The sequence below is a fragment of the Puma concolor genome, chromosome D2, assembly GCF_028749965.1.
Source record: "Puma concolor isolate L17-30 chromosome D2, mPumCon1.1.hap2, whole genome shotgun sequence".
Classification (NCBI taxonomy): Eukaryota; Metazoa; Chordata; class Mammalia; order Carnivora; family Felidae; genus Puma; species Puma concolor.
The window spans coordinates 6,976,553-7,048,641 of NC_141677.1; the positions used below are offsets into that span (position 1 = coordinate 6,976,553).

At 42.3% G+C, this 72,089-nt stretch overlaps 1 protein-coding gene across 1 annotated transcript; it reads left to right on the forward strand.

Moving 5' to 3' along the window:
• The first annotated feature begins 7,840 nt into the window (after positions 1-7,840).
• MINPP1 (multiple inositol-polyphosphate phosphatase 1) lies at positions 7,841-53,082 on the forward strand. Its single transcript, XM_025915071.2, has 5 exons — positions 7,841-8,627; positions 12,088-12,285; positions 17,514-17,611; positions 24,543-24,676; positions 51,703-53,082. The coding sequence occupies exons 1-5, from the start codon at positions 7,991-7,993 to the stop codon at positions 52,097-52,099; spliced, it is 1,464 nt and encodes a 487-aa protein (XP_025770856.1). The 5' UTR covers positions 7,841-7,990; the 3' UTR covers positions 52,100-53,082.
• Positions 53,083-72,089: the final 19,007 nt, after the last annotated feature.

The following is a 72,089-nucleotide window of genomic DNA, read 5'->3' on the forward strand; positions in this document are numbered from 1 at the left end:
TCTTAAAGATCTAATCACTCAAAGAGATCTTCCCATTTTGGAAAGCTAACATTTCGGGGAAAAATAAGATGTTTAAATTATTGCCGTTGTCTATGCTTGTTCTTGAAAAACACAAGGAAGAGGAGAAATTTTTACCAGGATTTAGAACACATTATTCATCTTTGTGATGGGATAACAAGACATTTTGGAGGGGACTTCTCAAGGAAATGATGTCTCTGAACAACAGTACTGGCATGTACAGGAAAATCCTTGTAGACCAGGACCAGAAAGTGAATAGCAAAGCACAAAAAGAATACTGGCAATTTAAACACTTAAAATAGTTCAATGGATATGGAACCAACATTCGATGGGAAGGAAGAATTTCCAATATCAAAATCTTAAGATGTGTCAAGACACTAGACGGGAACTTTTGTCACTGCAAAATAACTCCCATAGCAAGGTATAATAGAGAATGTAAAATAGAAGGTCACCTCTATTATTGTGCATGGTTCAGTGAAGTTTTCTACTCATCAGTTGAAACACAACGTTGTTAAACAATTCAGCGTAGCTTTCATATGCTGGCGAACAACATAGTGGTCAGCTATCAGTGATGATAGCATTCCCTTCAAGCCAAGGTAGTTTATCTCTGGAGTCTGGTGGTCTATCGAACCTCCACATTCAAGCAAGGTTGAAGGGACTGCTGTTGAAGTATGGATCGTACCAGCCCCATCCATACATATGGTCCCTTCTTCTCTTGGCTGTTTCTACTGCAATAAAAAACAAATAAGCACTAAATCAATGACCAAGAAAGGAAAAGTGAAACAGCAGGGCAGTAAGATACTAGAGTTAAAGCTTTCTTGGCACAGGCACGAAGTTAGTTGCTTAATGTAGTTGTGAGATCACAAAGATCTATGACAAGCTGGCCATTGTCAGTTTACTTGGCTAAAGGAAAAGCGACAATAAGAAACATCTTAATTGTGCTCAGTAAACATTACATACTGATTTGGGGCCAGGAACTATAGCACATCTTTATGTAAACTGCTTCATTTAATCCTATCAACAACCCTATGATATAGATATTATCCTCAGTTGAGGCAACAGTTTAACTTGCTCCAGATCTCACAGATATTAAGTGATGCAGCTGGAATTTGAAAACCAGAAAGCCTAACTTCAGAAACCACGGTTTAAATTTTTTTTAAGTTTATTTATTTATTTTGAGAGTGGAAGAGATAGCACAAATGGAGGAGGGGCAGAGAGAGGGAGAGAATACCAAGCAGGCTCCACACTGTCAGCACGGAGCCTGATGCAGGTTTTAACTCATGAACCCTGAGATCAGGACCTGAGCCATAACCAAGAGTCAGTCGCTTAACTGACTGAGCCACCCAGGCGCCCCCAGAAACCATTTTTTTAATCGATACTTTCTGTGCTTACACAGACAGTCTACCCTTGCCCCCATAGTATTTACCCTTTTCCTTTCTTTATTGTTTCTGCATCAGAAAGCCATCTTCTTTAGGAACCTTTTTTAAAAGCATTATAGATGTAACTTAAAATACTATATTTGACATCATGCAATCTTAAAAGTGGAATGACTATTTTAGAAATCCTATGAATAATCTGGGAAAAATACCGTATTCTTTAATATAATGGATGGATTAGAAAAGCTCTACATTTTTTTAAGTTTATGTATTTATTTTGAGAGAGAAAGAGATTGAGAGAGTGGGGAAGAGAACCCCAAGCAGGCTCCATGCTGTCAGCGCAGAGCCTGATGTGGGGCTCAAACTCCTGAACGAACTCATGAACTGTGAGATCGTGACCTGAGCTGCAACCAAGAGTCAGATACTTAACCCACTGAGTCATCCAGATGTCCCAGAAAAGTTCTGCTTAAGACAAATTAGAATAATGTAGAACAACAGAATTGAACTTTCTTTTCCACTCTGGGAGACACAACAGGCAACATCCACTTCTGGATAAAATTGCACTACCGCAAGCAATTCAAGTCTTCTACGCTCTGTTGGATTCCCAGAGCTGACCACCTAACTTTCTGTTTTCCCATTCCTCTCAGTTGTAAATCCAAGCCATTTCCATATTCTGAAGACCTAAATCCTACTGTCCCATCTCTTTAGTCTTGCGTCCTAAGTCACTGAGGAAACTGAGGCCATCAGCTTGAAATCCATCAATTCCCTCCTGCCAAACCAAGAAAATTTATCAACCTGTGTGTCCATCCCTCCAATCTTCTCTTGGAAAATAAGGTCTCCTCTTGTTTCAGTCCAAATCAAGTTCTCTGTGCTCTTGGTTCCATGCTCTGTCACCTCTTCAAGGAACCCAAACCATTAATTTTCCATTCAACTTCTTGTGTTATGGTAGATTTGTCAAATACATTGCTATCACGCTCAAAATGCCATAGAAGAGAAGGCAACCCATTCACGGTCTTTGCCAAGGGGCAGCCACGTTTTATACCATGCAAACTCCTGGGTACTAGCTGAGTACGGGTGGCAACTATCTCAAAGAGCAGCCAACATACAAACATGAAACGATGAGCAGGGACTGTTGCCTAAACAATAATAGAATATTATGAGAAATTATATGCCAATAAAATGGACAATCTGGAAGAAATGGACAAACTCCATACATATACACTACCAAAACTGAAACAGAAGAAATAGAAAATCTGAACAGACCCATAACCAGTAAAGAAATAGAATTAGTAATCAAAGTCTCCCCAAGATCCCAGGGCCAGATGGATTTCCAGGGGAATTCTACCAAACATTTAAGGAAGAGTTAACACCTATTCTCTTGAAGCTGTTCCAAAAAATAGAAATGGAAGGAAAACTTCCAAACTCTTTCTATGAAGCCAGCATTACCTTGATTCCAAAACCAGACAAAGACCCCACTAAAAAGGAGAACTGTAGACCAACTTCCCTGATGAACACAGATGCAAGAATCCTCAATAAGATATTAGCCAACCAGATCCAGTAATACATTAGAAAATTATTCACCACGACCAAGTGGGATTTATACCTGGGATGCAGGGCTGGTTCAATATTCACAAAACAATCAATGTGATTCATCATATCAATAAAAGAAAGGACAAGAATCACATGAGTCTCTCAGTAGATGTAGACAAAATACAACATCCCTTCTTGATAAAAACCCTCAAGAAAGTAGGGATAGAAGGATCATACCTCGAGATCATAAAAGCCATATAAGAAAGACCCAATGCTAATATCATCCTCAATGGGGAAAAACTGAGAGCTTTCCCCCTAAGGTCAGGAACAAGACACGGATGTCCACTCTCGCCACTGTTATTCAACATAGTATTGGAAGTCTTTGCCTCTGCAATCAGACAACACAAAGAAATAAAAGGCATCCAAATCGGCCAGGAGGAGGTCAAACTTTCACTCTTCACAGATGACATGATACTCTATATGGAAAACCCTAAAGATTCCACCAAAAGACTGCTAGAACTGATTCATGAATTCAGCAAAGTTGCAGGATATAAAATCAACGCACAGAAATCAGTTGCATTCCTACACACCAACAATGAAGCAACAGAAAGAGAAATCAAGGAATCGATCCCATTTACAATGCACCAAAAACCATAAAATACCTGGGAATAAATATAACCAAAGAGGTGAAAAATCTAAACACTGAAAACTACAGAAAGCTTATGAAAGAAATTGAAGAAGACACAAAAAAATGGAAAAAGATTCCATGCTCCTGGATAGGAAGAACAAATATTGTTAAAATGTAGATACCACCCAAAGCAATCTACATATTCAATGCAATCCCTATCTAAGTAACACCAGCATTCTTCAGAGAGCTAGAACAAATAATCCTAAAATTTGTATGGAACCAGAAAAGACCTCGAATAGCCAAAGCAATCTTGAAAAAGAAAACTAAAGCAGGAGGCATCACAATCCCAGACTTCAAGCTAAACTACAAAGCTGTAATCATCAAGACAGTATGGTACTGGCACAAAAACAGACGCTCAGATCAATGGAACAAAATAGAGAACCCAGAAATGGACCCACAAGCGTATGGCCAACTAATCTTTGACAAAGCAGGAAAAATATTCAGTGGAATAAAGACAGTCTCTTCAGCAAGTGGTGCTGGGAAAACTGAACAGTCACAGGCAAAAAATGAACCTGGACCACTTTCTTACACCATACACAAAAATAAACTCGAAGTGGATGAAAGACCTAAATGTAAGACAGGAAACCATCAAAATCCTCGAGGAGAAAGCAGGCAAAAACCTCTTTGATCTTGGCCGCAGCAACTTCTTACTCAACACGTCTCCAGAGGCAAGGGAAACAAAGGCAAAAAATGAACTATTGGGACCTCATCAAGATAAAAAGCTTCTGCACAGAGAAAACAATCAGCAAAACTAAAAGGCAACCGACAGAATGGGAGAAGATATTTGCAAATGACATATCAGATAAAGGGTTAGTATCCAAAATCTATAAAGAACTTATCAAATTCAACACCCAAAAAACAAATAATCCAGTGAAGAAATGGGCAAAAGACATGAAGAGACACTTCTCCAAAGAAGACATCCAGATGGCTAACAGATGCATGAAAAGATGCTCAACATCGTTCATCATCTGGGAAATACAAATTCAAACCACAATGAGATACCACACCTGTCAGAATGGCTCACATTAACAACTCAGGCAACAACAGATGTTGGCGAGGATGCAGAGAAAGAGGATCTCTTTTGCATTGTTGATGGGAACGCAGGCTGGTGCAGCCACTCTGGAAAACAGTATGGAGGTTCCTCAAAAAACTAAAAGTCTAACTACCCTACAACCCAGCAATTGCACTACTAGGCATTTATCTACGGGATACAGGTGTGCTGTTTCAAAGGGACACATGCACCCCCATGTTTATAGCAGCACTATCAACAATAGCCAAAGTATGGAAAGAGCCCAAATGTCCACCGATGGATGACTGGATAAAGAAAATGTGATATATATATATATATATATATATATATATATATATATGCGCACACACACACACACACACACACACACACAATGGAGTATTACTCGGCAATCAAAAAGAATGAAATCTTGCCATTCACAACTACATAGATGGAACTAGAGGGTATTATGCTAAGCGAAATTAGTCAGAGAAAGACAAAAATCATATGACTTCACTCATATGAGGAGTTTAAGAAACAAAACAAATGAACATAAGGGAAGGGAAACAAAACTAATATAAAAACAGGGAAGGGGACAAAACAGAAGAGATTCTTAAATATGGAGAACAAACAGGGTTACTGGAGGGGGTGTGTGGGGGGGATGGGCTAAATGGGTAAGGGGCACTAAGGAATCTCCTCCTGAAATCATTGTTGCACTAGATGCTAACTAACTTGTATGTAAAAAAAAAAAAAGAATGCCAAAAAAAAAAATTCTCAAAAGCTACTCACTGCTTTAAGAATAAGAAACCCATTTTAAGTAAGATGAGAAGATTATTATTAGAAAATTATGAAATGATCTTTGATGCATGTCTTTTGAAAGTCATTCACTTTAATGTTCAAAAGTAAGGTGATACATTGTAATTGTTAGAGAGTTCTGCATCTTAGTGCAGGAATAATAATACATAATATCAGTGAACATTATTAATGATAAAAATACTATTTATAGCACCCTCTTATATGAATTTTAAATGTCATCTCTGATTCGCACAATAATCCCACAATATAGGTTCTAATATTCCTAATTTTCAAATAAGGAAACTAAGGCTCAGAGGACTTGAGTTACTTCCCAAGATCACTCAGTTAATGCTGGGCCGAGCTTGAAGTCTGGATCTAAAGCTTCTATATATATTCATTGTCCTCTTTATACTATCTCTGGCTTTTTCCTAGCAAAAATCATGAAGGCATTGCTTAATTTCATCATTTGTTACCTTGTCATAACATCAAAATGATGGGAACAGGTTTAACAAATATATAAATCAGCATAACACTAGCAGATGAAGAATGAGAATGAGAAGGAAAATAAAATTGGGGGCACCTGGGTGGCTCAGTCGGGTAAGCCTCTGACTTCAGCTCAGATCATGATCTCACGATTCATGAGTTCAAGCCCCACGTTGGGATCTGTGCTGACAGCTCAGAGCCTGGAGCCTGCCCCATATTCTGCGTCTCCCTCTCTCTCCTTGCCCCCCGCCCCCCCCCCCACTCTGTCTCAAAAATAAATAAACATTTAAAAAATTTTTTTAATTTAAGGAAAAAATCAAGCTGGGGACAAATTTAGTGTAAAAGAATGTGTGCCAGTGGTTCTGTATGTGGTTACATACACATACAGATCTAAAGATCAGTCATGGGAGGCAATCGTTATTAGGCACATATATTAAGCAAAATATAACAAAATGCATCTGGTATAAATGCTTGCTGAATGCACTTAAAAGTATTATCAAGCATTTCAGCCTATAAAATGTCAAGGTTGGGGTGCCTGAATGGCCCAGTCCATTAAGCATCTGACTCCTGATTTTGGCTTAGGTCATGATCTCACCGTTAGTGACATGGAGCCCTGAACCCAGCTCTGCGCTGACAGTGTGGAGCCTGCCTGTGATTCTTTCTTTCTCTCTCTCTCTGTCCCTTCCCTGCGCGCATGCTCCCCACCCCTTGCTCTCAAAATAAGTAAATAAACTTTTTTGCTTTTAATGTAAGGGTTAGGAAGTCTGCAAAGAAAACGTTCACCAAATGTTAATTTGAGTCAAGTTCTTGATCAGTGGCCACAAATATTCAGACGTTCTACAAAATGGCCTAACAAAAAAAGAACACTTGTCCATGTGAAGATGACTTCCTGCTACGAATGTCTTAAAATTTGCAGCGTCCCAAGTTAGAATCTATTGGTGATTTTCCACCATTTTCTTCAGTGGCGAACATTCAGAGGCACACCTCTCTGAACCAGAGAGCCACTTACTCAAGGAGAAAAGAGGTAAAGACGGACGCGGGCTTACCAGGGGCAGCGTAGTAGCGTCTTTGAAAGACAAGCGACCTTACAAAAACAGGATCCAAATTTCCTTCAATTCGCATCACCGTAGGACTTCTTCAATCTTTATTCTTTTCCCAACTAGCGCACGAAATGGTGTTCAAGTGGAGAAACCAAAGTGTGGTTCCGATTTATCATTTCTCCCTTTTCCTTGGAGCAAAGATTCTGAGCAAGAACGTATGAACAAACCCAGCCGCTGACTGGAGTATGTAATTACATGGGCGCAGAGTTTGCTCCATATAGCAGGTTAGCTCACACTTAGTAACGCAGTCAACCTGCTGGGCTGTGACTCAGTGCGCCCAGGAGATGACGATCGCTGTGTCTCTGCTCTGTAAGCCTCTGGTATCAACGAGCACAATCCCGGGGTGCTGTCTGGCTGAGGTCAGCTCCTCTGGCCCAGGTCCCAATACCACCAAAGGCTCGGGAATTAGACTTCCTGTAGGACAGAGCCCCTTTCGGGTCCCCCTTGCGCCTCGCCGTGTGCTATTTTCAGACTGCAACCGGAGAAGAGCCTGGGACTTCGGGAGGCACGCCGGGGCGGGGCCCGGGGAGCTACATTTTTGAACAACCGCCTCAGGTGCCCTGGCCGTGGGTGGTTCAAACACGACGTTTTCAGACACGCAGATGAACGGGGCGGGGCGGGGGCAAGAGTCAGCCTAGGGAGACTCGGGCTCAGTCCCGACGCATTCCCGCCGTAGAAATTCAAAGAGCGGGGGCGCCCTCGAGTCAGCCTGGGAGGCGCCTGCTACGCGGAAGCTCGCCCACGCCGGAGGCCAAGCCGACGCCGGCTGCCCCTCAGCCACAGGTCTCCGAAGCTCCGCGAGCGGCCGTCCCGGCGCCACCGGAGCCACAGGCGTCCCGAGCCCCTCGGCGCTCCCCGCCCGCGCGCCCGCGCCGCGCGGCGAATCCTGGGGGCGCAGGCCGGAAGCGCCGTCCGGACCCGCCCCTTGCCCGCCGGAGCCGGAAGTTGCGACCCCGGCCCGCACGTCGCCCCTCGCGGGCCGCGCCGCACCATGCTCCGTGGCCCCCCGCGCCTCCTCAAGGTCTCCGTGGCACCCGTCGCGGCCCTGGCTGTGGCGCTGCTCTCGTCGCTCTCGCGCTGCTCCCTCCTGGAGCCGGACGACCCCGCGGCCTCCGCGCTCAGCCCCTACTTCGGCACCAAGACCCGCTACGAGGATGCCAACCCCGGGCTGCTGCCGGACCCCGAGGCGCCGCGGAGGGACCCCGAGCTGCTGGAGGACGCCTGCACGCCGGTGCAGCTGGTCGCCCTCATCCGCCACGGCACCCGCTACCCCACGGCCAAGCAGATCCGCAAACTGCGGCAGCTGCACGGCCTGCTGCAGGCCCGCCCGTCCGGCGACGGCCGCGCTGGCCCCGCCGGCGGCCGCGACCTGGGCGCCGCGCTGGCCGACTGGCCGCTGTGGTACGCGGACTGGATGGACGGGCAGCTGGTGGAGAAGGGACGGCAGGACATGCGACAGCTGGCGCTGCGCCTGGCCTCTCTCTTCCCGGCCCTGTTCAGCCTCGAGAACTACGGCCGCCTGCAGCTGGTCACCAGCTCCAAACACCGCTGCGTGGACAGCGGCGCCGCCTTCCTGCAGGGGCTGTGGGAGCACTACCACCCCGGCTTGCCGCCGCCCGACGTCGCAGGTGACAGCCCGGGCCCGGGGCGGGGCCCCCTGCCTGGGTTCCTCCGCGCTCCGTGTCTTCCCCAGCCGCCGGCTCACCTCACCTCCCCCAGTCTCCGGAGCCCCGGCTCCTCTCCGGGCTCCCCTCACCTCCCTCTGTGCCCCGGAGCCTCCGCCCCTCCTCGGACTCCGCTCACCTCGCCCGCCCGCCCCCACCCAGCACCCCTTCAAGACTTAGCGACCTCCGGCTTCCAGCACACATTCATTTGTCCTTTGATCATGTGTGGGCGGGACACAGCCGTAGGTGTTGGGGCGTTCGACCAGAAAGGAGACGGAGGGGGGCACTCTTTGATCCACCATTCCCTAATAGAAGTGCGCACCCTCTGAGCACCCACCTTCGCCTTTCCTCCCTCCCTGGCGTAGTCGCGCGCACTTGGTAAATACAACCTAGGACTTTTCTTCCTCGGGCTTTGCTTCTGATACTATTGGGTTGTTTTGTTTTGTTTTCCTTTTTACGTGCTGGTTCTTGACCCACATCCTGCTATAAGGAAGCTACTCTCAAACTTTCTTTACTGCTGTGCTTTTGATGAGGTTTTGGGCGATGGTGGGGTCGTCCAGAGCCTACGGCCAAGAAAATTCTTGAAGACGTCTTTGGTGCAAAAAGATGATTTTATTAAAGCAGGGGACAGGACCCGTGGTCAGGAAGAGCTGCACTGGGGTTGTGAAGAATGGCTGGTTTTATACTCCGGAGATGGGGAGATAAAGTCAAAAGGGAGGCCTCCAGAGGGACTTGGATGCTACAGAGGACTCCAGTCTAGCTAAGGTTGTTTCCTTTTAGCAAGGCATTAGCAGTAGGGGGTTCTGGAGTAATGTTCTACTCTGTATTTGTCTCCAGTATTTGCCCATGGGCTGCAGGTTTATAAAGAAATTTGATGTTACCTACCATTTCCTTCTGCCTTTGTTCCCCACATCACTACGGAGGAGGGTGTTGGGGCTCCAGGAAACTGAGTCTACAGGTTTCTGGAGATTATGCTGTCGATAAGATTTTTTCTTGTATTTACTAAAATATTTGTAAACTGATGGAGACTCCTGTCCCGTATGACTGTGATCTCTATCAGTTAGCCATTTGTTTCCTTTCCTGTCCTTTGTCCTTGGTCACCAGGAGAGCCTGAGGACTATCACACAGATCCCACCTGCAGGGGGCAGAATGGGGGGGGGGTGTGCTAGCTTGCATTTTGTCCTCAGCCCGCCCCAGGCTCCCTCATCACTTTTTTCTCTGTTTTGTTCTTGTATGTACTGTAGAGTACCATCCCTTAGCTGTGATTCACGGTCGCGCTCAGTTCTCTCCTAATTTATTCCATCACTTACTCTTTTGCAAAATAAGAGAACCGTCTATTCCGCAGGTGAAGAAGCCGGGCCCCAGAATATGCCTTGTTGATTGTCCTTGGTGAGTTTGAGGACTAGAGTCGGGCCAGGAATCAGTGTTTTCTTTTTCTCCCTCCAACCGGTGCCTTTTTTTCCCCCCTCAGAAAATTTTTAATAGTCACAGATACTAATCACATACTCTTAAGGCCAGCTACGGTGTAGGCTATGTGCCAGGCATGCCTAACATTTATTTCACTAAATCCTTACAAAAGCTCTCTGAGGTTGGCAGTATTTTCTCCCCACGTAACAGAAGAGGAAATTGAGACACAGAAACACTAAATAATTAGCCTACTTTCATATGGCTAGGTATGGGCCCGGGAGATGTGATTCAGCACGTGGGCTCCTAACCATTATGCCCTGCATTCTGCCTTCCATTTGTCCCGTGACTTAAGAATGAAGATGAAAAATACAACGTGCTTGTGCCAAAGAGATGGGCACGTGTTCATGTTTTCTTGGCCAATTTTAAGGTCAGAGATGAGGTGAGACATTGTTTAGCTTTAAACCCCAGTGAAAAGTAAATTAGGAGTAGACTGGTTTGCCGTTTCTCCAGTAGCATTCTCTCAACGAAGCTCAACCATTTCCAGGAGGTCATTCCTGCGTCCTGTTACTGCTGTGCGGGTAACCGTTGGCTGTGTTTAGTCACTTGTTGAATTGTGCTTTTTAATGATTAACATGAGTGAAGATGCCCCACAAATCTGTGAGCTGAACGTTAAAAGCAGAACATACTTCAGTATAGCACAATATATACAGTATATACCAAAAAGGGGGCTCCTGGACCTCCTGAGATGAGTTCTTAGAGATTGAACTCTTTGTCTAGCTACATCATTATAATCCATAGGCCGTTGTTTTGCCTGTTGTGTACATCCAGGCTTTTGAGAGAAGCCACTGAGTTAGGTTTTGTATTCTTACAGAAACGGGACAATAGCTTTTTTTGTTTGTTTTCTGTTTAAAGAGCAGCCGTAATGAGATAATAGCAAGGATGAAATATCCAGGTCCACTTGGGAAACCATATTTTGAGTCCACAGAGAAAGATGACAAAGGTCCCTTACTTCCAAGTCAAGATGTTTTTGGAACTGTAATCCAATTGGCAGTTAAAGTGGGCAAAATTATCCATTTCAGGATCTTCTGAAAATGGATAGACACACATCCATCCATATATTTTTTTCACACCCACATCCAAAGCAAAATAATAACTTCATTCATTTTCTCATTTTGTAGACAGAAGTAGTATTTTTGGTGTTCATTTCATGGTAAATTGTTGGAGAAATGAGGACTGAAATGGATGTGTTTTGAATATGACCGAAAAAACTTAAAGGGTACCCGGTAGTTAACGCATGATTGCAGATGCTTTTACAATACATATTCACTGCCAAATCAGCGAAATATGTAATTCCCAAGACCTAAATAGAAGGTCTTTGGGAACTTTCATTATAAAATAAGCCAAAATTAGAAGCACCGTGAAATGGAAGACCTGAAACTCAGTTCCTGTATTTTGTGCTGTTGTCAGTAGTTTTTGTCCAAAGCGGAATGTTTTGGAAAGTGACAGCATTGGGCACGTTAATCGAGAAAATAAAACACCCTATTTAGATTTTGGCTTAGGGTAGAAAAACAGATTCGATTGGTTGAATTCGTCTCTCACTTTGTAATTAAGAATTTTGCTAATTTTCAATTTGCTTTCCCAAGTTTTCTGTGCCTGGCAGAAGTAATACTTAATAGAACACATTTTTGCACTTTTGATGATTTTCATCTCTATTTTTGTTTTCTTTAAGAAAATACTTATTTCAGCTACCTTTTTTCACTGTGTAGTACTGCATGCGGTAACATTTTATTTTGTATTTGATCCTCTGTTTCTTTAGTCTTCTCTACCACAGACTCATGAATTATGGTCATTCCACAGTTTGGCCCTTCCTTGGTCAGTGTGCTCTTATTTCAGACACGCCAATAAATAAGCAGGTTTTTAGTGTTCTTTTTCACACTTGAAATGAAATTTTCAATAATTTGAGATCGTCATTTAGGTAAGGGTATATATAATAAATAAATAATTTTTTTTCTCTCAGATATGGAGTGTGGACCTCCAAGAATTAATGATAAACTAATGAGATTCTTCGATCACTGTGAGAAGTTTTTAACTGAAGTGGAAAAAAATGCCACGGCACTTTATCATGTAGAAGCCTTCAAAACGGGACCAGAAATGCAGAACATTTTAAAAAAGGTCGCAGCTACTTTGCAAGTGCCAGTCAACAATTTAAATGCAGGTAATGTGCCCCTTATCTTTCATTTGAACTCTGAAATAATTTAAATGTTTCTTGAAGTCTGAAAATGAAAAAATATGGAAGCATAAAGTTATTCCTTTTAAAGGCCCACAATTGATTTTACACTAAGAGGATAATGTGTTCTAGGTCAAGAAAATTGTGTGTCCCGTGCTTACTGTTTTTAGAGTCATATTCTTCCTTGAACTGTATGTAAATTAATATACAAGAGTCTTGCAATATCCTGGAACTTTTTTATTGAGGGCAGAGGTATATAAAGCTTTAACTGTAAGCATACTTTATAAAACAAGAAGTGTATTTTTGAATTATCTCCCCAAGTGAAATATTATATTAATTTTTCAGCTTTTGAAGCCGTTGAGAAGTATGTCCAGGTTAATGTTTCAAGAGGGTATTAGAAAGTGAAAAGCAAAGTGCTGTGGGTATTTTGTTTGAGGCTTTTAAGCCTAGAGATGCTGAAAAAAATGAACGGTTGTGTTTCTCAGTAGGTATCGCAGTGGATGGGCTGACTGGCAATTTTGTTATGCAACCTGGGACTCTTGAAAGACACTATTAATACTTATGCTGGGAACACAGGTGGAAAGCCAGGGCATGTGGTCACCTACCTATAGGAACTTAAGAAAAAGTAATAAGATTTTCCCCTGATTTCTAAGAATTTATAAATCACACTACAGAAGTTGACAAATGTGCATACAAAGATTGTGAATTTCGTATGTTGTAAATAAGTTTCCAAAAGACTAGAAGTAGCAGATGAGGGAGAAAAAGATTAGAATCATGGAGCCTGAATGCTTTGTAAGCATCAAAATAGCAAAGATGCGAGACTAGCGTTTAAAATTGAATTTTTTCTCTTTCCTTAAAGGTGCTAAACATTGAGATCACCTATAGAGCTTTAAAAATTATTTATTTTAGGGGCACCTGGCTGGCTCAGTCAGTAGGGCATGTGACTGTGGATCACAGGATGGTAAGGTCAGACCCCACGTTGAATGTGGAGATTGCTTGAAAATAAAATTTTGTTTATATATATATAAACAAATACATATATATATATTTATATATACATAAAATCTTTAACAAAATCAATTATTTAATGGGAAGCCATTTAGATTTTTTTTTTTTTTCAACGTTTATTTTATTTTTGGGACAGAGAGAGACAGAGCATGAACGGGGGAGGGGCAGAGAGAGAGGGAGACACAGAATCGGAAACAGGCTCCAGGCTCCGAGCCATCAGCCCAGAGCCCGACGCGGGGCTCGAACTCACGGACTGCGAGATCGTGACCTGGCTGAAGTCAGACGCTTAACCGACTGCGCCACCCAGGCGCCCCGGGAAGCCATTTAAACGTATAGTCATAAAGGCTAATCTAATGAACGTCAGTATACCCACAACTCAGTTTTATCAAATTTTAACATGCCGCAGTGAGTAGCTTTAAATCCTTTGAGGTCCTTTGGTCCCTCTCAGGATTTCATTCCTCTTCTTTTTTTCCCAGTGGTAACCATTGTCACGAACTGAGTGTTTAAATCATCCCATGCCAGTTATTATATTTAGGTTCCTGTACATAAATGGGATATCATTTTGCAGGTTTTAAAACTTTCGTGAATGGTATCAAACTATGATAGCAGTCTGAAATTCAATTTTAATTCACCTTTTTATTTTTCATTTAATGTGTGTGATTTTAGTCTTACATTTTAAACTTCTGTACGGAATTCCATTATATAACTATAGTAATGTCTAGCCATTATTCTGTTAGTGGGTGGTAAGACTGAAGATTTTTTAAAAAACGATATTTAGGGGCGCCTGGGTGGCTCAGTCGGTTAAGCAGCCGACCTCGGCTCAGGTCACGAGCTCACAGTTTGTGAGTTCGAGCCCCACGTCAGGCTCTGTGCTGACAGCTCAGAGCCTGGAGCCTGCTTCGGATTCTGGGTCTCCCTCTCTCTCTCTGCTCTTCCCCCGCTCATGCTCTGTCTCTCTCTCCTTCAAAAATAAATAAACATTAAAAAAAAATGTGTAAAAACAATGGTCTCTGACTGGAAACAGATGTTGTGTTTTACTGATGGAGTAGCTGAGAGCAACTTCTCTCTGGAGGCTCTAAGCGTGGTTGTTGAAATCATGGGTTCTGGAGTTGGACTGTTTCCATTTGAATCTTGACCCTGTTATACTATCGACTAACTCTCTGGTCTTTGGCAGGTTCCTTAATATCTCTAGGCCATAGTTTTTCCTCTGTAAAATGGGTATAGGAATTGTACCTTTCTTTTAGGATTATCACAAGGATTCTTTAATTCACGTAAAGCATTAGCACACTGCCTGGCAGAGTAACTTCTCAAAAATATTGTAGCTATTTAAATACTTTTTCTTTCTTTTTTTTTTTTTTAAACGTAGAGGGATGATGATGTATATAATCATTTTTACCTAGTAGAATATCTGTCTTATGCAGATCTGTCTTGTTCTGAATTTTGTGTTATTTCACAGGCTATATAATTGAATTTCTAGGTCAGTGATAATTAAAAACTTATTTAACCCTTCAGATTTTACTGGTGGAGGGAGCTGGAGCTAATGCAGTGCAAATTCTTTTTATAGGAAATCACTTTCCTACTGAGGTTTTTCGTAGTTTGTCACTCTTTTGAATGATGCTACAGTGAACATTCTTACAGTCTGGGTTTCACCCTGGAGAATTTATCTGTAAGATAAATACTGTAGGTTGGAGTTGTTGGGTTAAGGACAGTGCATATTTTACCTCTTGACGTGTATTTCCAAATTGTTCTGTGAAAGTGTAGAAAAATTTATATCAATATATGAGATGCTCACTTTTCCTATTTTATCCAACAGTGGTTACTATTAGTCATTTTTTAAATTTTTTATTTGAGAGAGGGAGTAGGGGAGTGGAGGCAGAGAGAGAGGGAGAGAATATATCCCAGGTAGGCTCCACGCTGTCAGCGCAAAGCCAGATGTGGGGCTCGAAATCAGGAACCACGAGATTATGACCTGGGCCAAGACCGAAGAGTCAGACACAACCAACTGAGCCACCTAGGCCCCCTTTAGTCATTTTGATTTTTGCCAATTTGATTAATGAAAAATGGTATGTAGCTTTAATTTGCATGTCTTTGGTTACTTGTGAGGATGAGCCTCTCTTCATATGTGTGTTGGCTGTTTGCATTCCTTCTGGGAATTGCCTCTTCATTACCTTGTCCATTTTCTATTGGATTTTTGTTTTTCTTATTGGTCATAGGTACCCTTTATGTGTTATGGATATGTCAATTATATGTCCTTTAATTTTGCTTTACAAAGGATAAGTCTTTTCCGTATCGTATGTTGCTAACATTTTCTCTTAATTTGTTGCACACTTTTTAACTGTGTTTATGGTGCCTTTGATTATACACTTTGCATCTTTTACGTAGCCATGTATGTCTTTTTGTTATGGCTGTTCAGTGTTGTATTTTGCCTAGGAATCCTCCCTTAACCCAAGATTATTATATTTTCCTATGTTTTCCTTTATTTTATTTTAGTTTTTTAATGTTTTATTTTTTTAATTTTTATTTATTTTTGAGAGAGAAAGAGAGAGAGTGAGCATGTGTGAGCACAAGCCAGAGAGGGGCAGAGAGAGAAAGAGACACAGAGAGAGACAGAACCCCAAGCAGGTTCCACGCTGTCAGCGTAGAGCCCGATGTGGGGCTCAATCCCACGAACAATGAGATTGTGGCCTGACCCGAAATCAAGAGTCGGACACTTACCTGATTGAGCCAGCCAGGCGGCCCTAGCTTTTTAACATTTAAATCTCTGATCCATCTGAAATATTTTTGTGGTTCCACAAGACTGACCAAGAGATCAGCGTGGTCATAGTAGATGGGTCAAAGCTGTAACTCCTGAGAGACTTCCTCACATTTCTGTTTTGCAGGTGGGGAGATTGAGACCTGAGAGGTTACAGTCACTTGCTCAGGATGATTAGTGGCAGAGTTAGGTTCCGTAGCCTGTCATCATCGTAAGTGTTTTTTGGTGAGATTTTTCTGTCGACTCCCTTCTAGTGGAAGACTAGATCATTAGGATTGACTTTCACAGTTTCAGAACTGGAACTTTGGGTGTGAATGAGTCCGGCTCTTTCATCAAAGGTCCTTGGCACTTAGGAGTCACTATGGTATGTTAGGTATTAGGACTATAAACCCTTTTGTTTACATAAGAAAGGTTTTAAGTGAGTTCTACATGTATTCTCAATTAAATATTCTTTTTGTACTATGTGCTGCTTTAGCGAAGTTCTTTAAAATCAAAACTGGTTTCTTGGGAATGTGGAAAGACTCTGAAATTAAAGAATAAAAGTAAAGCGTAGGAGGCAGCCTCGCAGCGGACTTTCTTTCTCTCTCTCTGACACCGAGTGTCGCCCATTTTGCCGTGACCGGAGAGCACTGCTCTCATCTGGTACTGGCATAGCCACCTTTCATGGCCCGGGGACTTGTTGCCTTCTTCCTTCTTGTCAAATTCCAGGTGCATCTAAATGTAATCGGCTAGTTAGCAGCGTAAAAATCCAGTTACCTTGCTCGGAAATCTGCCTGACTGAGCAGCCAAGTTTGAAAAACGGATGCTGTTAGTCTCCCCTCTCTCCAGTGTGTGAGTTCCCTGCTTGTTTCTCTCCTTCTTGACCTTTGTCTCACCTTCCTCCTGACCTGATCCACTTGGCCCATTCTTTCCTCACCTCCTTTTGCATTCTTTTCTCCCTTTTTATATCCTCTCTCTACTCCTTCGTAACAGTTACAGTGTGGATTGTGTATTGAAGAGAACTGTTCAGAACTTATTGCTGATTTTCAAGATGAGGACTGAAAGCTTATAACGTTATGTCCCCTCCTCCAGCCCTCTAAAACGAACAAAAGCAAGTTCCGTTTAACAAGTTCTTGGATTAAACTTCTTGTTGGGTTCGCTAAGCAAATATGCTCCTAACAAACACCTGACTTTTAAAACCTGAAAAAGTTACTATTTTGTAGAGAGAAAGCATCTTATTTTCATTGGACTGAAATTTGTACCTCCTCGTGGTTTCTTCCTGACGGTTCCTTATGTTAGGGATAGTACACAGTGAGTCGTCTGTGATGGCCAGGAAGAAGCTGAGTCGTGTTTTCTCCATGCTAGACATGCCCAGGTCCTCTGACTGGCTGCACGTGACATTCTGTAAACATTCAGCCTTTGGAAGATTACAGAAAACAGTAACTCACAAATTTTACCTTTCTTTTTCCCCCCCCAGATTTAATTCAGGTAGCTTTTTTTACCTGTTCATTTGACCTGGCAATTAAAGGTGTTAAATCTCCTTGGTGTGATGTTTTTGACATAGATGATGCAAAGGTAAGTATTACTTTTGTAGTTTATTTGCTTTTTTTGCATGATTTTTATCGTTGTTGTTGTTACTTGAAGCAGCTTTTCAAAAAATAAGCAGAGTAGGGAACATGAACTGCCTTTGATTACTTGTAATGTTCCTTGCATAAAGAGATGAATTGTTCAGATACGGCCCACACACTTATAAATAGTTCAGGTTCAGAAAACTTTGGAAAACATTCTTCCATGGTGATGTGATTTCTGGGTCCACCTGGTTAAAAATCTATTTTGCCTGTCATCAGATTTTACTGCTGGAAAGGACTACAGAGCTGTTAAAATCCAAGTTTTCTTTTATAACAGTTTTTGTGACAAATTGAGTTCCATGGCAGTAATTCCTCTATGGTTTCTGTCTGTCTGCTTCCTATTTCCTTCTTTTTCTCCTCATTCATGTTGCCTTTCTGTGGACTTTCAGACTCTAGAAAGAGAAGGGCAGACAGGCCTCTGGTGAATTCTGGTCAGTTCTGGGATGTTGGGAGCCAGAGAGGTGGGTAGGAGAGTTCATTGTTTTCACAGCACTGAGAATAGCACCAGCCGGTAGAGTGCTGGTGTCTGTGTGGATCATTCAGGAATGTGGACGTCTGAACTTCCATCGTCTCCTGCATACACACAAAGCGTTCAGTACTCCACGCAGAAATCCATTATTAACCTCAAATTTTGAAAAGAAGGGTACTACTTGCCAGATAGAAGCAGGCTCTTAAGCTGAGAGCTAATGTACATTTGAGGGTAAACAAATGCTTTGTTCTGTTACTCAAAGACCAAAGCGACCAGCAGCCAGATGAAGGGTGATGTGATGTGTTAGTGTGCTCACGCGGGAAAGAGCAGGTGAGTGGGAAACAGAGGAGAGGGCCCTGGGTGGGTGGCTGTTCTAGGACACAGCACCAGGGGTAATGGGTGTGTTCCATTTCCTCCCTGTCTGCTCCTCTCCTGTAACTGTTCAAAAAGTCATCACTTAGAAACTTCTTGACCACTGGGGTGCTTGGGTGGCTCAGTCGGTTAAGCATCTGGCTCTTGGTTTTGGCTCAGGTCATGGTCTTGCGTTTCGTGAGTTTGAGCCCGTGTCAGATTCTGTGCTGACGGTGCAGAGCCTGCTTGGGATTCATTCATTCATTCTCTCTCTCCCCGTCCCCCCACCTCTGTCTCCCTCCCCCTCCTCCTCCCCCTTCCCCACTTGCTCTCTCTGTCTCTCTGGAAATGGATAAACTTAAAAACAAGAAATTTTAAAAGAAATTTCTTGACCATAAAATTAATTAATTATGCCCAGTATAGGTATAAACTGAAACTTCTGGTCCCCATTCACCTGTGTCAAGATACCTCCTTTTTCTCCCTACCCAGACTGCTCTAGGGCAAAAAGTCGATAAAACAGTAATTTTCAGTGCCGTACAAATGATTGATGATTGTTGTCAAAGGGAAATTTACCTTTTAGCAGAACAACTACAGCTACTAGTTACTACAGCTAGTGGACTATTACTATTAGGCAGGTGCCCACATGCCTCTGCTGGCCATCCTTCTCCCGTTAGGAGGTGCTGTGTCCCCCTGCTCCCTTCCCAGGCCTGGCGGCTTCCGGTTGAAGTGCAGGCTCCCACAGCTCCAAACCCCGCCCCCCCCACCCCCCTCCCCCCAGCGGTGCCGATGTGTCTCAGAGCCTAACCGGCCTGGCCTCCACTGACTCATCTTCTCTCCACCTGCTTACCTCCTTCCCTGTCCCTTCCCGAGTCCCTCTCCTCTTAAATATTTGCTCTTGCTTTTTGTGCCTCCGTCTCTTCTGGGAGATGTAGTGTCACATGCTCCAGAAACCCTGGAGATCATGATCTGGGTAAAGTTACACTTCCTCTTCCTATGCCTTGATTTCCCTATCTGTTAAAGGATGCAACTGTTGGATTACTCAGGAACAGCCCTGTAATTCTAAGATTCTGTACTACTTGGCTTTTCCTGTTTTGTTTTGTTTTTTTAGGGTTATCCTTATATCTGTTTATTGCTTGTGAAGAGTTTTTTTTTTTTTTTTCTGCAACTTGGATAAATTTGAAGCTGACAGAAGTTGTGAGGATAATACAATAAACATTCACATTCTTCATCTATATTCACTGGTTGTTAACCTTTTCTTTTTTTTGCCACATTTCCTTTTCTCCATATATGGGAGTTTCCTGTTGCTGCCATAATGAATTACTGCAGACTTAGTGGTTTTAAAACAATACACATTTATTATCCTACAGTTCTAGAAGTCAGAAGTTCAAAATGAATCTTAACAGGCCTAAAATCAGGATATCAGCACCGTGTTCTTTCTGGAGGCTCAAGAGGACGATCTGTCCCTTGCCTTTTCCAGTCTCTAGAGGCTACCTACATTTTCCCCCATCACTCTGACCTCTGCTTCTGTGGCTAATCTTCTGCTCTGACTGTCCTCGCTAAATATTTATCCTAAGGATGTTTGCGATGACATTGGCCAACCTAAATAGCCCAGGGTAGCTTTCTCATTTTAACATCCTTACCCGAATCACACTTGCAAATTCCTTCTCATCATGCAAGATAACATATTGATAGAGTCTAGGGACTAGGATGGAAACATCTTTGGGCAGCCATTTATTCTGTCTACCACATATAATCTTGGCAGACATCAAAGCACTTCACCCTTAAATACTTGGGTATGCATCTAAGAAACAAGAACATGGCTGTAATAGTTATATATGTGTGTGTGTGTGTGTGTGTGTGTGTGTGTGTGTGTGTGTGTGTATATGTGATAGTGATACATAAAAGAGAAAGTTGATTTAATGGCAGTTTTCAAAAAAATAGATGACATATGAAATAGGTATTTTTCTGTGGGATAGCTTTTTGCAACTTTGTATATATTTTATACTGTAATGAGCATATCTTGATTTTCTGTCTCTTCTGGAGTCAGTTTTGGTATTTAATATTTTCTTATAAAAATCATTCAGGTTTTCAGATTTATTTGCAGAGGTTGGCAAACCTTTCTTGCAATTAAAAAAAAATTTTTTTAATGTTTATTTTTGAGAGAGGACAGTGCAAGCGGGAGAGGGGCAGAGAGAGGGAGAGACACAGAATCTGAAGCAGCCTCTAGGCTCTGAGCAGTCAGCACAGCCCAACGTGGGTCTTGAACCCACAAACCACGAGATCATGACCTGAGCTGAAGTTGGACGCTTAACCGACTGAGCTACCCAGGTGCCCCTCTCGCAGTTTTTTAAACAAAATGTTTCCCCTCTGTATCTGAGATTATTTCCCCACTATTATTACTTGTGTGCTTGGATTTTCATCATTACACTAATTTAGTATTTACTGATGTCATTTTTTTCACAAGTAACAGTTTATATAATGAAATCACCCACCTTTTTTTGTCTATCTAGTTTTTATTTAACATGTTTTTAAGTTTCACCTATGATGCTGCATGTAGCTATAGTTCACTTATTTTCATTGTTGTATTGTATTCCACTATATGAATTACCACAGGTTTTTTTTATCCATTATTTTGTTGGTAGACATTTGGGTTGTTCTCAGTTTGGGGCTATTACGAACATTCTTCTGTATGTGAATTGGGGCATACACAACACACGTTGTGAAGTTCTGTCTGTGTGTGTGGTAGAATTGCTGGATTACAGGGTGTAGAGAACTTGAAATTTACTAGATAGTGATGCCAAACTATTTTTGATGTTGTTCTAGCTTGTTTCTGTGATTATGCTTCTTTTCATATCTTTTTTTTTTTTTTTTTTTTTTTTTTTTGCTTTTGACTTTTTTATTTTCTTAAGCCTTTGGAATTCATGATACTTTATTTACTCACAGTTTTCATCTGGCTGTTTCATCTGTAGCAGGTTTTTTTTAAACATTTATTTATTTTGGGGACACAGAGCATGAACAGGGGAGGGGCAGAGAGAGGCAGAGACACAGAAACCGAAGCAGGCTCCAGGCTCTGAGCTATCAGCACAGAGCCCCAAGCAGGGCCATGACCCACGGACCGGACCGGGAGATCATGACCCGAGGTGAAGTCGAATGCTCAACAGACTGAGCCACCCAGGAGCCCCTTGTCATATAACTTTAAAGAGTTTTGAATTTTGTTTTAGTTTACAGTTTAGTTACTTGTGGATCAGCTTGATCCTTTTGACGTTTATTTCTGAGTTTCATGCCCTAGATCTGAACTTAACAAAACTCAAAACCAAATCTTGTAAACATGCTTCTGCTGTTAAAGTGTGACGTTTCTGGGGTCTGCGTTGAAGCTGTGGATGTCTGAGTGTGCCCTGAAAGTCTCTTACTTAGGCTGCTTGGAACCTGATGATCTCCCATTTTTGTGATAGCTCTGGAATTCAGCTTGTAACGCCCACAACATTCAGTGACAGACTCAAGGGGACCCCCAGATTTCTGGAGCTCTCTTCTGGGCAGCTTCCTCCTTTCTGATACTCCACCCTGCTACTTCCAGCCCCTTAAGAGTCTGTTCTCCCTCCTCTGCTCAGCAGGATTCTGCCTGACATTCCTTTCCCTGTGCCTCCGGGCACAAACCTGAGACAATTGTAGGGTTTGCTGGGTTGGTTTCTCTTCTCTCAGCGATCACAGTTCAGTGCTGATTACTCAATGACTGAAAATATTTATTTTACATATTTTGTTTTTTGGTCCGGAGACATGCTTGGTATCAGGTAGTCCATCCTGGCATATGGCATTTCTTTCCGTATGCTGTTGAATTTTATTTGGTGATGTTTTATTTCAGATTCATTAAAGCCTGTTTGTAGTGAGGCTGGTTTATGGCAGTGGCTCTCCTTTGTGGGTGGTACTACTGGCCTGGGCCCATTCTTTTCCTTTGATGGGTTTAGAACGTGAGGGGGAATTTGTGTCCGTAGCAGTGACTAGGAGACACAGTGGAGGGCACAGGAATTGCAGTGCAGGGTCCGGATTTTCTTTCCTCGCCCCTTTCCTTAGGGCTTTATTTGTTCAGGTTTGGGTACAGGCTTCTAGTAGCTTCCTAAAATGAGTTCAGAAGCTTTCCATCTTTCCCTGTACCTTGGAATAATTTAAATATTAGGAACTAACCCTTCTTGAAGGTTTCGTAAAGCTCCTATTTAAAACCATATATACCTGGGGGCACCAGGGTGGCCCAGTCGGTTGGTTAAGCATCCGACTTTGGATTTCACCTCAGGTCAGGATCTCGTAGTTCGTGAGTTCAGGCCCTGTATCCTGCTCTGCGCTGACCGTGCAGAGCCTGCTTGGGATTCTCTCTCTCTCTTTCAAGATAAATAAGTAAACTTAACAAAAATTATTTAAAAAAGAAAAGAAAAGAAAAAAAAACAAATATACCTGGTATGTTTTAGGTAGACCTTTGTCTCTATTTTGTATGATCAGATTTTTCTGAGTCAGTTTGGGTAATTTGTATTTTCCTAGAAAAACCACTTATTTCATTTACATTTTCAAATCTTTTTGAGATAAAGTTTCAATAGTGTGCATGTATGATTTTTTAAAAAATCTTTAGTCATATCTCCTTTTTTATTTCTGACAGTTTTTGTTTTATTTTCTTGAATGGATTTGACAGAACTTTAATTCTTTTAATGTTAATTCCTTCCTTTTAAAAAAATGTTTACTTTGTCCCTTTTGCTAACTTCTTGATTTAATTGCCTTTTTAATATCTCTTTAGTTTTGTTTTTGGATTATGGCAATGATTTACCCTGGCTCTTGCTCTTAAAGTTACAATAAAACTACTACTAGTTTTCTCTGGGGGCTTTTTCAGAGAAGAATAACTTATAATTACTACAGAGGCTTCTCTTGTGTCTCTTTTAATTGCACATTTTAGTTCTCTAGTTTTGGCGTTTATCTGATCAAATGATACGTGAGTGCAGAGTCTAACATTCAGAGAAAGCCTGCCTTAATCACCAATTCTAATCCAGGACCTCTCTCCATAGCGATCAGTCATTGCTGTCAGTTTAATATGGACCTTTTAACCCTTTTCTGTGCTGCTGTTGATAATCTATGTCATTCTTAGAACTCTAAACAGCATAATGTATACATGTAGGTATGTATGTCTTGGTAATACAAGGTATTATACTGTATTTATTATTCTCAACCTGCCCTTCTCATTCAGTACATCCTGGAGATCCTTCCACATCAGTGCACGAAGATCTACAATACATAAGTTTTACATAACTGCATAGTGTTCCATAGTATGTGTATACCCTAGTTTAGTCAACCATCTGCCTACTAATGAAATGTCAGTATTTCCAGGAATCTTTTTTCCATTCGATAAGCAGTGCTGGTGTTAAGACATTCTTACACATTCTCTCTTGTGTTCCTCTGTGACTAAAACTTCCTAAGAAATGGAATTAAATGGGTCATAGAGATGTATGCTTTTATGGAGTTTGCCAACTTGCCCTTTAGAACAACTATGCCAGTGTACATTCCTTTTCTATATTCTTGGTCAAATTTCATTACTAATTTTGCCGTACTGACACATGAACCAAAGTAACTTGTCTTCTGTCTGGTTTCTATCTTCATAAAGTTCTTAAAAGTTCCTAATCTGCTGTTGGCATCTTTCTGTGCTATAATAAATAACCTTCTAACCTTCTATGTGTATCCTTTTTTCTTTTTTCTGTATATATATTTGCTATCACTTTAATTTTCGCAGAAAGGGGAAGTGAGCATGTCTTTAACCCTCTGTCCTGTGGTGTCCTGGGTGCTGGGCTATGGCATCAGTGCTCCTCACTTGCTCTTGCATGCCCTCCTCTACACTCCCACGGTTTGAGTTTTTGTGTCATCGTAAATCTGTATGTGTCATGGACTTAAAATGGCAAATATAAACTCCACATACTTTGTGTAGAATGGCAGTTAAACAACGTAATCTTTTCTGAGAATCACTGTTAAATCAGGGAATCTGTTAACATTAAAAAAATGTAATCATGATTTTTGAAATTTTCATTTTTAGGTATTAGAATATTTAAATGATCTGAAGCAATATTGGAAAAGAGGATACGGGTACACTATTAATAGTCGGTCCAGCTGCACCCTGTTTCAGGATATCTTCCAACACTTGGACAAAGCAATTGAACAGAAACAAAGGTAAAAACTTAATTTTTTTTAATGTGTCTTCTTAAATGCTCAACTGATCTTCTGGAAAATGTTTTATAATGGGTGATTTCAAAAAATAGTTTTGGGCCCCATAGCTGTCTCTGTCAGTAGAGCATCCGACTTCGGCTCACGTCATGATCTCACGAGTCGTGGGTTTGAGCCCCGTGCCGGGCTCTGTGATCACAGCTCAGAGCCTGGAGCCTGCTTCGGTTTCTGTGTCTCCCCCTCTCTATGTTCCGTCCCCCACCTGTGCTCTGTCTCTCTGTCTCTCAAAAATAAACATTAAAAAAATTTTTTTAATAGGTTTTGCTTGTATTTTTAAAAACTAATAACTAGACATACAAAAGAACGAGATGACATATGTGAGTTATGAGATATATACACCCTTTGTTCAACCCAAGATCTAGAACGTTACTAATAATTCGCATTTGCAGTGCTTCCCTTTTCCTGCCTCCTTGTGTTCCCTCTACTCCATGTCCCCTATAACCACTGTTCTGAATTTGCTGTATATCAGTGCTTTGCCTCTTTAAAAGTAGTTTTTATTGTAAATGTATGTGTGCAAACAATGTTTGGTTTTGCTTAGAGTCATATACCTGTTGTCTTCTGGGACTTCCCCGCCCCCCGCCCCCCAGCATTACATTTATAGTGTTCATCATATTGTTACTTATACTATAAAGTCAGAAAATAAACAATTTTATGTGGCGCCTAGGTGACTCAGTCGGTTAAGCATCTGACTTTTGATTTCTGCTCAGGTCATGATCTCATGGTTTGTGGGTTCGAGCCCCACATCAGGCTCTGCAGTGACAGCACAAAGCCTGCTTGGGATCCTCTTTCTCCCTTGCGTGTGTGTATGCGTTCTCTCTCTCTCTCTCTCTCTCTTTCTCTCTCTCAAAATAAATAAACTTAAAAAAAATAAACATTTTTACTATAGTACAAGATTCAATGATATGTGATATTCAGTAACTAAATACCACAGTTTATGCTCTCTTTTGTCAGTGGACATTGGGTAGTTTCTATTTTTTGCTGTTATGAAATAGTGTAATTAATTGTACATGGCTTGTGGTAGGAATTGCAAAATGTTTTTGAGTAAGACTCTCTCATGGAAAATCTTTTGTTAATCATACTTTTCAAGTTTTTTTTAAAAAACTTCTCATAATTTAAACCTGATAGAGTCTAAACCCCATTTTATTTGACAAATATGTTTCCATGAAAGCTTATGCATTCATAATTAGAGACAAAAATGCTATAAAGATGGAGACAGAAAGATGGAAGATTGTGTATTTGTGTTTGCAATATTAAGTTTTTCATATATACATGTAGAGAGAGAATTTGTGTGTGTGTGTGTGTGTGTGTGTGTGTGTGTGTAGCTCCAGTTCATGAAGTTTTCTTGGGTTTGATGGGAGTTAGGGAGAAAACTCAATTGAGTATTTAGTTTCTGCTACCAAATGATTTTTGTGGGGCAAAATAGTCAAGGCAGGTTCTATCTTTGAGGTAAGCATGAACTTTTTCCTACTTAGTTTTATGAGTGGTTTATAACCCATAGACTTCATAAGATAACGGATCTTTTCTATTTGTTCATTGTTTCTGTCTCATTGTTGAACGTGTTTTGGGAAACTTGAAATTGTGTCAGAAAGATTCTTGAATAACTTTTTGTAAGATTTGCTATTATAATTTGATGCCAGATTTTAAGGTTAAGTTTATCTTCATGTTTCAAAATGAATATTACATTACAGAGTGAATTAAAGATGACCCAGATAAATGAAGAGATATACTATCTTTATGGCTTGGAAGATAGATTGATCATTTGTAGACTGAATGCAATCCCTATCACAGTCCGTAGGTCTCTTTGTAGAAATTGAGGGGCTTATTCTAAAATTTATACAGAAATGCAAAGAAGCTTAAGGAGCTAAAACAATTTTGAAAGAAAAAACAATAAAAACTTAAAAATATTTCACTTCAAAACTTACTATAAATCTGTAGCCATAGACAAAAAGACCAATGGAATAGAATCAAGTCAATAAATAAACTCATAAATAAACCCTTATATGGTCAATTTGCAACAAAGATGCCAAGGTCATGCATTGGAAAAAAGGATAGTCTTCAGCAGTTGGTGCTGGAACAGTTGGATAACCATGTGTTTAAAATGACACTTAGGCCCTTACTTCACACTATACAAGAGATAAAACTGTGAAACTCCTAGAAGAAAACATGGAAGTGAATCTTTGTGATCTTGGATTAGGTCAATATTTCATAGCTAAAAAGCCCGAAAGCTCAATCTACAGCAAAATTGATAAAATGGACCTCCTCAAAATTAAAAATTTTTGTGCTTCTTGGGGTGCCTGGGTGCCTCAGTTGGTTGAGCATCCGACTTCGGCTCAGGTCATGATCTCACGGTTGACGAGTTCAAGCCCTGCGTCGGGCTGTGTGCTGATAGCTCAGAGCCTGGAGCCTGCTTTGGATTCTGTGTCTCCCTCTCTCTGCCCCTCCCCAGCTCATGTTCTGTCTCTCTCTGTCTCAAAAATAAACATTAAAAAAAATTTTTTTTAATGTTTATGCTTCTAAAAATACTATTTGCAAAATGAGAAGATAAGCTATAGACTTGGAGAAAATATTTGCAAAATATACATATATGTTTAAGGATTTGAATCCAGAATACATAGAGATGTTACCTCCCAATAAGGAGACAAACTAATTTTTAAAAAGAGCATTAGATTTGAATGGACAGTTAAGAAGATATGTGGATGGCAAATAAGTACAAGAAAAGATGCTTTTAACATCATTAGATGTTAAAACCACAGTGAAATACCACCAGTATATTCCCAAACTGGTTTTGAAATTATTTGAAAATACATATATATATATTGAAAATATATGTATTGAAATGTATTGAAAATATATGTATTGAAAATATATATATATATATATATATATAGGTCTCTTCCCCAAGTTCTTGACATAGGGCTCCTGAAACCCGTGGAATTTCCTGGGTGATAGGCGTATCTTTTGTTCTAATGAGGCAACTTTGGGTGGCACCCTGGACAGCTCCAGGATGAGCGTTGAAAGACCAAGCCTTGAGTAAGTAGAAGCTTGCAATTTTCAGCCCTGAGCCCCATTCTCTTGAGAAGGAAGGAGGATTGGAAATGGAGTTAATGATGAATCATGCTTGTGCGATGAAGATGTCATAAAAATCCAAAAAAACGTTTGTGGTTTCGGGAGCTCCTGGGTTGATGAACAAGTAGATGTGCCGAGAGAGTGAACTATTATGTAGTCCATGCCTCAAGAGGGCGTGGAAGCTCCGTGCCCCATCCCACAAACCTGGCCCTACCCATTGCTTCCATGTGGACATTCACCTGTATCCTTTATCGTATCCTTTTGTAATAAACTGGTAATGTGTTTTCCTGAGTTTTGTGAGCTGCTCTGGCAAGTTAATAAACCTACAAATCCTTTGATTTGTAGCCCAGTTGGATAGAAGCTGTGTGTAACCTGGGACTCACACTCATACTTGCAGTTGGTGCCTGGAAGGGGAGGGAGGAGCAGTCTCATGGGACCGAGTCCTGAGTGGAATCTGACACTGGCTCCAGGCACACGGTGTCAGAGTTGAGTTGAATTGTAGGATACCCGGCTGCTATCACAGAATCGCTGGGTGTGGGGAAAAAGCCCCACATGTTTGGTAGCAGAAGTGGTAGGAGTATGCAGTGTGAGAGTAGAGGAGAAACACAGGAGGGGAAGCCTGGGTGTTTTTCATACTCACTGGCTAAAATTTAAGTTAAAAAGAAAAAAGACTGTCCTAAATGTTGGCAAGATGTGTAGGAACTAGAAGCTTTACACATTGCGGGTGGGAATGTAAAATTTAATACAGCCACTTGGGAAAAGTTTGGCGGCTTCTTAAAAAGTTAAACATAAATCTACCATGATTTAGCAAATTTAGTCCAAAAGTACCCAATAGAAATGAAAATACATGTCTGCACAGACTTTTATGTGACTGTTTATTGCAGTATTTTTCATAGTAGGTAAAAACTGTAAACAATTCCTTTGTCCACCAGCTGATAAATGAGTAAATGCAGGTCTTATGTCCGTGTGATGGAATACTACTCAGCAATGAAAAGGAATGAATTACTGACAGATGCAGCAAAATGAATGGCTTCTAAGACATTATGCTAACTGAAAGAAGCCTGTTGGAAAAAGGAGGGGGAAAGAATGAAATAGTCTTTTGGTAAAAGTGGAAATAATTTTTAATGAATTTAGCAACTCAGAAAAATGGAATCTTTCCTTAGAAATTTTGACAGGATGACTCCAAAATGCTTATGACATGTAATTGCTTGAAATGTGTTTTAATTATCAGTTTGCCTCCCTGCCTTGATAAAATACACTAAAATAATTGAGGAGTCAAAACAAAAAATCAGGGCTCTTGCAGTTCCATGAGATGATATGGATTACTATAGGCAGGACAAGCCAGTATTTGTTTTAAATAGTTTTGTTTTTTAGAGCCCATTTTGGTTCACAGCAAGATTGAGCGGAAGCTAAAGAGACTTCCCAACGTTCCCTTCCTCATAGCCGTCCCTACTATCACAATCACCTGCCAGAGTTACTTTTTTTTTAATTTTTTTTTTTTTGTTTCTTCAACGTTTATTTATTTTTGGGACAGAGAGAGACAGAGCGTGAACGGGGGACGGGCAGAGAGAGAGGGAGACACAGAATCGGAAACAGGCTCCAGGCTCTGAGCCATCAGCCCAGAGCCCGACGCGGGGCTCGAACTCCCGGACCGCGAGATCGTGACCTGGCTGAAGTCGGACGCTTAACCGACTGCGCCACCCAGGCGCCCCCAGAGTTACTTTTTAAAAACAGGTTTGAGAAATAGTTTCTATATCGTGTAGTTCATCCATTTACATTGTGCAGTTCTGTGGCTTTTAGTATATTCAAGAGTTGTGCAGCCGTCACCACTGTTTAATTTTAGATCATTTTCACTACCTGAGAGAGAAACCATATGCCCATTAGCAGTCTCTCCCCATTTACCCAAACGCTCTGAGCAGCAGGCAGCCCCTAATCTACTTTCTTTCTCTATGGATTCGGGTTTTCTGGACATTTCATATAAGTGGAATCATGTAATATGTGGTTCTTTGTGACTGGCTTCTTTGACTTAGCGTAACGTTCTCAGATTCATCCGTGTTGTAGCATGTGTCAGTATTTCGTTCTTTTTATGGCTGAATAGTATTCTGTCGTATGAATATACCATATTTTGTTCATTAATTGATATCTGGGTCCTATCCACATTTTTGCTCTCGTGCGTAATGCTTCCGTGAGCATTTGCATACAGACTTTTGTGTGGTCCCGTTTTCATTTGGCTCGGGTATATGCCCAGAATGGAATTTCTAGGGAGTCATGAAGTTTGACTCTCGGGAGTTGTTAAAGAGTATTGAAACTGTAGCCATGTAGGCAATCTCTGACATGCGCTGGTTCCTGGATGTGATCTGTAGACAAAGCGTTCCAAGTTGAGGTTGCCCTGTTTACAGTGATCCAGATGACCTGCTGGGAGGTTTTCCTTGTTTTGTTTTTATCTTAAAGTGAAATTCCAGTTTTTAGCTTATTTTCTTACAATTTGTTTATCTTACCCACAGATGAAATACAGACGGAAAAATGGAACTAATTGAGGAATCATTACGTTAGGTAGTAGCCAACTCTGTACTCAGAAGCTAATGAGGCTAATTGTCGTGCATGGCTCCTGGGATCAGGTGCGGTAATACAGAGGCAGTGTGATGCTGTAGGCAGGTACTTGGATTTCGTGTGAGTCCTGATTCTGCTTTATTGATGTTGCAGATTCCTCACTTCTGAAAGGGGGCTGCGTCTGCTGACTGACAGGGTTGTTGTGATAATGAAATGAGATAATGTCTTCAAAGCACTTCGTATAATATGATGTTTCCATCAGCAAGATGAAGGAATTCTTACCCTCTTTTGGATGATTACTCCTTTATTTGTGGAGTTGTGAATTATTTGTGAATTAAAACACCTATGATACATGTCAGGCAGTGTTTCAGGACCAGCAAACAATGATGAGTAAGACAGACTCATTGCACTTGTGACTTACAATCTAGAAAAAATAGAAATGTGTATCAAATTCACGGGTTAATGGTGTAACTGTTCATGTGAGATTGTGAAACAGTATAAACAGTCAAAGGAAGGAGAGTTTGAGCTTGTATGACAGCTGATCATGTTGGCCACTGCCTCCTTTTCTATCTGAGGAAGGAGAGACAGCAGTAATTGTGAAGAAACTGGCAGGTACTTTTCAGGGACCGGTTATCTCTATACTAAAAGACTGATCAGAGTTTTAAAAAGTATTTACATAGCTGAATCAAGATTAAATTGTCTTGCCAAAATTACCTTGATTCCAAAACCAGACAAAGACCCCACTAAAAAGGAGAATTATAGACCAGTTTGTCTGATGAACATGGATGCAAAAGTCCTCAGCAAGATACTAGCCAATCGGATCCAATGATGCCTTAAAAGAATTATTCACCACGATCAAGTGGGATTTATACCTGGGATGCAGGGCTGGTTCAATATCCGCAAAACAACCAATGTGATTCATCACATCAATAAAAGAAAGGACAAGAACCACATGATCCTCTCAATAGATGCAGAGAAAGCACTTGAAAAAATACAGCATCCTTTCTTCATAAAAACCCTCAGGAAAGTAGGGATAGAAGGATCGTACCTCAATGAAAGATGCACTGCTGATATATCCTCAATGGGGAAAAACTGAGAGCCTTCCCTCTAAGGTCAGGACAGGGATGTCCACTCTAACCACTGTTAACTCAACAGACTATTGGAAGTCCTAGCCTCAGCAATCAGACAACACAAAAGAATAAAAGGTATCCAAATCAGCAAGGAGGAAGTCAAACTTTCACCCTTCACAGATGACATGATTCTCTATTTGGAAAACCCAAAAGATTCCACCAAAAAACTGCTAGAACTAATCCATGAATTCAGCAAAGTCACAGGATATAAAATCAATGCACAGAAATCAGTTGCATTTCTATACATCAATAGTGAAGCAGCAGAAAGTGAAATCAAGGAATTGATCTTGTTTACAATTGCACCAAAAACCATTAAATACCTAGGACTAACCCTAATCATAGATGTAAAAGATCTATATGTTGAAAACTATAGAAAACTTATGAAGGAATTGAAGAAGACACAAAGAAATGGAAAAACATTCCATGCTCATGGATTGGAAGAATAAATATTGTTAGAATGTCAATACTACCCAAAACAATCTACACATTCAATGCAATCCCAATCAAAATTGCACCAGCATTCTTTTTTTTTTTTTAATTTTTTTTTTCAACATTTATTTATTTTTGGGACAGAGAGAGACAGAGCATGAACGGGGAAGGGGCAGAGAGAGAGGGAGACACAGAATCGGAAACAGGCTCCAGGCTCTGAGCCATCAGCCCAGAGCCTGACGCGGGGCTCGAACTCACGGACCGCGAGATCGTGACCTGGCTGAAGTCGGACGCTTAACCGACTGCGCCACCCAGGCGCCCCGCACCAGCATTCTTAAAGCCAGACAAACAATCCTAAAATTTGTATGGAACCACAAAAGACCCCAAATAGCCAAAGTAATATTGAAAAAGAAAACCAAAGCAGGAGGCATCACAATCCCAGACTTTAGCCTCTACTACAACACTGTAATCATCAAAACAGTGTGGTACTGGCATAAAACAGACACATAGACCAATGGAATAGAATAGAGAACCCAGAATTGGACCCACAAATGTATGGCCAACTCATCTTTGACAAAGCAGGAAAGAGTATCCAATGGAAAAAAGTCTCTTTAGCAAATGGTGCTGGGAGAAATGGACAGCAACATGTAGAAGAATGAAACTAGACCACTTTTCTTACACCACAAAAATAAACTCAAAATGGATGAAAGACCTAAATGTAAGACAGGAAACCATCAAAACCCTAGAGGAGAAAGCAGGCAACAACCTCTTTGACCTCAGCCGCAGCAATTTCTTACTCAACATGCCTCCAGAGGCAAGGGAAACAAAAGCAAAAAATGAACTATTGAGACTTCATCAAAATAAAAAGCTTCAGCACAGCAAAGGAAACAATCAGCAAAACTAGAAGGCAACCGATGGAATGGGAGAAGATATTTGCAAATGACATACCAGATAAAGGGTTAGTATCCAAAATCTATAAAGAACTTATCAAACTCAGCACCCAAAAACCAAATAATCCAGTGAAGAAATGGGCAAAAAACATGAAGAGACACTTTTCTAAAGAAGACATCCAGATGGCATGCAGACCCATGAAAAATGCTCAACGTCACTCATCATCAGGGAAAAACAAATTCAAACCACAATGAGATACCACCTCACACCTGACAGAATGGCTAACGTTAACAACTCAGGCAACAAGAGATGTTGGCAAGGATGCGGAGAAAGAGGATCTCTTTTGTACTGTTTGTGCGAATACCAACTGGGGCAGCCACTCTGGAAAACAGTATGAAGGTTCCTCAAAAAATTAAAAATAGAACTACCCTATGACCCAGCAATTGCACTACTGGGTATTTATGCAAAGGGTACAGGAGTGCTGTTTCGAAGGGGCACATGCACCCCCATGTTTATAGCAGCACTATCGACAATAGCCAAAGTATGGAAAGAGCCCAAATGTCCATCGATGGATGAATGAATGAAGAAGATGTAGTGTGTGTGTGTGTGTGTGTGTGTGTGTGTGTGATGGAGTATTACTCGACAATCAAAAAGAATGAAATTCTGCTGTTTGCAGCAATGTAGAGTGTATTATGCTAAGTGAAATTAGAGAAAAACAAATATATGACTTCACTCATATATGGAATTTAAGATACAAAACAGATAAACATAAGGGAAGGGAAACAAAAATAATATAAAAACAGGGAGGAAGGCAAAACATAAGAGACTCTTAAATATAGAGAACCAGCTGAGGGTTGCTGGAGGGGTTGTGGGTGGGGGGGATGGGCTAAGTGGGCAAGGGACATTAAGGAGGAGCTGAGACATTAAGGGATGGGCTAAGTGGGCAAAGGACATTAAGGAGGAGCTTGCTGAGATGAGCGCTAGGTGTTACATGTAGGGGATGAATCACTGGAATCGAATCCTGAAATCATTGCACTATATGCTCACTAACTTGGATGTAAATTTTAAAAAAAAATTTTTAGATAAAAATTTTAAAAAACAGCTAAAAAAAATTAAATCTTCTTAAATAGAGGGAAGAAGGTATATTTAGAGACTTCTATCATATTTCTGTCCAAAACAGATTGATAGGATTTTAGGAGCAGTGGTACATTTAAGAATACTTCCAAAGAAAACCAACATATGCTCAGCAAAGAGAATAATAGCGTTTTAAAAAATTAATAGATTTTGTGTCTTAGAGCAGTTTTAAGTTCACACCAGTTTGGAGTGGGAATTCTAGAGTTCCCAACTACCTTCCCCTCCACATACACAGCCTCCCTCAACATTAATATGACACACACAGTGGTAGGATAAGACTTCAGTAGATTTTTCTGACCCATTCTATCAGAACATTAACCTTTTTTCTTTGCGACTCTTAAAATCTTTTTTGTATTTGTGTTTGGAGTCTGTGTGTATGTTTATGAGCAGTATTTTGTCATCCTGTTGTCTGAGGGAGATGTCTCTCACTTCATGGTGGAGCCCCCAGGCTACGTTTGCGTTCCGTGTACTACTGCGTAGACAGGCTGTTCCCTCTTTATGTTCATGGTCAATCAGAGATCGGCTTCTGAGTTTATGAATACTTCTTCAACGTAATTTTAGGAGCCTGGTTTTACTTCACAGAAAAACTGGAGATTACAAACAATGTTAATTGGCGAGGGTCCACATTTTGGCTGCGCATAGCTGCCCTTCAAGCTCAGGTCCTTTACTCTTATTAGGATCTTGATTTTTATTTTCCTCCTTGAACCATCACCACAGTGATGGGATTAAAGTTAAAACCAGTACATTCACTATTTAAGCAAATTTAAGCAGCTTTTGCCTTTTAAGCAGCTGTGATTAGAAAAGCAGATTGCGGAGGGGTGCCTGGGTGACTCAATTAGGCATCCTCTGTTGGCTCAGGTCATGATGTCATGGTTGGTGAGTTCGAGCCCCATATCAGGCTCTGTGCTGACAGCTCAGCGCCTGGAGCCTGTTTCAGATTCTGTGTCTCTCTCTCTCTCTGCCCTTCCCCTGTTCTCTCTCTCTCTCTCTCTCTCTCTCTCTCTCTCTCTCTCTCAAACATTAAAAAATTAAAAAAAAAAAAAGACTGGATTTACTAAAGGGATGAGACTGTATGGATTTTATTCTACTGTACCCATTCCCCATTATCTCTGTTGATATATTTTTATCTATTTAGATCGGGGTAATTCAATAAGTCACTTCTTTTTTAAAATAAGGTTTATATTCTGGACTGTAATTGCTTAGCCTCATGAGAGCTTTCATTTCATCATGGATAATCTCAGACGCTGACATTGACTGCTGTCAATATTTGTTACTATCATTAAACTTACTAACTTTGTCTACTTTTTCACTGACTCTCAAATCTTGATATTTTCAGATTTTGCCGTTGAACAAGGGTATGGCTTTTTAACGTTGTGTAGTTCCATATTTTAACATAAGATGGCAGCATTGAAATTCACGTGGCAACAAGTGATTTTATTTTTTATTTAGTTTTTATAATTTTTTAAAGTTTATTCATTTATTATTTCCGAGAGAGGGAGAGACATGGAGAGCCTGCACAAGTGGGGGAGGGGTAGACACACACACACACACACACACACACACACACACACACACACACGCGCGCGCGCACACACAGAATCCAACGCAGGCTCCAGGCTCTGAGCTGTCAGCACAGAGCCCCACGTGGGGCTTGAACTCAACAACCGTGAGATCATGACCTGAGCTGAAGTCGGACACTTAACCGACTGGCCCACCCCGGTGTCCCAACAGGTGATTTTAAATAGCTGTTTGGGTCATTTGGCCTGTGGGAATTAGGGAGGGGGGGCTTGTCTTTTAAAGTTCTTGGAAATGTGTGCAGATTCTAAGTCCTCAGGACGTGTGTGCCGGTCTTTTTGCTCCCTTTCTACAGTCAGGGTTCCATGGAGTCCAGGTGGATGTTCCAGCAAACTCTGGGAGTGCTGCCTGTCGAAAGAAACTGGCTAAATAAAGATTAAAATGTAACTAGTCTGGCTGTGCCAGTGTCCATCTGGTTTTGGGAAAAACTTTTGGACTCTCCGTAGAGCATAGGTGTGTGGTGTCTGGAACTTTATCTCGGTGTCCGCTCCTCAGTGCCTAGAACGAGCACGGGGCACATACAGTTGGTGGTCGGTACGCATCACAGGAGTGTCTGCAGTCCTCTCTTTCTCTCCCGTCCGTTGTCCCTCTTTTAGTCCGTGCTTCCGTCATGCAGGCGTCCCAGCCGCAAACTGCCTCATTCCGGACTCTGCCTCCCTCCCCTTCTACCTCTACTCACCGTGTTGCGTTCTGTATTTGTCGTTTTGTGGGGTTTTTTGGTTTTCCTTCCAGATTTAGATCTGTTCCTTCCACGTTTTTTACCCCACCGCTCCGCCCTCAGTTCAGGCCAGTATCTTTCTCTTAGATTTCAGCAGCTGCTTCTAAGTGCTTGCCTGGCCTCAGCGTCCGCCCGCCTGACTCCCGTGTATTATGCAGGCGGTAGGGGGTGTACATCTAAGTTACTGTCTCAGGGAGCTCATGTCCTAGTTTGGAGGATATTTATATAACAGCACTGAAACCGGTTTTTAAAAAAGTGCTCAAGGAGAATGAATTTGAACTTTGGAACTTGGTAAAGGCTTTATGGGACGAGTCCTTGAGGTTGGTCACTGAAGACTTCTTTCAGTAACCTCAGTGTATCCACCCTTAATACTCGTTTTAATTTCTTTGAAAAGTTTTATTGACCTATCATTGATGTAAAGTTAAGTGGTACATATTTAAAGTGTACAATTTGGCGAGTTTTTACATACGTACATGTACATGAAACCGTCGGCGAAAGCAAGATAACGGAATATCCATCCTGTGCAAAGATTTCTTTGTGACTCTTTCCACCTGCCCCTCTCCCCAGGCCAGCCGCTGATCTGTTTTCTGTCACTCTAGATTAACCTATTTTTTCTAGATTTTAGATAATGGAACCCTCTACTGTATACATTTTTTGATTTGACTTCTTCTAGCGTAACGGTTAGGAGATTCACCCACGTTGTTAGGGGTTGTTAGGCAGTCACTCCTTTTTAAAGCTGAATGGTATTCCATCATACGGACACACGCCAGTTCGCTGATCCACTCCCCCTGCGGTGGATGTTAGGTGGTTTCCCGTTCAAGGCTGTTCCACGTGAAGCTGCTGTGAACTTCGGTTGTCCTGCTGTGGACCTGTGCCTTCTTTCCTGCCGGGTGACACCTAGTCAGAGAATAGCTGAGTCCCCTGTCGGTGAATGTTTCCCCTTGAGAATCGGCCAAACTCTTCCTGTCCGCGGGTGAGAGCTGACTCACTCTACATTCTGGCTGACGCTTGGTGTGGTAGGTCTTTGTAATTTGAGCAGTTCTGATGGGCACGCAGCTCCTCATTGTAGTGTTAGTTTGCATTTCCCTAAAGGCAGTTGACGTGCACCGCCCTTCCAGGTGCTCATTTACCACCCTAGTGTAATCTGCCGAAGTGTCTTCCCATCTTTTGCCGTTTTGTAAGCGGGTTGTTTCCCATCTTTTATCGTTGTCAGAGTTCTTTGTATATATTCTGGGTACAGGTCCTTTCTCAGATTTATGCCTTCAGCAGTCCAATGAAAAACATTATGTGCCGTGGTCTTAAATTAGGAATCGAATAAACTGGGAAGTGGTGTTTTCCCCCACATTCTTTCCCCTTTTATCCTCCCGCACATTATAGTCTCTCATTTCTCGTGTTCTGACCCCCCACGCCAACACACACGCACACTCCCTTACTTCTTATTCAGACACACACACGTGCTACCCATTTCCCGTTGCCAATATTTCGGGCTTAATCATAGGCCAGCTTTGCTTTGAAGAAGCTTGGGAATGAAACCCACCAAAGTTCTTACGCCGCCTCAGGACTCTGGTGTATTCAAGGAGAAGCTGGGGATTTGGTTCTTTCAGTAGCAGGCGGGCCTCACTGGATGTAAATCAGTTCCTAGCGGACGGCCCAGAGCATTTCTGAGATTTATTTTCTGTTAGGAGACAGAGCAAAGAGCGGGGTGTTCTTGAAATAGAACCACTTAACTCCAGAGAAATTATTGATTTACTTTACAGAACCTGGTACATATCTTTAACGGCTTCTGATAAAAATAGGGCCATAAATAAATACTCTTAGGTATTTGCTCTGTCATCTTTAGAGCTAGAAAAACAAACAAAAAACCCTTTGTGCGTATGTCCACACAAACTCCACAGCTCTTTAGTCTCCACTAATTGAAGATATCCAAGTCCCTACTTTTAGTGCATGGATGTAATTTAGGATAGAAATACAATATGTTTTCCATTTAACATTAATGCTGCTTAACTTTGTCAAAGAAAACTGAGATGTGAGTAAGTCTTAAAAGGGGGTCAAACACATATACTCATGAGCAGGTGTTTAAAGGGGAATTGTATTAGCTCTCTGGAGGAAGAATATACTCTTTCTTTGGTCACCCGTATTCTCGTGGTAGTAGTTTGTTCCTTTGTTTTTTTGATTAACGAACTTAATTTTTTAGAGCAGTGTTAGGTTCACAGCAAAACCGGGCAGAAAGTACAGAGTTCCCGTAAATTCCCTCCCCCACCCCAACACACACCACACCACAGCGGGACCTTCGCTACACTTGATTACCCTACACTGACACACCTCGTGGTCACCAAAGTCCACGCTTACATTAGCGCTCACTCTTGGCGTTCTACGTTCTCTGGGGTTGGGCAGATACACACCAACATCTACCCACCGTTGTAATATCCTACACGATAGTTTTACTGCCTTCGAAACCCTCTGTGCTTTGCCTGTTCATCCCTCCCTTCCCCCAAACCCTGGCAACTACTGATCTTTATACTGTCTTCATAGTTTTGCCTTTTCCAGAATGTCACATATTTGGAATTGTACAATAGTTAGCCTTTTCAGAATAGTTTCTTTTACTTAGTCATACGCATCGAAGTTTCCTCTGTGTCTTTTGATGGCTTGATATCGCATTTCTTCTTAGAACTGAGTAGTATTTCATTATCTGGATGCACCACAGGTTAGTTACCCCTTTACCTACCCACAGGCCTTCTTGGTTGCTTCAAGTTTTGACAATTATGAATAAAACTGCTATAAACATCCACGTTCAGGTTTTTGTGTGGACATAACTCTTTAGTTCATTTGCATAAATACCAGGCAGCACAATTGCTGGATTGTATGATGAGAATATGTTTAGTTTTGTGAGAAAACCTCCAAACTGACTTGCACAGTGGCTCTATCCGTTTGCTTTCCCACCAGCAATGAATGAGAGTTTCTGTCGTCAGCCTTTGGCATTGTCAGTGTTCTGGACTTCTGCTGATAGTGGAGTGGTGTCTCATTGTTTTAATTTGCAATTCCCTAATGATGTATAATGTTGAGCACCTTTTCATATGCTTAGTTGCCATCCGTTTATCTTCTTTGCTCAGGTTTTCTGTTCAGGCCTTTGGCCCATTTTTAAATTTAGAGGGTTGGTTGTTTTTTTTATTGTTGTGTCTTACGAGTTTTTTGTATATTTTAGGTAACTCCTTTATCAGATATGTCTCTTGTAAATATTTTCTCACAGTCTCTGACTTGTCTTTTTATTCTCTTGACATTGTCTTTAGTAGAGCAGAAATTCTTACTTTTAATGAAGCCCAGATTATTACTTTTATCTTAAATGGGTCACGCCTTTGGTGTTACATTTAAAAAGTCCTTGCAATACCAAGGTCATCTAGGTTTTTCTCCTACGTTATCTTCCAGGAGTTTTATAGTATTGAGTTTTACATTTAGGTCTGTGATCCTTCTGAGTTAATTTTTGTGAAGGGTACAAGGTCTGTGTCTAGGTGCAATTTTTTTCCCGTCCGGTCTTCCAGCACCATTTGTTGAAAAGATTGTCTTTGCTCTATTGTATTACCTTTGCTTTCTGATCTTTACTTTGTCAAAGACCGGTTGACTCTATTAATAGGGGTCTATTTCTGGGCTCTCTGTTCCTTTCTATTGGTCTGTTTGTCTTTCCCCAGGACCACACTATGTTGATTACTGTAAAATTACTGTAAGTCTTGAAATCAAGTAGTGTCGATCCTGCAACTTTCTTTTTCTCCTTCAGTGTTGTTTTGGCTCATCCATATTGTTTTGCTTCTCCGTGTAAACTTTAGAATCAGTTGTTGTTATCTACAAAATCACTTGCTGGGATTTTTATTAGGATTGTATTGAATCCATAGATCAAATTGGGAAGAACTGACATTTTGACGGTATTGAGTCCTCTTTGATTCTTTCGTAAGAGTTTGGTACTTTTTCTTATATAGATCATAGACATATTTTATTTTATACCTAAGTATTTCATTGTGATGGTACTAATATAACAACAATGTGTTTTTATTTTTAAATTTCCACTTGTTTACTGTTGGCATATAGACAAGCGGTTGGCTTTTATGTATTAACCTTGTAGCCTGCAAACTTGCTATACATACTTATTAGTTCCAGGAGTTTTTTGTTGATTTTTTGGATTTTCTACATAGACAATCATGTCATCTGCAAACAAAGCCAGTTTTATTTCTTCCTTCCTAATAGGTATACCCTTTTTTCTTGTCTTGGAGTGTTAGCTAAGACTTCCAGTATGATGTTGAAAACTAGTGGTGAGAAGAGGCATCTTTGCCTTCCTTGTACCTGATCTTAGCAAGAAAGCTTTGCATTAAGTATGATGTTAAGTGTAGCTCTTTGCATATGTTCTTTATCCAGTGGAGGAAGTTCCTCTGTTCCTAGTTTGCTGAGAATTTTGATCATGACTGAGTGCTAAATTTTGTCACATGGTTTTTCTGAAGCTCTTGATAACATGATTTTTCTTTTTTAGCCTGTTGATGTGATTGTTCGCATGACTTTTGAATATTGAGCCAGCCTTGACACCTGAGATAAATCCTACTTGGTTGGAGTGTATAATTCTTTTTATACATTGTTGGTTGGATTCAATTTGTTAATATTTTGCTTAGGATTTTTGTGTGCTTCTGTCTTCATGTATATTGATTGGTTGTGTTTTCTAGGGTTATCTTTGCCTAACTTTGGTATTAGGGTAATACTGGTCTCAGAATGAGTTAGGAGTTCTTTCTCTTTGCTTCTGTTTTCTGGAAGTGCTTGTAGAAAATTGGTAGAATTTCTTCCTTGAAGGTTTGGTAGAGTTCACCTGTGAATCCTTCTGGAAGGAATCCTTTTGGGAGGTTATTAATTACTGATTCAAGTTTTTAGTAGATATAGGCTTACTTGGATCATCTATTCTTGTGTTTTGGAAGATTGTGTCTCATGGAATTGGTCCATTTTATCTAGGTTATCAGACTTAGCAGGTAGGGAGTTCATAATATTCCTTTATTATCTGTTTAATGTTCATGGGATCTTTGGTGGTCTCTTTTCTTTCTTTTCTGATATTAATAATTTGTGCCTTCTCTTTAGCCTGGCTAGAGACTTACTGATTTTATTGATCTTTTCAAAGAACTAGCTTTTGATACTGTTCATTTTTTTCTAAAGATTTCTGTTTTAAATTTCACTGACTTTTGCTCATATTTTTAATTTTATTTTCTTCTGCTTACTTTGGATTTGATTTGCTTTTCTTTTTCTACATCCCTGAAATGGAAGCTTAGATAGTTGATTTTAGATCTTTCTTCTTTTCTAATATAGGCATTAAGTGCTATAAAATTCCCTATAGGTACTGTATTCACTGCATCCCACAAATTTTTGATAAGTTGTGTTTTCATTTTCATTTCATTCAAAATGTTTTCAGATTTCTTTGGAGTTAAATTTCTTTTGAGAGTTCTTCTTTGACCCATGTGTTATTTAGAAGTGTGGTGTGTAACCTCCAAGTATTGGGGGATTCTCCAGTTGTCCTGTCAGTGATTTCTAGTTTCATTCCATTGAGCGAATGTCACACAGTTTCTGTTCTTCTAAATTTTTTAAGCTGTGATTTGTGTCACAAAATGTGGTCTCTTAGTGAATCTTCCATGTGAAGTTGAGGAGAATGTATAATCTGCTATTGTTGGATGAAGTCCTCTACAGATGTCAGTTAAGTCCAGGTGATTCATGGTCTTGTTGAGCTTAATGTCTCTTTACTGACTTTTTAGCCTGCTGGATTGGTCCATTTCTGGTAGAGGATTGTTAAAGTCTCCAACTATAGAGAGAGTTTATCTGTTTATTCTTGTAGTTCTGTCAGTTTTTGCCTCATGCATTTTGTTCTGTTAGGCACATACCTACATACACATTCAGGAATATTCTGTCTGCTTGGAGTAGTAACCCCTTCATCAATATGTAATGCCCCGTTTATCCTTAATAACTTTCCTTGCTCTGCAGTTGGCTCTGTCCGAATTTATATAGCTACTTCTGCTTTCTTTTGATCAGTGTTCAGTAGCGTGCTGTATCTGTCTCCGTTAGTTTACTTTTAATCTGCATTGAAAGTAGGTTTCGTGTAGTAACATGTAGTTGGGTTTTGTGCTTGGTCCACTCTGACAATCTCTGTCTTTTAGTTGGTATATTTTGTCCGTTGACTTTTTCAGTGATTATTAATACAGTTGGATTAATATCTACCATATTTGTTACTATTAGCTGTTTCTTGCCCTTGTTCTTTGTTCCGATTTTATCTTCCACACTTTTTCTAACTTCTGTGGTTTCAGTTGAGGATTTTATATCGTTCCATTTCCTCTTCTTTCATAGCATATCAGCTGTATTTCTTTTCTTGGTGGTTGCCCTAGAATTTGCCATATGCCTGCACAACAAACCTAAGTCTGCTTTCAGATAACACTGTTAGCACTTCAGGGGTAGTGCACGCACCTTGTAACAAACTGTTCCCAGGCTTCTTTCCTGTCCCTTGCGTCATTGCTGCCATTCATTTTACTTGTACATACACATACGTGTGTGTGTGTGTGTGTGTGTGCACGCGTGAACACGCATATATAATCAAGTGCGTTATTGCTATTATTATTTTGAGCAAATTATTTAGGTCAGTTAAGAATAAAAAAAATACAGTAGCTCAGTGGGTTAAGTGTCCAACTTCAGCTTAGGTCATGATCTGTTGGTTCATGAGTTCCAGCCCCACGTCGGGGTCTGTGCTGACACCTCGGAGCCTCGAGCCTGCTTGGGAATCTGTGTCTCCCCTCTTTCTCTGCCCCTCTCTCTCTCACACTCTGTCTCTCAAAAAATAAAGAAGTGTTAAAAAATTTTTTTAAAAATCATAAACATTTTTATTTTACCTTCACTTATTCATCTTCGCTGTTTTTCTTTATGTAGATCTGAGTTTCTGACCTGCAACTATTTCCCTCTCTCTGAAGAACTTCTTTTAACATGTCTCGTGAGACATGTCCACTGGCAACAAATTTCCTCAATTTTTGTCTGAGAGAGCCGTTATTTCTCTGTCACTTTGGAAGGATGATTTTGCATGGTACAAAATTCTATGTCGGTGGGCTTTTTCTCTCAATACAGAAATACTTCATTGTCTTGCTTGCATGACTTCTTTCAAGATTTTTTTCTTTATCTTTGATATTATGAAGTTTGAATATGGTATGCCCAGGTACAGTGGGTGGTTTTTTTGTGGTTTTTTCTTTTTATTTGCTTGGCGTTTGAGCTTCCTGGATCTGTGGTTTGGGGAAATTCTCAGTCAGTATTGCTTTAAATATTGCATCATTTTCTTTCTCATCTCCTTCTGGTATTCCCATTACACATGTTAATTAAACCTTTTGTGATGGCCCCACAGTTCTTGCATATTCTGTTCTGCTTTTCCCAGTCTTTATTCTCTGTACTGTTCAGTTTGGGAAGTTTCTGTTGTTATGCCCCAACTTGGAGATTCTATCTGTGTCCAGGTTACAGACACATTCCTCGCTTCTGTACCATGCTTTTAATGTCTAGTACTTTTTTTTTTTTAAATATATATATATTTTTTTCAACGTTTATTTATTTTTGGGACAGAGAGAGACAGAGCATGAACGGGGGAGGGGCAGAGAGAGAGGGAGACACAGAATCGGAAACAGGCTCCAGGCTCCGAGCCATCAGCCCAGAGCCCGACGCAGGGCTCGAACTCACGGACCGCGAGATCGTGACCTGGCTGAAGTCGGACGCTTAACTGACTGCGCCACCCAGGCGCCCCTGTCTAGTACTTTTTTGATTCTTTCTTAGAATTTCCATCTCCCTACTTACATTATCCATCCATTTTTGCATGTTAATATTAGTTGTTGTTTTTCTTTTTTATCCTGGGAGGGGTGGATGCACAAGCTGGGGAGAGGGGCAGAAGGAGAGAGAGAGAGAGAGAGAGAATCTTAGGCCCCATGCTCATGTGATGTGGTACTCGACCCCATGAACCATGAGATCATGACCTGAGCTGAAATCAAGAGTCAGATGCTCAACCAACTGAGCCACCCAGGCGCCTGTGAAGCCCTTACATATTAATCATAGTTAAAAATTCCTGGTAATTCCACCCTTATCTGCCATACCTGATTCTGGCTCTGATGTTTTTTCAGTCTCCTTAAACTATGTTTCTGCCTTTTAGTATACCTTGTAATTTTTTTGTTTAAAGTGGGCATGACGTACTGGATACAAAGACCTGTGGTAGATAAGCCCTTAGAAATGTGGTGGTGAGGTGTAGAGTCCTGTAGACCTGGGATGGGGTCTCGGCCTTTTGATGAGTCTGTGGCTCAGGCTGTGAACGGCACCAGTGCTTCTCACTTCCACATCCTTAGGTGGCACAGGACGGATGGAGGTGGCTAGAACTGGGCATTTCCCTGCCCCTAGGTAAGTTAGACTCTGGTAGAACAGTTTCTCCTGAGGGTAGGCCTTGTTAAGAGGAATAGAAAGCTCCGTGTCTTTCAGAATGGTTCCTTTCCCCTCCCCCTGCCAGAAACAAGAAGGGATTCACTGTGAGGACCTGGCTGGGTTCCTGGAGGTAACACTCACTAAGTGTGAGTGCTCCCCAGGGTCCCTCGATGTTTTTAACTCTGACTCGCCCATATTGAGCCCCTAGCCATTCGTCACTAACAGTCGAGGTTTTCCCAGCATGCCCCGGTGCCCGCCGTCTGTGTCTCCAATTTGGGGGGTATCACTTTGCCTTGTGAACTTTGGCTCAGGTCATGATCTCACGGTTTGTGGGTTCAAGCCCTGCATTGGGCTCTGTCACGCTCTCTCTCTCAAAATAATATATAAACATTAAAAAAATATATACCTAGAGTTTGATATTTTGGCAGTTGAGTTTCAAACAATAAAGTAAAAATCAATTTACGGTGTTGCTTGGGGCGCCTGGGTGGCGCAATCGGTTGAGCGTCTGACTTCAGCCAGGTCGCGATCTCGCGGTCCGTGAGTTCGAGCCCCGCGTCAGGCTCTGGGCTGATGGCTCAGAGCCTGGAGCCTGCTTCTGATTCTGTGTCTCCCTCTCTCTCTGCCCCTCCCCCGTTCACGCTCTGTCTCTGTCTGTCCCAAAAATAAATGTTGAAAAAAAAAAATTAAAAAAAAAAAATTTACGTGTTGCTTAATCATTGTAAGAAAAGAAAAAAAGCATTCTGACGTTCTTAACTATAAGGGGATCCCTGATTTGTACTAGAGAGTATAAAATGGCTGAAAAATTACTGGCTTTATTCTTTGGAATTTTATACCTCGTAATTACAAGTTAGATGTTTTACTTCTACTTTCTTGGGGAGTCTTGAAGAAGATTACATTATTACATTTAGTTTTAACACTGGAACCATTAAGGATTACTAAGATGAATTTGGCTAGGAAAACATAAAATAGTGAAGAAAAACAATTATGTTGGAAACTGAAGTGATTTATATTGTGAGCTATAATTTAATGGAACTACTTTTGAGTTAGTACAAAAAATACTTAACATTCTTTTAGATTTCTTACCTTATTTAAGAGTGTGTTAAATTCTTTTTACCTTAACCCAACCGAGACATTTAGTGAGCTCTGCTCTGAATTTTTTTTTTTAATGTTTATTTATTTTTGAGTGAGAGAGAGAACACAAGTCAGGAAGGGGTCAGAGAGAAGGAGACACGGAATCCGAAGAAGGCTCCAGGCTCTGAGTTGTTGACCCAGAGCCCGACATGGGATTTGAACTCCCAAACTGCAACGTCATGACCTGAGCCGGAGTTGGCCACTTAACCGACTGAGCCACGCTGGTGTCCCTGAAATTTTTTAATGCCAAAATCAAGAAAGAGATTTTTAAAATTGTGTAAAACTTGGAAGTGCTCAAAGAATTTTTAGGCCACTTAAGGGTTTCAATTTTATGTTCATGTTGATAATATATTTTATAAAATATCCTAAGGCATTCTTTTCTATTTAATAAGCTTTTTCTCTATGGGATAAAATTTCTCTAAGCCAGATTTTTGATAGTCTGCTTTCTTGACATTTTTGAAAAGCCATAAACCAAACCAATTAAGTGTCTTGTATGCTCAATAAAGATTTGTGCACACACATTTATGACTGATTTACATATAGCCCAAGAAATGATCCTTCTTTTCAGGTGTGGATGAAACAAATTAATGAATGAAACAAATTAATAGCTAGTGTTTTTCTAGTGAGTTAAGAGATCACTTAGGTAAGTAAGTTAACCCCAGTTTTTTCGTCTGTTAACGGGCGATGATAATATCCACGTCGTAGGGTAAACCAGCCGTGACCCTTTACTGAGCCACAGTGGGCAGCATTTCTGTTGTAAGACTTACTAGGAATGTATTTGTGACCCTGCTGAGACACCGTCTCCTCTAAGTTCACCCAGCTCTTCCCCAGCCAGGAGGGTTTGCTTCCTTCCCTTTGTTCAGTTCCCTTAACACTTACACGAGTGCTAATCTGCAAGAGCCAGGAACGTGTTTTATTCGGATTTTTTGTTCTTTCATCTTTATAACCTTTCTTATTTTTTCCTCCCCTTCTAAAAACAGATAAGCACAAACAGCAAAAAACACCTAGCATGGTACCTGGCACTTGGCAGGGAATGATCAGACCTGTCACCCCTATAAGCTTAAAATATTTTTATCTGGTTATTGTAGAAAATACAACCTGCAAATAATTGTAAGTTCCTTATTTCCTACATACACATTTGGATTTCTAAGCAAATTAGTGTTTTCCGTGTTTAAGACTGTTTTGGGGAAGGCTGTGTTAGTTTTTGCCCCATAATTAGTAGTTATCCTTGTCTCAAGTTATTATTACTGTATTGGTGAATTTAACTATTGGTGAATTAACTGTTTGCCTGGAATACTCTTTTATTGAAGTATGATTAATATACCGTGTTATATTCGTTCCAGGTGTACAATGTAATAATTCAACAGTTCTGTACCTTATTCAGTGGTCACCATAAGTATAGCCACCATCTGTCACCCAACAGTGTTACCTTACTGATTATGTTCTCTATGCTGTACTTTTCATCTCTGTGACCTATTTATTTTGTAACTGGAAGTTTGTACCTCTTAATCTGCTTTATCTATCACATGCATACCTCCCCCCTGGCAACCACCAGTTTGTTGTCTGTATTCGAGAGTCTGGGGTTTTTTGTCTCTTTTATTTCCTGTTTGTTCATTTGTTTCTTAAATTTCATTTAACATAATACCCTCTAGGTCCATCCACATTATTGCAAATGGGTCCTTTTTTATGGCTGAGTAATATTCCATAGTGTGTATATACCACACGTATAGAACACCTCTTTATCCATTCATCTGTGAATGGACGCTTGGGCTGCTTCCTTATCTTGGCCACTATAAATAATGCTGCGATAAATGTAAAACATTTTTTTTTTAATTTAGATGTATCAAATGGCAGAAGACATTAATTTTTGTTAACAGAGCTCCCTGTGTAAATCTAATATATAAACTAACTTGATTTCCCATAAAATTCCTGAGTATTTTCAAAGCATAGTTTTCCTCAACTTTCTTCTAAAAAATAGCTGATTTTCACATATAACTGACAGTAAAGCAAGTCAAAACAGAAAACGAAGTTTGATTGCTCTTTCTACGTAAAGAGCCTTCAGGTTTAAAACTTACATGTGGGTCACAACCTAAATTTAATTTTTTCTGTAGCTTGGGTGTCATTACTGTGACTTTGGACTCATGATTTGTACATAGCCGTGTTGGTTTCTTCCCTTTCCCTAGCACGCATTTTTTTGTACATGTGCTTGTTATTTGTCTCATACCTTTCTTTCCATTTTCTCTTTATCTGATTGACTTTTGAGTCCAAGTATATGGGGCTGTCGTCACCACTGTCTGTCATATACTCCTATGTGGGTATGCTGTATACAGTTCTACACAGTAGTCACGAGCCACACGTGCTCGTTCATTCGGCACTTGAAAATGGGGCTGGTCTGTATGGAGAGGTGCTGTGAGCGTGAAGTACACACTGCATTTCGAAGACTTGATAGAGAAAAAGAATGTAAAATAGTTCATTGATAATATTGCTGTAATTTGTTGAAACTAGAAAGTTTTGTATCGTATATGGTCTTACATTTGTTGGAGTTCCTCAGTGGGGAAGAGAGGAGAGTTGCTGACTGGTCTTTCTGCAGGACTCTGGAGGTATTGCTGCGATCCTTCCTGACCTCTTCCCATCCTGATGGATCCTGTAGATAACGGCAGTGGAGCATCAGGATGAGAGCCTGTCCTGGCTTTGCAGTTGCTTCCTTGTACTAGATGACTTAAAACGTAAACCAGAGCAGGTGACCCTCAAACAACAACAGATTTCAACTGGGTGGGTTCACTTACATGGGCGTTGTTTTTTGTTTGTTTTTTTTTCAATAAATGCAGTGTAGTACTGTGAATGTAATTTCTCTTTCTTAGAACTTTCTTAACATTTTCTTTTCTCTACTGTGAGAATACAGCATGTAATGCGTATAACATACAAAATATGTAATATATTGCATTATGTATATATACACTGTAACATGCAAAATGTGTTACCTGTATTATATACAGTCAATAGTATATTATAAAAAACAGCAATCAACTGTTTATGTTATCAGAAAAGCTTCCAGTCAGTGTATTATATACAGTCAGTCAGTACTCTATGATAAACTGTCAGTTAACTGTTTATGTTATCATCGAAAAGGCTTCCAATCAACAGGAAGCTACTAGATAAGTTTTTGGAAGTCAAAAAGTGGTACACAGATTTTTAAAAAATTTTTTTAATACATTTATTTGTTTTTGATAGAGGCAGAACACAAGTGGGGGAGGGGCAGAGAGAGAAGACGACACAGAATCCGAAGCAGGCTGCAGGCTCTGAGCTGTCAGCACAGAGCCTGACGCGGGGCTCGAACTCACAAACCGCGAGATCATGACCTGAGCGGAAGTCGGATGCTTAACCGACTGAGCCACCCAGGTGCTCCGGTACACAGATTTTCGACAGCACAGAGGTTTGGTGCCCCTAAGTCCTGCATTGTTCAAGGGTCAACTATATTTTTACATAACTTACTTATTATGTATTACTATTAAGTTCCATTATATTTACATTATGACAGTGGTCTTAGCTTTGGCTTGCATTTATTCAAATGTATAAAGGCACCAGGTAAGTAATGAATGAATCCATCTTGGTTAGACTGTGTGCAGTGATAGATGTCCTGGGCAGTGGGTATATATGTCCTCTCCGGAGTAACCCTTATTCCTGTTCAGCTAATTATTGCCTTATGGGAGCATATGTTGTCAGGTCTTTTAGGTTTTCAAGAGGAGCCAAAAATCTGTGGATTTTTAAGAATCTGAGATCCACCCAATCTTTAAAGACTGACAAATAATGCAGAGTTCGAAACTAGTTATGCAGATGAAACCAAATATAACTATGGTCTAAATGATAGTGCTTTGTAACTTTGGGCCTAAGGGGATGCTTCTTGGAAATAAATACAGATTTTAAATACTTTAGATGACTGAATTAAAAAATACACCAATTAAGAAGAGGGAGTAACCCCCGCCCCCAACTCCCTCTTCTTAAAGTGCTTATTCCCTTTTAGAAAATATTAATCTCAGAATAGTGGATAATTGAGAAATAGTATGTTACAGTTTCTATGTATTTTTTGAGTATTTCTAGTACCGTATACTTTTATTTTTTGTAGGGATGTTTTTCTGCTCCTTATTCTTCTATTTACTTTTCTAGCGCTCATTTTAATGTGCATTTAGTTTCTCTGAATATTTAGAAGGTGGCTCACATCAGGTTGCTTCTTTAACCTCCTGGGCCTCCCTTCTTTGGTACTATATGTGTGTGCTGTTCAGAAAATGGCAGGTTGCTTTCTGAGATCTCCTGGTTCTAGTTTGCTGCCCTGACCTTGATCCAACTGGTGCTTTTTTTGGTCTTTGCTTGTCCCTGTCCGACTCAGTCTTGACTCCCTCCCAGCAGCTTCTAGTGTTTGCAGCCTCTGGGCTAGAATGGGGCCTTAGAGCGGCTGTTCCAAGAGTTCCCACTGGCTAGATTTTTCCAGCCCTGCCTGGGAGAGGTCTGGCGTGGTCCTCTCTGCACCCACCAAGTGTGAGTGCTCTCAGTACCTACCAGGTGTGAGCTCTCTCAGTACCTGCCAGGTGTGAGTTCTTTCTGCACCCTCCAGGTGTGAGCTCTCTCTGTACCCTGCAGGTGTGAACTCTATCAGTACCTACCAGGTGTGAGTTCTTTCTGCACCCTCCGGGTGTGAGCTCTCTCAGTACCCACCAGGTGTGAGTTCTCTCTGCACCCACCAGGTGTGAGCGCTCTCTGTACCCACCAGGTGTGAGCGCTCTCTGCATCCTGCAGGTGTGAGTTCTCTTAGCACCCACCAGGTGTGAGCTCTTTCAACACGCTTTTCCACACGGTCACTGATCATGTTCAGTTCTGAGGCTGTTGGTGATTCACTGAGAAAACCTTTCCCTACTTTTATTTGTAAATGTTTTCATTGGGTTTGGGATCTGCTCTCTAGTTCTATCTGAATTTGTGGGGAATCATGAAGGTCCAAACCTGCTCAAATGCTGCTGTCCACTGGGAAACCCAGGTGCCCCAAGTGTGTAATGTGGTGTGGGGCTGGCAGGCTAATCAATTAGACAGCTCAGTGTGTTTGAGTAGATTTACAGATTTTGTTTAAGAGCAAAGTTATATTCTTTCTATTAAAGTTGGGGGAAAACTAAGTCATTTGCTGCTGTATATATATTTAAAAAAAAAAAAAAAGCCTTTACCAAAAAAAGGCATAGAAGGCATAGAAAACTTGCAGTAAAAAAAGGTGACCTAGCTCATGGTGTGGAAAGCTGTTGTATTGCTGGCCCTGTGCAGACTCCACTCCAGCCACAAACACAGCAGGGCGGCTGGAACAGGTTGTCTCTCTACCCTTTGCGGTTCTCTCCCAATGTAGTGCCCAAGGCAGGTCTTATAAAACATTGAAGGAGTACATGAGTACATGAGTTCACTGTTCAGACAGGTTTTAGCCAAGACCTTGACTGAGTATTGCTTGTCCCCATTTCCCAGATATAGATACGGTAGCGCCTGAGGTTCGTTCAGAAGCCCTCCGTGGAGTAATCAGTGTTTACTAAGGGCCAGTGTGCTCAGTGTCCTTCACGGAAGGGCCATACGCTTTCGAAATCCACATCTGCATCGAGGTCGTTAATCTCCTAGTAAAGACTCTCTTCTCTCTATATAAAGAATAGCGTGTGTGCAGTGTTTTAGATGGATTTGCAATACCACAGCGATCCTGAACTGGGAACTTAACCCTGAGTGTAAAACATTGAGTTCTCAGCCACACAGAACCTTAGCCATATTGTTGGCGTCTGTACATAAAGATTTGAAAAGGTGAGAACGTTGTGTGCTCCTTCTCACTACTGTAGATATTACCTCCACGACATGAATACATACACATATTTTTTCTCCATTTGTCTTTCAAGGTCTCAGCCAGTTTCCTCTCCAGTCGTCCTGCAGTTTGGTCACGCGGAGACCCTTCTTCCACTGCTCTCCCTCATGGGCTACTTCAAAGACAAGGAGCCCCTGACGGCTTACAATTACAAGGAACAGATGCATCGGAAGTTCCGAAGTGGCCACATTGTGCCCTATGCCTCGAACCTCATGTTTGTGCTTTACCATTGTAAGAATGCGAAGACTCCCAAAGAAGAGTTCCGGGTGCAGATGCTATTGAATGAAAAGGTGTTGCCATTGGCTCACTCCCAGGAAACTGCTTCCCTATATGAGGATCTCAAGGAGCACTACAGGGACCTCCTCCAGAGCTGTCGCGCCAGTGACGAGTGTGAATTACCAAAGGTGAACAACACGTCTGATGAGCTATGAGTCACCGGACAGGATCTTCCGTCCGTCAGGGAGTGACCCCGCGCTTGGAGTGGCTGGGCAAGCCGCGGTTGCAGGAAGCTTTCCCAGTACCTGTGTATTGCTGTCTTTTCACAGAAAGACGTCGAGTTTTCTTTTTGAATCTGGACAGGGATGTGTAAGCAGCGGTTCTCCTGGGGCAGCTGTCTTACGGGGGAAAAGTCTGTTGGGGAAAATAGCTGGCACTGCACGTGTTGACAGAAATTAGATTCTTCCTGTTTGTAGAAGAACTCTCACACTGACACAGAATATGATTTCACAGTGATCCTTGAGGGTGCTGGAGTCACAGCGTCTGCCCCAGGGATGATCGTAACTTCACGGTTGTGCTGCCCTTCGCTTTCCCGCAGGTGGCACGGCTGTGCTGTCATCCGTGTGCCGTGGAAAACAGGCGGAGCCCCGGGAGCGTCACTCTGGAAGAAGCTAGCCTCTCTAGTTAAGGATTTGAAACGATATTAAGAAATAGAGTGTGATTTTCAAAGGACACCTTCACCGAAGGAAGACAGAGTATAATAAAATAGATATTTTATAAAGTATCTGAACACTTTTTCAGTAATTCCTTTTGACCTCCTGGTGAGTCTTGCGAGGCCATTCTTTAATTACTACCTTAGCTGCTCTGCATTTGTAACGGTGGAGGGACAAAGGGGACCATTAGCAGCGAGTAAGACGGAAAGAATCAAAGTTTCTTAGTCCGTTGCTTCGCAGTTTGGTTTGTTTGTTTTTTCATTCTATCACTTTGCCTCTTTTTATATTTTGCCTCTATGTGAAATGTATCTTTTGGTTATTTATTGCTTTTCCATTCTCCCCCTTCCCCTCCCCACCCCCCATAAAGATTTCATCCTGGCTGGCTTAGTTTCATAGATCTGAACCCATTTCTCAGATACTTCTGAGTTTTGTCAGATGCTGTGGAAGTGTTTGCTATAATAATAAACAGAATTCTTGTGACTTTATTATCAGGTCTTTTCTGCTGTGTTGATACAGGCAGTAAATGATGGTAAAAAGTTGGAGTTTCAAGCAGCTTTGACTGAATCAGGCAATATAAGGCAGTTTTATTCTGATAGAAATTTCCTCAAGTAAATTTCCACTTCTTTAAGAGAAATGGAAATGCATTTTCTTAAAAATCTAGATAAGAAGTATCACAACTATATACTGAAATTATAAAAGAAGTTTCATAGACCATCTGTTGATGATTGATCCTCAAATGAATTATGTCATAAAATAGGTGATTAGCTGGTAAATACTGCTGGTGCACCAATATGCCTCTGATTGTCCCTGCAAAGGTCTGGTGTTCTCTCTCTCTCTCTCTCTTTTTTTTTTTTTTTTTTTGGTAAATGGGCAAAGAAGAGAATACTATAACCAGCGTTCATGTCCATCATCCTGTTTGTAGATCCAAATAAGGACAGTTAAGGTCTTTTTTGTGTTCCATGCCTCGGGGTAACCAGCATAAAATTTAGTATTCTCACCATTCCCTTGCCGCTTGACTCATGGAAACTTGCAGTATTGTTGCGGGGACTCAATTTTCTGTGAAAGGACATATGGTACATCTCATTCTTGAATGAAGGATTTACTTTAACTGCCGTGTCTTCTCTTGAAGATTTTCCTCGATCCTGATTATTTGTCACAAATTAATATTGTCAATACATCAGTACTTGAGTACGCATTATATGTACGTGCACTAGACTCAGAATATAAGTATATAAAATCGAATGGACGTAGTTCTTCCAAGGGGCTTATCCTACAAGCCCTTAACATTTACTTGGTGTCTGACACATCGACTAAAGAATTTTTGATTTACAGACTTTCTCCTGAAAGTTTAAAGGTCTCATGTTTAAGAATCGTTTAATTTTATTGCTAAAAGGACCATATAGTCATCTTAACAGTGAATTCTTCAGGCTGGAAGGTAAGTGTGGTCCAGTTTAGCTAATGCTACAGAGATCGTGTTTATTCTGGTGCTATTATTCCCATTTAGGATATGCCTGAAACTGAAGAATTTTATGGTAAAATCCAGCGGTCTTCTCCAGGATGGGATATGTAAAAAGTTGAACATCAAAAAATGATCTTTGGCTAACAAGTTCATTCATAATAGGTGACCAAATCACTGAGTTAAGCCAAAATTTACTGACTGCTGGTTCTGACATTTTGGTCGATTCATAACAGGCTGTGGCCATGAGCCATTTTTCTGTCTAATCTACAACTTGATGTATGTGTGCGTTGTACTTACTGTTTTTTATAGTCATGTTATCATTTTGAGGTTTCTGCTCTCCAACCCGTCATCATTCACTTGATACTATTTTTGCATATAATCCTGGTCGTCATCTTAACACTGAAGGCAGCACTGAACTTGTAAAGAAATAAGAGCTGTTTTTTTCCAGGCACAACCAACTTTTGTATCTTCCCTTGGTTGCTTTCCTCTTGTCACCTGCAGAACTGATGCATGCCCTTAAATATCTGGGAGCCACACATACGACCAAACCAGAAGATGTAAGTGTAAGTTTTCAGAATATATTTCGCTAAGATGGGTATTTCACGTGGTTCATTAATGATCCTTGGAATTCGGACTGTCTTCTGCCAAATAGAAGCTGAAAATAAATATTTGCATTACCATACAATTTGCCTATATGTAGCTGTCTGGAACTTACTTCCCAGATTACTGCGTTCCCTCCTAACCATTCTTCCCACTCCCTTAGCATTTCCCTCCACTCACCCAGCCGCTCTGGCCACTCTTAAGCACGTTCACATCCTGTTAAGCTATCTTTTAGTGTGTGCGTGTGTGTGTGTGTGTGTGTGTGTGTGTAATAGTATTTTTGAGAAAATGCCACAGCAAAAAAAAAAAAAAAAAAAAAAAAAAGTCATGTTGTTCCAATGAAAAGATTTGTAGTTTGAGCATCCTATCTAGCAACCTGGGAGGACGTTAATTTTTAGAGCTGTAGCCATATGGGGAACTTGTGGCTCAGTATGAGGTAGAGTATGTGACTCTTGATCTCCAAGTTGTAGAGTTTACCTAAAAAAGCCAAACTGTTTGGTCATTACTGAAGTAATACATTGTAAGATAGAGGGATTCTTCATCTTATTCTAAAACTAGTCTCAACTCAACACCTTCCATCTCTTCCCGGATTTTGAAGCATTATTTAGACTCCAGCAGTTCGTGTTCACGCTTTTGTTTGATGTACTGGGAGAACAAATGTTTGTTCACTAAAATGACAGCCTTCCAAATTCAATAATACTCCTTGTATCATGAGAAAATTCCATGAGAATATTGTACAGGATTTCTGAAATAGCTAACATGGAAAATCAAGCTGGGGTGGAAATCTATGGATACTACCTGCTTTTTTCTTTAGAGTTCATGCTGCCGACCTTGGTTCTGATTGTCTTTTGACCAAACGTTAACAGTATGGGTGCTTTCGGAGACTTTTTCAACAGATATTCTGTTTCTAAAAAAAAAAAATCCAATTTTGATACAGATTCTACAGATGGTGGTGTATGTCTTTGTATACCTCCAGATGAGAAAGCTCTTTTTAATTGGTGAGACACAGTCTTCGTGGAGATGGCAAGAACACTGGCAGTGCCCTAGCCATAGTCCCTCTTCCCCTGGCAGACCATTAGTTCTCTTCCTGATGTCTGCCCTTTCCCTTGCCTTCCCGAGATGGCGCGGACAGGAGACTGCTCTTTCTTCTGTCTGCAGTGTCGGCTCCCTGACATTCTGTCACTCTTTGCCTTGGGGGGAACACGAGGAGAGCCCGGTTTCCTGACTTGACTATTTTTAGACAGTTAAAGGTTTTGTAGTCTCCTTCCCCTACCTGAGTTCTCTCCCTGGTGGGGAAAAAAAACAATTGGCTTTCAGAGGTTTTTTTGGCCATTTGACTACTAAGATGCCTGGAAAAGAGTCTGAGGACAGATTGAGATGCTTGGGACAGATAGAAGCAATGCCCTGGGGCCTTTTCCTCGCTGAGACCAGTGCCTGAGACTCCCAGGTACCTATAAGGAGCCGGAAGCCGCTGGGATTCTGTGTTAGCCTGGTTGCCAAGTCTTCAGGGCTGTCTGAGAGGGAAATGGGCTGGCACAGCCAGCCCCGTGCAGCTTTTCCAAACAGGTAGTGCTGATTTTTGCCTCATCACCTGCTGGAGGGAGGAGATTAAGTTGTACTTGCTTTTCAAGTCTGGCTGTCAGCAACCTCGTTCTTGAAAAAACAGAAGCCTAGCTGGGAGACTTGCCTCCAAGAGCTTCAAAGAACTGTTTACTTTGACAGGTCTAAAAGCTCTGGTTCCTCAGTATTTTACAAGCACTGTTGTAGATCGGGGTGCACGTATTTGTTAGTATTTGCCCAAACGGATCCGCCAAGTCTCGCCTTCAGAGAAAAATCATCTCGTGGTACAGAGCCATAATGTAATGAGAGATTAGATAATTCCCAACGTACCTGGTGTTAACGAGGTTCCTACAAAATAGTGTGTAAACTAATAGTCACCATCGGGTAAGGGAAATACCTACCCCTACCGCGTACTTGAGAAGGTATTTTACTGTTATTCCGCTTAATCTCTGTTACGGACTGTGAAGTCAGCGTGAAATCCATTTTGCGGATGCAGAAATGAGGGTTGAGCATGAAAGTGCCTGGTTTTTTGTTTCGTCGTGTTTTTTGTTTTAATACTTGAAGCTCTATTCAGATGTGTTCGTTCTATCAGTGGTAAGAATGGAATTTCGACCAAGTTCATCTGAGGCACTTCGGTGCGCAGATTGTTTGAGTAATGCGTTCCGTACACCACATGAATCTCTTAATCCTGCTCACCAGTGCAATGAAAATGCTGCCTCCCTCTATCCTTCTCTGAAGCCGTTGGCTCTAACTGCTGAGCCCAAGGGAGACAAAATGTCATCAGAGCCTTTCAGATGACCTTTCCCAAGACAGATGGGTTCCTTCCGTCTCCCCAGGCTCAGCTGACTGCACCACGCACCTAGTGGGGAAGGCTTTCCGAAGGGCGGGTTAGTTGTTGCATCACAGACCATCCCATAAAATTGTATTTGTGGTATTTCAATTTGTTTATTCTTGAGAGAGACACAGTGTGAACAGGGGAGGGGCAGAGAGAGAGGGAGACACAGAATCGGAAGCAGGCTCCAGGCTCTGAGCCGTCAGCACAGAGCCCAGTGCGGGGCTCGAACTCACGAACGGTGCGATCACAACCTGAGCCAAAGTCGGACGCCTAACCGACCGAGCCACCGGGCGCTCCATGTATCTGTAGTATTTCAAGCAAGTCAGACCCTGTTGGAGATTCGAGGTCATTTCAGTTCCAAAATAATAGGAATGATCATCCACTGCGTACTATTTTCCCTTCCATTGCTTCGTTCAGGAAAGCAGCCATTCACATGGACTCTTGTAGCCTCACTCCCGTGACTTACCCTCTGAGTCCATAAAGCCAGGTTCTTTGAGCACACCTCAGCAGCGGCAGCCGGCAGATGCTTTACCAGATATCTGTGATGCAGCATTCTAAGGGGGTGGGAGGTGCCAAAGGTGAGAATTTACTGCAAGTTGCATAGGTTACGCCCTGTCAATGATCTCTGCCCCACTCCATCATATAAACGTGCCTCTTGGATTCATTCCCATTGCAAGAACAATGTGGGTTAGAGCACACACCACGTGACTACTGGGTGGTTTTATGTCAGAATCCTGTTCCATACAGGCATTGCTAGAAAATGTTTCCCAATCTGAGGACCTGAACACAAAAGTTGATCTCTCAGTGATCATGTTACCACTTTAAAGTGTAGCCTTCAGACCAGCAGCACGGACCTCACATGGGAGCTTGTGCACTTATGTGTGGGATCTTCCTATAATCTGCTAATTCGTTTTCCTGCACCTTGGCTGCGGTGGCAGGGTGTACAGGATGGGGGGTTGGCCAGAAGGGCTGTCCTTTGCACTTCGTGAGCTCTCCTGATTCAGTCCCAGCCCCCATTTTCATCTGGACCTTCTCTTTTATCTCCCGTTCTACCTTCTATGGATTTTTATTCCCAGGAGAGTCTCCTCAAAGTGGGGCCATCTCCTAGAAGGGAGCACCAGCAGCTGACGTTTAGGGGTTCGCGGGGCCTCTGCTTAAGTCCTTTCAGAGCTGAAGGTAACCCAGCTGCATTTGGGTACTGGCGCTCTACTTTCAGTGAGTACCTGTGGGTGAGTCCCCATGCCATCAGCTACCCCACTGTTCCCATGGAGACGGCGCGTATATGGTTATGGGCCGTGTGGCTCTGTGTCCCTTCTCAGTTTGGGGAACTCTTGGGGCTACTTCATCAACTTGTACTGTGGCTGTTGTCTGTGGGCTGTTGGTTTTATAATCTTTGTTGCTCTGTTTTTATGGGAGTCAACGGGTCGGAGAAAGCTAAAACATTATGCCACCATTTGCCATCTTCTCAGATTCTCTTTCCCAAGCCTTTTATTTTTTTAACTTTTTATGTATTTATTTTGAGAGAGACAGAGACGGTGCAAGTGGGGCAGGGGCAGAGAGAAAGGGAGAGAGAGAATCCCAAACAGGGTCCACACTCGGCACAGAGCCAAACACGGGTCTCAAACCACAAGATGGTGACCTGAGCCAAAACCGAGAGTCGGATGCTTATCTGAGCCACCCAGGTGCCCCCCAAGTCTTTTAGAGGGTCACCACCATTCCTGTCTCTTCTTTGATAAAGTGCCTGTTCAAATATTTTGCCCAACAGTGGGTTGTCTGTCTTCTAGTTATTGAAATGTGTAAAGATTCTTTACAGATTCTGAATACAGATTCTTTATCAAATAAATGTTTTGTAAACATTTTGTTCTAGTATGTGGCTTCTTTCAATCGACACGATGTTATGAGGCTCATTCATGTATCACGAATGGTGATTCATTCACTCTCATTGTATTGTATTATATGAATATACCATAAGTCACCCATTTATCTCTTGACGGACATTAGGGTTGTTTCAAGTTTGTGGCTAGGAGCGTAGTGCTGTCATTAAAATTCTTGTGCCTTTGGTGAACATATATATGCATTTCTAAATCTGTATAGATTCCATTAGGAGCGGAATTGCTAGGTCATAGGGTATGTCTGGGTTCATTTTTGGTAGTGACTGCTAAACATTTTTCTATAGCAGTTGTACTAATCCACACCCCCAACAACAGCATGTGACAGTGCCATTGGGCTGACAATACTGCTTGGTATTGCCCATCTTTTCACTTTAACTATTTTGGGGGGGGGTTGTTATCTCATTCTGGTTTTAATTCGCATTTCTCAGGTAACTGATGAGATTGGGCTGCTTTTCAAAGGCCATTACACAGCTTCTTTGGTGAAGTGCCTGTTTAAGTCTTTCCCCCTTTTTCTGTTGGATTATCCGCCCTTTTTTTGTTTTTTGTTTGTTTTAATCTGTAGGCTCTGGTAGCTTTTAGATTTTTCTCTTTACCCTTGATGAAGTGTAATTGTAAGTGTGGAATTGTCTTTGTTCAGTATGAGAGGGTATACCTCAAAGCTCATGTCTTTCTCCGGTTCCAGAACCATCTTGATTTTTCTTTCTTTAAATATTATTTCTCTGCCATTTTCTCCGTCCGTCTACTGGAACTTCCGTTAGATGTTCTGTTGGATCCTTTCAATCTCTTCACCTGTAAGTTGATCCCCCAAGCCTCTTCGCCGCTGCTTGCTTTATCTTTTTTAACCCTTTGTCTGTGGATACTGCTTTCCAAATGATGTTCTGACCACATCCATCTGGTGAGGTGTTTTGGTTTTTTTTTTTTTAATTCATTACTACTTTTTAAAAGCTTCAATGACTAAAAATACTTTCCAGTACTTCTAATTGGTTCTTTTTCAGATCTGCCTGTTTTAATTTCCATATTTTTGTTATGTTTTCTTTTTGTTCTCTTACATTGAAGGTTAATCTTCAGTTTGTCTCTTTGGCCATTCTGAACATTTATTTTAAGTCTTTGTCAGCCTGTGGCCTAAAATTAATTTTCATTTCCTCCTGAATGAATTCATGTTCCCCCTGTTGATTTTATTTTATGTATGTATTTATTTTTCTCTTCCTAGTTAGATTTCTTTTTGGAAATGTCGTGGGCACACTTGTTTAGCATGGAATTTGTGTTTATTTCTGCCTGCCTTTTCCTCTTTCCAGTCTTTCTGTCCTCACTTCGACATGCCTAGTGTTTTTGCAGTTGCCACAACCTAGATTCCCGGTCCCAAGCCACACTTATCGCGATATTGGGGGGGTGGCTGTGTCACCAAGCCACTCCTAGCCCTCAGCATGGCCCACCGTCCCTCCGTGGGCCAAGGCACACCCCTTCCTCTCGGGCTGTGTCTCCCAGGAGTGGCTGTACAGCACTTTTGTTCATCCTTTGAAGCCCAGGACCCTGCTTTCAAGCAGCAAATCATTGATCTCTCACCTCATTTGAAACATTTTTGGTCCCCATTAAATTTCAGAACTTACAAGCTGAGCTCCCTCTGCTGCTTCCTGGGGAGCGCCAGCCCATCTCGCTACTCCGTGTTACTCTTCTGTTCTGGCTCATGGAATATGTAGTCTGTGTTTCAGACCTCCTGTCTTGTCTTTTTTTTTTTTTTTTTTTTTTTTTTTTAATTTTTAAAAAATGTTGATTTATTTTTGGGGCACCTGGGTGGCTCAGTCAGTGGAGCATCTGACTTCGGCTCGTGGGTTGGAGCCCCGCATCAGGCACTGTGCTGGCAGCTCAGGGCCTGGAGCCTGCTTTGGATTCTGTGTCTCCCTCTCTCTCTCTCTCTCTCTCTCTCTCTCTCTCTCTCTGCCCCTCCCCCACCCCATGCTCTATCTCTCTCTGTGTCTCAAAAATAAATGTAAAAAACAAAAAAAATTTTTTAATGTTTATTTTTGAGAGAAAGAGAGAGCAGGGAGGGTCAGAGAGGGAGGGAGACACAGAGTCTGAAGCAGGCTCCAGGCTCTGAGCCATTAGCACAGAGCCTGACGCAGGGCTTGAACCCACGAACTGTGAGATCATGACCTGAGCCGAAGTTGGATGCTTAACCAACTGAGCCACCTAGGTGTCCCCCCCCCCTTTTTTTTTTAATGTTATACCATATTATTACTTAAGCGGAAGAAGTATGTCAAAGTATGGACTTACTGAACCATCTTGACCAGAAACTCAAGTACTGTACGTATTTTTAATACCAGTGGGTACTCGCAAATCTGGGGAAAATTATTGAGCTGCTCTGAACCTTCGTTTATTTCTCTGTAAAACGAGGTCTTTGGACCGAGGTCTTTAAAGTCCCTCCTGCTTCTGAGTTCTGTGGTTGATGTTACCGACAGACAGCCTCTGATTGTGTCCACATTCACTGGGACCATCTGCCGTGGGGCGGGCTTGGAACCACGGTTTCTGCTTTCTGACTCCAGAGCTGTTGCTGCCATGATTACAAACAGCAGGTTGGATAAGGTTTCAAAAGTAGAACCTCTCTGACGCAAAAGTGGACTTTTATGGAAAGAGCAAAGGGCAGCAGTTGAGAAAGAAGCTTTTTTAGTGTGGTTCTTACAATCTCAGAAAACTGGGAGCAATAGTCAGGGCAAGCAACAGGCCTGAAGCAGACGGAAGAGGTGGTAGGTAGTTAGTGACGAGGTTTTGGGGGCGATAGTGGGGTTCGCGGGCTCCAGAGCGCACGGCCGAAAAAGAATTCTTGAAGACGTCTTTGGTGCAAAAAGGTGATTTTATGAAGAAAGCTCGGGGACAGGACCCCATGGGCAGGAAGAGCTGCCTGGGGACCAGGAGGAGAGACTGGGGGAGGTAAAATCCAGGGGAAGTTTCCAGTGAGATTTTCATATGCTAAAGAAGATTCCCAGGATGGTGGAGGCCAGAAACTAGGGTGGTTTCCCCTCCAGCAAAGCATTAGCATTGAGACAGCAGGGCCTTCCCCGAGAAACGTTTGCTCTGCCGGCCTCAGTTGTTTGTCAATGGGCTGCAAGGTATAAGGGGATTTAGTTCTATCTGCCATTCCCTCCTGCCTCTGTCCCCACATCACCGTGGACAGGTGATGTTGGGGCTCCAGGAAATGGCGTCTATAGGTTTCTGGAGATTTGGCTATTGATAAGATTGCCTGTTTCTGGTGATTTACTAAGATACTTGTCAATAGATGGAGACTCAGGTCCTGCAGGACTGTGATCTATCAGTTAACCCTTTGTTTTTCCCCTTTCCTTCTTGGGCAGCCTGGAGGGTGTATCAAGTGTATCCCGCCTGGCAGGGGAGGGGGGGGGGTGTTGCAGCCTGTCAACTTGCCTTATGCTCCCTCATCAGTTAGGGTGACAGACGGCTCTTAGGCTCTTAGGTCGTAAAAAACGGTCACAGTTACCACACCATCAAGGAAGTGGGGCTTGGCAAAAACTACCTGTTGCCTTTTCATTTACCAACGAGACAAACTAAAGAGATAGTCTTTTAAAAGCCACAAAACCTGAAACTTTCAGAAAACTGCTAACGTTTTTCTTTTTTCAGCCAATTAAAGCCCAAGCTCAGGTCCTGACTCCTAGAGTAGCTTCAGGCACCAGCCATGGACAATGAGAAGGCTTTGTTGTGTTTGGGGACAACAAGAGTGCTAGACTGAAGTTCAGTCCTGGGGTCTGATGAGGGAGCGTGAGACAGGCTGAGGGGCGAAGCACAAGCTAGCACCCCGCTTCCTGCCCCGCAGATCAGATGGGATCTGTGTGATATTCCTTGGACACTCCCAGCTACCCCAAAACAGGAAAGGACAAGAAACAAAAAAGAGTCTGTCCGTTTACAAAGAAAAGGCAATCCCATCAATGGCCTAAAGTCCAGGAACTCCCTACTGTCTTAATGTTAATGCTTTGCTACAGGAGAAAACAACCTTAGCTTGGCCATAGCTAGACCGCCAGTAAGTTTTTAGCCTGTGAAAGTCTATTTGGAAACTCCCTCCTGACTATCTCCCCTGACTCCCTAAAACAGTCACCCCCAATACTTGAAGTGCAGCTCTTTCTGCCCACAGGCCCTGACCCCAAGCTTTAATAAAATCACCTTTTTGTACCAAAGACGTCTTCAAGAATTCTTTCTTGGGGTGCCTGTGGGTGGCTCAGTCACATAAGTGTCCGACTTCAGCTTGGGTCACAATCTTTCGGTTCGTGAGTTCGAGCCCCGCGTCGGGCTCTGTGTCGACCACTCTGAGCCTGGAGCCTGCTTGGGATTTTGTGTCTCCCTCGCTCTCTGCCCCTCCCCTGCTCATACTCTAACTCTCTCTCTCTCTCTCTCTCTCTCTCTCTCTCGATTTCTCTCTCTCTCAAGAATAAATAAACATTGAAGAATTCTTTCTTGGCCATCGGCTCCAGACCCCACGAGCCCCCCACCCCCCCAACACTTCATCAGGGTCTGGTGCGATCTCTGGATCTGCCTAGCAGTGATTCTCACCTCTTTCTCCTCTGGAAAACAAAGAGAGCTCCTGAGCGAGTATCTTCATGATAGAACAAGGGAGACGGCCCTTGTATCATGAGATCTGGAGGGTCTTTCTTCCCCTGTGAATTCCATCCTCTGGTTTTTTTAAGCACAAAGGGGTCCTGGTCAACTGAGTTCGTTCAGTTTCAAAACCTCAAAGGCAAAAATATAAGCGTGTTAATGTAAGCTGATTTAATTTGAAATGGTGAGGATAAGAAAATGGCAATTTAAAGGAACAGCTGGACAAACCAAGTCCTGCTGCGATTCAGACGAGCCTGGGCCCAGCTTTCTCTCCACTGTGCCTCCGGCTGCATTTTGGGACCCACACTGGCATAACCGATGATCTGGATTGGCCTGGAAAGGAAACATCTGGTCGGGCCTCTTTGCATTGTCTCCAGCGCTTGGCCTCACCTCAGCTCACCACACTTGAGCGGATTACTGTTGCTCTCCGCCAGTCCTGTGCTAACATCTTCCTGCTTGTGACGTGAAGCAGGCAAATCATTTCCCAAGGCAAACAAGTGCAGGCTGTTCATCTGCAAGGCTGCCCACTTTCTCCCCAGTCCACAGCAAGTGCCAGTTTTCTCCTTCAGGGCAGTGACCGCAGTGAGAAGCCCATGAGGACTTGGGACCCAGGGAGAAGAACTGAGGCTTTTGTGCCTGAAGTTACAAATCTAAAGAGGCTTTGTGAGAGCCAGTCCCGTTCCCCACCCCACCCCCACCCCTGCTGGGACACCCTGTTCTGAGCTCTGTGGTAAAGAAAGTGAAACCAGGGTGCCTGGGTGGCTCCGTCCAACTTTGGCTCAGGTCATGATCTCACGGTTCGTGAGTTCGAGCCCCACCTCGGGCTCCGTGTTGACAGCTCAGAGCCCGGAGCTGCTTCGGATTCTGTGTCTCCCTCTCTCTCTGCCCCTCCCCTGCTTGTGCTCTTTCTTTCTCTCAAAAAAAAAAAAAAAAATATATTAGAAAAGGAAAAAGAAAGAAACCAGGGCAACCAGCCAAAAGGTCCGTCTCGATGCCTGATGCTTGCTAGCTTCGAAAGCTCGAACCTCCCTTCTGCCCCTTCTCCCTCCTTCACACCCTGGCCTCAGCACAGGTCGGGGGCAAAGGGCAAAAAGCCTTTGACAAGGGAAGGAGTTAAGCTCAGAGAGAGTAGAGGGCAGGTTTGAAAGGCGTGGGGTCAAGGGCTTGTGTCCTCTTTGACTTTGAAACTGGCTTCTACACTGGGGTGTGTGGGGTTTATGCATTTGGAACGCATGCTTGCCACACGCTAGGGGCTCAGTAAACTAAATGTTGAATGCGTTGAGCGAGGGAACCTTCTGAGCCAGGTGTGGTGGGTGCTCTCGAGTCTTCTGACTCTCTGTCCCTCCGATGATGGGGCTCACCTAGCCTGAGAGTCCCGGGGCTCGCGCTCACCTCCTGAGAGAGCTCGGAGCAGCCGAGCGCTAGGTAGGGCCACATGCTCTTTAGAACGTGTGGCTTCTTTGCTGACTTGCCAGTTCTCCCCGCACTCCCTTTTCTGTGTTCTTGCAGTGTTCTGATCCAGAGGAACCTGGGTTTGGGCTTTGGGAGGGAGGGGACGCGAGGGCTCCTTTGCTCAGAGACCGTCGGCCTGCCTCTGGCCACATGGAGGGGACCTTCCACAAGGGCCGGCCCAGCCCGCTGCGGTCTGCGGGGGGTTGGGGGCCAAAGTCTTATGAGGTGCATTTGCCTGGCCTCGTTTTTTGTGCGTTCATTTTTTCTTCCCTTAAGGGTGTAAGGTGGGAAGGGGGCCAAGAGCAGGGAAGGGGAAGGAGAGAGGCATTTGAAACCCCAAGTCCCTGCCATCTCTCCCTATGTAAATCCCGCTCCTCTTTGGTACGACGTGCATCGTTCATGAAAATCTGTGTGGAGGAAGCTGAGGTCTGAAGCGCCAACTTCCTGTCCCGCTGATTTCAGCCATGCCGACGGGCAAGGAGGACGGGCCAGAGGAACAGATGTCCTGTGGCCGCAAGGTGCTAGCCCTGGACTCGGCCACTCGCCCACAGTCTCACTAACCCCCCTGAGAACCCATGGGGTAGACACGTTTCCCATTCCTATTTCACAGACCAGGAAGGTGAGGCTCAGACGGAAGCACCTTGTCCGAGGTCGGGGAGCAGTAGGGCCAGCAGGCAGAGTCCGGCAGTCTGACTCCAGAGCTGCTGTTCTGTCCGCTGTGTGTGTCCCCCGCATGCTGAGGAACAGCCAGCAGCGGGCCTGCCGTGGCCCCGCCTCGCGGATACACACTTGTGTCTGTCTCCCAAGACACCGTCCACACTGCGTGGTTGTGGTGTTTGGGACTCCACCATTAGGTAGACTCCCTTCTGACTTAGAGTTTTGTCCAGTGCATTGAGTGGCCCACCAGGCTGCATCCGTCAGTTCCTCATCGTGAAAGAACAACTTGGCTGTTCTTCTGAGTGGATCATTCCCACCAAAGAACAGTCGCCCCTTAGGTCTATTTGTCTCAATAGAAATCAAAATCTGGGGCGCCTGGGTGGCTCAGTCGGTTAAGCGTCTGACTTTGGCTCAGGTCATGATCTCACGGTTCGTGAGTTCGGGCCCCACACGGGGCTCTGTGTTGACAGCTCAGAGCCTGGAGCCGCTTCCGATTCGGTGTCTCCCTCTCTCTCTGCCCCTCCCCCACTCACACTCTGTCTCTTCTGTTTCTTAGAAATAAACATTTAAAAAAATTAGCAAAATACGGGTTTGTCAATCATTCCTAAAACACTGACTAGCTTAAACACCTACCTTTTTGTAGCGTTTACATGTCATTTTGGAAAGGGCCTTGGCCCATAATTATTCTTATCTGGACTATTTCAACAAAAGAGCATGGATGTGCGCATGGATGTGCGAGGACAACCAAAGCCAGAGGGAATGTGTGTATTTCTGTTCTCAGCGACATGGTGCTTTATTGGCACAGAAGTGAGTCTCAGTTCAGGATGCTGACCTGGTCAGCCAAGGGACAAGGGTACCGTATTTGTTTTCAGTAATCGTATTGGGTGCCCTTGGAAATCACGAGCTCTGTGCACAGAGGAGGAAACACATAGAGAAACCCTGTGTTCACTAGAACTTTCATCCACTTTTAGATGACTAGAAAAAAAAAAAAAGAAAAAGTCTCTGGAATATATTCAAGGAAATACTTCAAGGAATAACATCCTTCCATGCCAAGCACATGTATCTTTAGCACATAAAATGACCTCATTTTTCGCATAAAATTGACTTTTAAAAACAACTGGCTTGAACTTTGCTGAGCTGGAAAGGTGAGGCTCGTATTTTCTTCCTCTCCCTCCTTCCCTTCCGTATATTTTTGAATGTTAACTAAGACTGATTCATTCTCAGATAATCCAGGTTGGTTGTGCAATAACACGAGTTACACGAATGTCAAAGGGCACAGGGAAAAGGGACTGTGAAAAGAAATGTGACTGGTAGGATTGTTCCCAAGTTAAACAGTAAGAGATGATGGCTTTTTTTTTTTTTTTTTAAGTTTTTAAATGTTTATTATTTTTGAGAGAGAGAGAGAGAGAGAGCATGAGCATGAGCAGGGGAGGGACAGAGAGGGGGAGACACAGACTCTGAAGCAGGCTCCAGGCTCTGAGCTGGCAGCACAGAGCCCAGCACCGGAGCCGAACTCAAACCGAGAGATCATGACGTGAGCCAAAGTGGGACGCTTAACCGACTGAGCCACGCAGGTGCCCCGAGGGGATGGCTTTCTTGCCATAGCTTCTGGTGTCCGTCCTCTGATGGCATTTTCCACAGAGAGCCAGGAGAACCATTGGTTCCCAGTCGGTAACCGCACACATGATCGAGTGGACTGTGTCGAAATCTGAGGCCCAGAAGCCGTACTCCATCCCTCAGGCACTCCCTGAGCGTGTCCTGCGGCTCCACCCCCATGCTGGGCACTGAGAAAATGACACAGGCCCCTGCCGGTCTTCTGAGGGAGACGGGCCCTTGAGAAGGTCCTCGGACACCGGGCAAGTGTCGAAATGAAGGCACAGAGCGGTCAGCTCTCCCCAGGATGGCCAGGGAAGCTTCCTCAGGAAGGTGACCTCTGGGCTGAGCCTTGAGGGCCGAATAACACCCACCTGATGAGAGGGGGCGGACGGCACCAGGGTTCAGCATGGCAAAGAGCTGTGTCTATTAATCTCACCGCGGTAACACTCTAACACTCTTGCTGTAGATCTGAACAAAACAGCCATAGCAATCGCTGCTTTTCCCAAGAAGCCCGAAAACAGGGCCTTTGTGTTTGGACGGACCTAGCTTCGGATCCTGACTCTACCCCGTACCGGCTGTAACCCAGAGGATCTTATTGTCTCTCTCTAAGCCACAGCTTCCTTATTTGTCAAATTAGCATGGTACTCCCTGTGTGTGTGTGTGTGTGTGTGTGTGTGTGTGTGTGTTTTAGGGGTTACGAGGGATAGCACATGGCAAGCCAGGTAGGATTGCCCGATTTGGGAAATAAAAATACAGGATACCCGGTGAAATTAGAATCTCATAAAACAACAAATAATTAAGTATAAGTATGTCCCAAATTGCATGGGACATACTTACACGAAACAATTACTTGTTGTCTATCTGAAATGCAAACTTAACTGGGCATCCTATATTATTTTATCTAATAAGTGAACTGTAACTCAATAAGTCATTGGCATAATGGATGTTTTCTGAGACTGGGACGTACAGACTTGGAGTAAACAGGAGTTTTGAAACACAAGTATGGACCCTACGTGGTATATGGATGTGAGTGTTCATACGTGGGGATGGGAGAACTATTAGTTAATGTAGGGCATTCAGAAGCTTCTCCAGGATTTTGAACATATTCTCTTGCGAATTATTTTTCAAGTCCATTAACAACAACAGAACCAAGAAGTCTGTGAGAACCATTCGTTTAAAAGCCATGCCAACAGGATCTGAGATTTGGCACTTTACAGCTTCAAACGTCTTAGCAAACTGGAACCGCAGAGTTGTTGGCCCTTTTTCAAGGCATAAAGATAGCTTTCGGGCCCTTAACGTGTCAGACTCCACATGTATTCCCTTCTCTCTCCTAATGGCGCTGCCAGGCCTTGGTCTCCTTGGCTGAGGAGAGGACGGCGTACGTCAGACCAGCTAAGAGCCCAGAGTCTGGCACTTGACAGAACACTGAGCTTATGCCAGGAACTCTGGGGAGGGGGTGCAGAAAGGGATAAGTCAAGTCCCTTGCCCTCTAAAAGTTTATGACGATGCTGCCGAGTCTGCAAAAGGAAAGATAGATTCGTCGTTAAATCGAGTCACTTCTGGAACTTCTGTCCTGTGAAGGCCAGGTCAGCCTTAGCAAGGGCACCCCAGAGCCCAGCCAGCCCCCTGACAAACACCTGATGGTAAATCAGTCGGTGAGGGCTAGGTTCATGAGGGCAGCGGTCATATCCGTGTTATCACTGCTGTGTTCCCAGCACCCACCAGCCAACTCAATCCCTGGCACTGAGTGGACACCCAGTAAGTATTCATTGAACACGTACATTTGTCTGCACAGAATCATCTCCTCAGCCAAAAAACACAAAAACAGGGGCGCCTGGGTGGCTCAGTCGGTTAAGCGTCCGACTTCAGCTCAGGTCACGATCTCGCGGTCCGTGAGTTCGAGCCCCGCGTCGAGCTCTGGGCTGACAACTCAGAGCCTGGAGCCTGCTTCCGATTCTGTGTCTCCCTCTTTCTCTGCCCCTCCCCTGTTCATGCTCTGTCTCTCTCTGTCTCAAAAATAAATAAACGTTAAAAAAATTTTTTAAAAAACACAAAAACAAAAAACAAAAAACAAAAAACCCCCACACCTAAAGACAAAAAAACAGCTGACAAGAACTTGCCCAAGAGTTTCCAGATCCAAACATCCAGTGGTGAGCCCAGGCATCTCTTCCTTTTCTTTTAAAAAAAAAAAAATTATGGGGACACCTGGGTGGCTCAGTCAGTTAAGCATCTGACTTCTGATTTCGGCTCGGGGCATGATCTCACGGTTTGTGGGGTCAAGCCTCACATCGGGCTCTGTGCTGACAGTGCAGAGCCTGCTTGGGATTCTCTCTTTCTCCCTCTCCTTCTGCCCCTCCCCCACACATGCTCTAAATAAATAAATAAATAAATAAATAAATAAATAAATAAATAAATAAACTTAAAAAAATTGCAAAACAAATTCTGTGACTGTGATGCGTAGCTGAAGCTGGGGAATCTCCTGGAAGGCATACCACTGTGAGGAAAGTGTATGGACCCTGCTATAGTCTCACGGATGAAATTTCCTCTATGCAGTCTTTGACATAAAGCTTTATAGAACCTTCTCTACTCTAAAAAAAACACGATGACCATGACCTTTGCTCAGTATAAGCTTGTTTCTGCTGGGTGTTTTATTTCTAACCACACCCATCATGTTCTCTCCAACTTTATTTTAATTCCAGTATAATTAACATACAGTGTTATGTTAATGTCAGAGGTATAATATAGTGATTCAGCACTTCCCGGTACTCATCACGACAAGTGCCCTCCTCAATCCCCATCCTGCACCCACCTCCCCTCTGGTGACCATCAGTATGTTCTCTGTAGTTAAATCTGTTTCTTGGTTTGCCTCTCTCTCTCTCTCTCTCTCTCTCTTTTTCCCTTTGCTCTTGTTCTCCAACTTAAAAAAAAATTTTTTTAACGATTATTTATTATCGAGAGACAGAGAGACACAGAGCATGAGCAGGGGAGGGGTAAAGAGAGGAGGAGACACAGAATCCGAAGCAGGCTTCAGGCTCTGAGCTGTCAGCACAGAGCCCGATGCGGGGCTGGAACTCACAAACTGAGATCATGACCTGAGCCAAAGTCAGTCACCCAACCAACTGAGCCACCCAGGTGCCCCTCTTGTTCTCCAACTTTAAAAGTGAGAAATTACCACCATAATCAACAAACATATTTGAATTAAAATGTATTTTCCATGGGGCACCTGAGAGGCTCAGTCAGTTAAGCTTCTGACTTCAGCTCAGGTCTTGATCTTGTGGTTCGTGGGTTCGAGCCCCACATCAGGCTCTGTGCTGACAGCTCGGAGCCTGGAGCCTGCTTCAGATTCTGCGTCTCCCTCTCTCTCTTTGCCCCTCTCCCACTCACTCTCTGTTTCTCTCTCTCTCTGTCTCAAAAATAAACATTAAAAAATTTTTTAAATAATGGAAAGATTTTTTTAAAAAATTTAAAAAGGGGTGCCTGGGTGGCTCAGTCGGTTAAGCATCTGACTTCGGCTCAGGTCATGATCTCGCGGTCTGTGAGTTCGAGCCCCAAGTCAGGCTCTGTGCTGACAGCTCAGAGCCTGGAGCCTGTTTCAGATTCTGTGCCTCCCTCTTTCTCTGTCCCTCCCCCATTCATGCTCTGTCTCTCTCTGTCTCAAAAATAAATAAACGTTAAAAAAAAATTTAAATAATGGAAAGATAAACCTAAAACTAATAAAAAGAATTAGCTATGAGGAAGGGAAACTAGGCTTTTCTAAATATACCTCATTTAAAATTTTTATTTGTGATGAGGTAAATGTTATAATTTAAAAACAAAATTAAGTTAAAAAGAAAAATACACAATCTCTAAAATTCAAAACCAGGAGCACCTGGGTGGCTCAGTCAGCTAAGTGTCCAAGTTTAGCTCTGGTCATGATCTCATGGTTACTGAGTTCGAGCCCCACAGCAGGCTCTGTGCTGAGAGCTCGGAGCCTGGAGCCTGCTTCAGATTCTGTGTCTCCCTTTCTCTCTGATCGTTCCCTGCTCATGCTCTGTCTGTCTCAAAAATGAATAAACCTAAAAAAAAAAAAATTCAAATTCAAAACCAAACACAAAAGAAAACCTACCTAGGTATTAAGGTGGTGATGTAGTTACACTGAGAAGAATTGTTTCACAGTAAGTTAAAACACAATATTTTGGGGCACCTGGGTGGCTCAGTTGGTTAAGCATCAGACTCTTGGTTTCGATTCAGGTCATGATCTTGTGGCTCATGAGTTTGAGCCCCATATTGGGCTCTAGGCTGATATTGTGGAGCCTATCTGGGATTCTCTGGCTCCCCATCTCTCTCTGCCCTCCCCTCTCACAAAATATATAAACTTAAAAAGTAATAAAACACAATATTTTGGGGTGCCTGGCTGGCTCAGTCGGTAGAGTGTGCAACACTCAACCTCAGGGTTGTGAGTTCAAGCCCCACATTGGGTGTAGAGCTTACATTTAAAAAAAAAAAAAGGAAAGGAAAAAAAATGCGCAATATTTTAGGAAATATTCTAAGGGTAAAAAAAATAAATAACTTCACAGAAACGTAATGTATAGTCAGGAGTCTTTGTGGTTATATTGGTTTTTAAATATTTGATATTATTATTTATGTATATTGCTTATCATGTTGTTAGGAATCAAATTTTTTTGGCCTAAGAGAGCTGCAAATAGAGAATATAAAATAGAAGTTATTAAGTACAATCTTTGCAATCTTAAATTTGAATTGAAATTATTAGTATGAACTTGTGATTCACTTTTCCAAAAAAAACGCATAATTAATAGCTGTGTCCACTGAAGCCTGAGAACAATGACATCCCAGTAGTGAAAACCA

Coding starts and splice junctions, on each gene's coding strand:
- MINPP1 (XM_025915071.2), top strand. CDS start 7,991: ATGCTCCGTGGCCCCCCGCGCCTCCTCAAGGTCTCCGTGGCACCCGTC. Junction 8,628..12,087: donor GCCGCCGCCCGACGTCGCAG/GTGACAGCCCGG, acceptor TTTTTCTCTCAG/ATATGGAGTGTGGACCTCCA. Junction 12,286..17,513: donor AGTCAACAATTTAAATGCAG/GTAATGTGCCCC, acceptor TTCCCCCCCCAG/ATTTAATTCAGGTAGCTTTT.